The following is a 63567-nucleotide window of genomic DNA, read 5'->3' on the forward strand; positions in this document are numbered from 1 at the left end:
TTTCTTCATTATGCAATATTGATAGAGATAAAATAATAATTAAATATTACTGTAAAGATTAATTGAAGATACAGATAATTGCGTAATAGCACATACACACAAAAATGAAGTTAGAGGGACTCATACATATTTAGCTTCTTGAAAGCAAAGGATGAAATAGTAGAAAAAATTTGAGGACTAATCGAAGGATGTATGACATATCAAATTTATGATTGTTATTTGTGTATCTTTAATTATTACTAAAATGTAGCAGCTTTATAACTTCTTAGGTTTGAAATATAGTTTTCTCTCCCCTCCCCTTCCCCCCTCCTAAAATACAGAAGGGTGTAGAGGGAGCAGAAAGTGATTCTCATTTAACTGCCCGAGAGCCCAGGAGCACAGAGTGAAAGCAATTGGTAAATTCAAAAACGAGGCAAAGAAATATATTTTTTGATCACTGTATAATTAGTATCGGTTTGTCTAATGAAGATTATTTCCTTCTCCCTACCAGCCTTGCACTTATTTCTTTAGACTCTTCTGCTACAGCATTACTACTAGTGTCGGTCTAGTATGTCATGAAGGTTTAACACTAGACAAGACAAAATCAAAAACATAGGAAAGAAATAATATTTGAAGATCCGTTACTTAATCTGTATAATATCTGAAATATGCTATAATACATTTAGAAAGAGATATTAAGCCTTGTATTTTATGACTTTTGAAAATTTTTAACTAGCAAGGATTAGGAAAATTTCTTCTATTTTCCTTAGAAGTACTTGATGTTGACCATTTAGGAAAAGGATTATGAATTTTCAAAAGAAATTATGTATATTACCAATTTGCATGAGCTTACAAGTTAAATTAATTCAATATAATCTGCAAGCTCTTATTTGGAAGAACAGTCTGGCAGACCATAACCACAGATAGATGTCAGGAGTTCTTCAGCAGCCATCTACAAGGAGATCAAGGACTGGAAAAAAACCCGGAGCTGTAAAAAGCTTCTTACATTCAGGCTCCCACTCCGGAGAGGGCTGTGCAAACCCTGCTGAGCAGCACTGAGGAAAGCAGCTGTTGCTGCAAGGGTTGCCCTCTGCTGTCTGGCTGCCCAGCTCTGCTGAAGGACAGTGGCTGGCACCAGGAACATATGGATGTCACCTGTCACAGAGTAGTCAGGCTCTTTTCTTGTATTTTTCTACCACCACATGAAGAAGGTGCTTTTGTCAGTGCTTCCTTTTGCTCTTTGGTGTCATCTTTCAGCAATGACAACCTCTAACTCATCTTAGGTGCAGTCAGTGGACCTTTACACGAGCTGAGTTACCTATCCTGCCAACAGCCTATATTGCACTGTCTTCCATGGCTGCTTTGTGCCCTGCCTTCAAGTGCATGATTTTCACTGACACTGAAAGTTCCTCCCTCCTAGCGGGAGCTCTCCTGCCTCTCCTCCACTGCAGGTGTTTGCCTTTGCATGCTTCTTGTCCTTCTTTGGTCTCACTTTCACTACTGCTGAGTTTCACCATGCAGCACCACAGGAACCAAGGAACAAGCATGTTTGGATGACAAGTCTCTTATACCAAGGTGCTACTGATACTCCTTGAAGGATATATCTCCAATTTAGCCTGTTTTTTGTTTTTGTTTTTTTGTTTTTGTTTTTGTTTTTTTCCGCAAAAAACATTCTGTAAACTTAAAAGTAACAATTTTATCTTCCAGTTCAATCTTGCTATTTGATAAACTTAAGCAGTAGGATGAAGCAACATAATTATCTCCCAGATATGGAGCATAAACTCACTACGAATAGACACATCATTTGTAATGAGGAGACAGATTCTGCCCGTGGAAAAATGCACCGGGGGTGTTACTCATTTTCTGGAGACAAACTTTTGTTCCCAGATTGCCCTGATGTATCCTTAAGTTGGCTACCCCTGTATTCAACATCATTTGAAATGCTTCTGCTGTCTTCACCATTCAGTATCCAAAAGTGAAAGTTTCTGCCCTGTGGTCTGGATCTTTGAAAGAAAGATGGACATATTTGGAGATGGAAGTACTTTTAAATCCTTAGTTGGTTTTGTTTATCCTTTGTTTCCCCTTAATTCTTTTCTCAAAACTGGCCCTTGAGATTAGAACTGGCTGATAATCTCATATTTTTGTTCAGTTACCATATTTCTGAATTCTGGACTGCTCTAGATAAGAAGTCAGTTGCAGGTAGTTCTAGCTTTGCTGCTCCAGTCACACTCATTGAACAATTTTTTTAAAAATGCTTTTATTTAAAAATTTTGTTTCCTACCTTTCCAGATATCCTCTTTCTAGAGTGCTGTCTCAAGTGACATATTCTGCAGGGTTCTCTGCTGGTCACTTCATATAAGACAGACACATCTATACCGTAGATTATTAACCAGACAGATTAGCACAGAATTCACCTCAGAGCTCAAACACTGATGAATGTCTTGGACTTTTTTTTATCAGGCTACAAATATGTAGCTTGCATCACCCTCGCCCTCATGGGGTTAGGTCACTACTCAGTACAGCTGCTCAGGGTGGTTCTGTCAGACCACTTGGGAGGTGGTTGTGTTGCCTGCTGGTGTTGCACAGACCAGAGATGCACATCGGAGCACCTTAATAAGGGGATTTTTCAAATCCTGCTGTTGACATGGTAATTTCTTGAACTGCTCTTACAGAACAGCTTTCAATCATCTCAGCTTTTCCTCTATATCAACTAAACAGTCATTCAGCTGAAATATTCTCATTTTTCATTTTCTATTTACTTCCCTGGCTATTTACAGCTGAGAGATGCACTTGGTGGCATGATTTGTCAGAGGCTCTGCCACATGAACTTCATGTCCACCCACTAGTATCACATAGAGTAAATATCTCTGCCAGGCCTCTCAGTCCCTCTTCTTGAGGAAACTGATGTTCCTCCACTTGTACATTATCTCCCAAGCAGTATTCTCAGATGGTAGCCTGGTAGTTGAATGACTTACTATTGAACAGAATGCTATCAATAATCCTTTGAAAGCTCTTTTTTCCCCCACCCCTCTCTCCAGGGCAGTGTTTTAGCATCAACTGCTATGAATGTATCTTTTTCTTCCATGTGAAGAACATAGTTCCAAGTGAAAGGTTTGGGACCTGAGCTCTTTTTAATCATCTATTTGGATGCTTGAGTGTATGCAAATATATATTTACTTTATTCCTTGGCAGTTCTTTATTAAAGCTACAAGATGTAATGCTTTGGCGGTGAAGTCTAGCTTTTTATTCACTTTATTGATCTCTTTAATTTTTTTCTCTTAACATATCAGACACTTTGCAAAGCATGTGGGTTTGATCCACATATGGGCCATTCCCTTAAGATTTGGACTTGAAGATCCTTGTGGGTCCCTTCCAACTCAGAATATTTTGTCATTCTGTGATTCTGTGATCTTCTTGACCGTATAAACCATATATAGGTGGATTTTTGGTTTTGGCTTTGTGTTTGTGTGGCTTTGTTTGTTTGTTTTTTCACTGAGATCATAATTTCAAATGCTTTTGCTGAAATCACTGGCTTTCATGGATTATCTAAAATTTTAGTTGGAATGCTTTTTATGGGTCATATGTTTAACTATTACACTCTCTTAGTGACAGTATTATGATGTAATTTAAAAATTACTTTAGTTTATGGCCATTCTGCTTTCTCATTTTGCTAGTTTTCAAAGCCTAGTGCATTCACTCATTTTGTTTCTTGATCTGACATTCCACTTCTCACCTTGCTTTTGCATCTGGTGCAAATACATTTAATTTTGCAATTCTGCCTGGCACGAACATCGCATGCATGCAAAATCCCATCTCATGGATTGACACTTGCTTTTCTCTTCCTTGCAATTCTGTAATTTCGCTTGTTGTGATTTAAAGAATGTGTAATTGCTAAATGAGTTGTATTTTATGTCCATCTGCTCCACAACAGGAATTTAGTATATCACTATGATTATCGTTTTCCTTGTTCCCACTCTCTTGTTGCAATATGCATTCTAATTTTTGTGTTGTAGGAACTGCCTCATTTCTGATACCTCTGACAACACGTGCTGCTTTTCTCCATGGTCAGGTGGAGTATCATATCTGCTGAATCCATCCTCAGCTGCAGGTAATTCCAAAATAAATTCCTATCAGTTAATCATGCCCTAACTTCAGAACAGCCACTGTTTCTGGTATAATCAGTTGCTGGGGAGATCCTGTATCTGTTCCCCTTTCTATAGCTACATTATCTCACAGATTCAAGTGTTCAGGCAGAATTATAAAACTAACTAGTTTGGTCTGCCATACTCTCAAGAACGAGAGGAACTTTCCCACAGCCTGGGCAACTCCCATGTTGTGGGAGAAACTGAGTTTTGTTCTGGTTGCTTACTTTGCAACAGGGCATAGCTTGCTTTACTCCTGAGAAATCACAGCTATTTTTCCCATCGGACTGGGCTCAGTATCCAAGGGATTGGTGGAAATTATAACAGTGACACAAGATCAGATCTTTTACAGTTTGGGGAGTGCCAGATTATGCTTGATTATCTTTTCGATTCCAGGTGCTATCTCTGTTGCTTTAGGAGAGAGGAATCCCAGCTATAAGCCTAGGCTTGGCAGTCTGGTATAGCTTCCTGAGGTTGTTTCTGTCACACCTTGGAATTCCCTACATGCCATTGGCCTCATCTACTGCAACCCAACAAAAGCTGCTCCAATATCCTCTTGGCAAACATTTTCTCCCTGGCCTTCATAACAGTTCCCAGCAACTATTTCTGTAGGTACTCAGCAAAACTTGTGAAGGCCAGCTGCACTTCTGCCTTATGGGAACTGGAAACAAGCCAGATCCAGACAGATATGTCCACCCACATGGGCAGTCCCTGACAGTACTGATCAGGTGATAATTATTACCTCTTTCTTTGTCAACATTATGGCCAACATGATATATTCTCATTCAATGTCCATCTATCACATCAGTGCACTTCTAAGCTGTCTCTTTCTCAAGACTGTCTTGAAAAAAAATCTGCTTTCTTGTAAGTTCTGTCTGTCCTTGCTATTGTATCTACCCCAGAAGCAGGGGACCCAAGTGAGTTTCTCAGTCTTCTGAGCTGGCGTCTGATACCCACCATATCCCCATAGGAAGGAATTCACTCCCACTGTTTGTTTTCCTCTACAAAAGGCCTGTGAACCCTCCCTGTATTTTCTCCTGGTTCTAGCTGTGGTAGCCACTTTGCAGCATGGATTCATATTAGGACACCTGTAACTCCAATCATGTAATCCAATGGCACAAGACAACACCTTGTTCTCTAAAAATCCACTGCAGCTAAGGTCCTCACATGCTAACAGATGAATTTCCTAGAAGTGGTGACGGCAGCATCGTTCCCCATGTTCCTTGCCCTGCTTTCTTTTTTCACTCACACTCACCTATCCCCCAGCTAGCTGGAAAGTGCACAGTACAGGGTCCACAATACCTACAGCTTTTCCAAGTTGTTTTTACATATAGATTAATAGGCAGCAAAACTAGTAGCTTAGAATGGCTGCTTTGTTTTTTAGCTCTGAGGCTGACCTCCCCTCTTTTGCCTTGATTGAGTCATGTTTGCAGAATGAGTGACTAACTTGTCAGGCACTCCTGCAACCTGAACCCCAAGCTCACCAAAATCTGGGTATGTCTCTAATAAAGCAAGGTAGCTGGTTAGGTACTAGAAGCTGTGCAGCTGCATTACCAAGTTGCTGTGCCAAGGTTACTTAGCTCTGCTGGCTGTAGTTTTTCTGTCTGGCACTACATCATGACAGGAGAATTTCTTTCTGTCTTTCTGCTCAGTTTGACGAGCGTCAGACCAGCCTCGCTATAAAAGCCCACCCACATGAGTGGCATGGTATTGCAGGTTGTTCTGTGTCTGCTCCGAACAAACCACTGCCCCCTCAGAAGATGGACTCTGCATTTGAAACTAGATACAGTACAGTTTTCAGCATATCTTATAACACAGTGCAGCAATTTTCAGGTTATTTGATGACACACTCCAGTGACTGCCTTCGTAGGCACTGTCATGCTGTGGCACAAACTGCAGCAGGAGTTTGATAAGTACCACTGGGTTTCCTTACACTTCATACTGCTATCAGCACAGAAGGACAAGCCTGTCTTTCACTTTCTCTGTGTTTTGCTTGTCCATTTGTCCTTCATGAAGATGAAGCCCAGCAGCTTTTTCTGCGCAGACTGTTACTGAACTAAAGCCTTCAGACTTGTATCTGTGACAGCAGCGAGGGAGGGCACTGTGCAGCATAGTCCTGGTCCCACAGAGCCAGGGACATTGCTACTGGCACTGACATACGACAGCAGAGATCTAGTACAGAAGCTATGGCATGGTGTGCATTGACCAAATGCAAGCTGTCATCAACTTTCCTGAAATCTCAAACCTTGGCACCAGTTCCCCTCTGTGGGGCCACCAGGAGCAGGAAGACAACAAATGAGAGGTGGCAGCAGACAGGGAACCTGTATGTTTGGGCAGAAGCCTGTGGGTACACCCGTGGCCTGGGTATGGCAGGAAGTCTTACTGATTATGTGGTATTATTTATATATATTAACCTTATGGAAACAATGGACCCATAGTGCTGTACAGCTCACTACAAAGCACTGATACCAAAATAATTTTACTGCTGTTTTCTGAATTACCTTTCTTCTAGTTGGATTTTAGCTAGATGCTTCTTTGGGGATCATCTAATTTTATGGCAAAAAGCCATTTTTATTGTTGCTGATACAAAAATGAAAATTGCTTTTTACACCCTTCTCCCTTCCCAATTACTTTCAAGGCTGCAAGACAGAAGTTCTTGCAAAGTGATAAAGACAAATAAAGTCAGGATGTTCTTGTCTGTTCCTTCCACAGAATGTGCATGACTCTAATTCACCTTGAAAAAGGCAGCAAATTAATCTGGAAAGCTCCATATGAGAAATTACAACTTCAAGAGTGCTTCTAAAATAGTGGTGTCCTAGTGCTCTAATGGGCAGCACTTTTCATACCTTCTTCAAAAGCTTGTGCCTGCACTCTGGTCAGAAACAAATTTTCACTACTCGCTCTTCACCAGGTGAGCCCTCTCTCCTTTCCGCATGGATTGACTACAGTTGAGTCCTCTGGCTTTGCAAATGATGATTTGCATTCTTAGCTGCTGTTCACCCACTTCATTTTGCTGACCTTCCTCCTCATGTAAAATGTAAAATACTTGAAATATATAAGTTTTAAGTAGGTACAGGTAAGAGATGCTCTTACAAATTACCTTGATGTTTTCTAGTCTTGCTGTTACCGTGCATATTTGGAGGTACATAAGATTTCTATCACCTTTAAGGCAGCTGAAACACAGAAATTAGTCCCAAGAAGTTTTTGTATAGAAAACCAGAAAAAAGCAACATGAGGAAAAGGCCCATACTGGCTACTGACATAAAAACTTGGTCATGTAGCTTCTCTGAGGCACATGTGGAAAGTGAGGACTGGGATTGGGTATTGGGCCTTTAGTGAGTGACCATCCCAGAGGTGGAGACTGCTGCTGTCAGCAACAGCTGAGCTCACCAAAGCGTTTTTTAAGCCATGAAACTCACTTATTTATGTATAAGGAACATGTGCAAAGGGGCTTTTCAGCCATGACTAAAGCAATCACTATGACATCTATTAGTCACATAACAGCAGAAAAAAAAAAAGAAAAACATATAACTTCTTGGAGTGCAAAGTTTAAGTGGTTGCGCATTCAGGGAAAGCTGCCTCTCACTCCCATTCAGCAAATCCTTCAAAAGGAAAAAAAGTCATCTCATTCAGATCAAACATCTTCTTAGGGAAAATAAAAAAATAAATGGCTGGATTTGGGATAAACATCCACTGTTAATATCATACCCACCATGTTACACAACACTGAGGGAAAACAGAGAACAAGATGGGAAAGGACTTTGTGCAGGTGCAAGATGCGCAACATGCCCTTACACTTTGCTCTGGTCCATTTTCTGTCACTGTCTTTGACAACCTATGGAGATCGTTCACAAGGTAAAATTACTTCCAACCACCTTCGAACCCTTCCTTGGCTAAACAGCCCCTGTAAGGATCTCTGGTTAAAATGCTGTGGGGCAGTCAGCTGCCTGTGTCAGTTTTCCTGCTTTCCTTTCTTTCTTTATGTTATGCCTTTGTTAGTATGAAACCAGAGCCTTGCTGTAGTCTACGGGCAGCAGAAAACTTGGACTGACTTTCAGGATCTTGAGAAATCAGCAGTTTCCACAGAGATGGCACAGAGGGCCCTACAGTGCTGGAAGTGCTCCAGCATAACTTCAGGAATCGCCATGTCACCTAAGTTGCGTAAAGGGCAAATTCCCATTTGAATCGAGTGGGAACTGGAAGCAACAATCCCTAACCACAAGTTTGAAAGGGATGTGTATAAGGTGCTCAAATTGTTTTGTGGACAGACACTGTCTGCTTGTTCTGGATGTTACTAGCTCCAGTTTCATATGCTGTGCCTTCGTATTTAGCACAGATATGTGAAATTTAAAAAATGTTCCAGAATTGTAAAGCTGGGAGTAACAAATTTTGAAAGTCACCTAAACTCACTGCTTGTCTGAATTGCTTCTTTCTAGTCCAAGCTGTGTGCAGTTTGTGCCCAAATACACAGTGTTTTTCCAGTTTTGACTTAAGGTGGATTTTTATTTTTATTTTTTTTAGAGGAAAGTGCTCTATTGTGACCTTAATAAATAAGGAATAGACATCTATGTTACAAAAGGTCTCAAAAATTACATTGGAAAATAAACACTACACAGCTAAAATATGCTTTATACTCCTCAGTGGTAATTGATTACCAGCCCTAAAATGATTGGAAAATCTCTAGAACAACTTGCCAACTATTTTCAGAGAGCTGAAATGGGCTGTGTGTGCTGAGATCATTAACAAGACCAAGAAAAAAAGTATTCAGTGCGGTTTCCCATCTATTAGGTTACTTTGCCTCCTCAGCAGTCTCCAGAGAAAGCCTCTGGCCGCTTCTTAAGGTCACTGAATCATTTCACTACAATAAATGATCTCGCTAGCTGAAAATGTTGGAGAGGCTCCCTGTGCCTCCATGTTGCTGTATCAGTGAGTCACTTCAATCCCTGTGCTCATGGCTGAGCATGCACCACACCCAACCTGCCCGCTGCCCTGGCCATTTTGTTTTCTTTGTCTTCCTCCGTGTGCTTTTACTTTCATAACCACATTAAACTGATAGAGATCTGTGTATTTTACAGTCTGTGGACAGAATGAGAATAGAGACAAAAAAAAAGGCAAGACCCCACTACACATGATTCAGGCTCCCTGATCTCGGGAGTCTTTGCCACTTGGAGGCAATTACAGGAAGGAGTCAGCAATGTTCCCTCAGGGCTGTGGCAGAGCAGGAGGACAAAGTGTCCCGGGGCAGGAACAAAGCTGTCTTCCGCACCACTTGAAGCTTGGAAACAGCAAGTATTGACAGTCAGGACTGAAAGGTGTGCCAGTTTAAGAGTGGTTGACATGCATGATTTAGCAGTCCATGTAATCAGTAACAGAAGGAATTGTAGGTCCCATCAGCCATGATTCTGTCACAAAGAGTGGCAGTATCTCCCAGTTGTGATTCAACAGAGCATGGATGAAGAAGACCAACAAATCTTTGATAAATGCCTTTATTTCCTTCAATAGGAGATAGCAGGCTGTTCTCTTGGAGAAACAAATTCCAAAAACATTATCTGCAAGCTCTAGTCAACATTTTCTTCCCTTATCCCCAAGTTTGCAAGACATTTCTCTTCCAGCTTTGTTTTCTATTTCATCTTTACAACTTGCCTTTCTGTAAAGCTCAGTCCTGTATTAGACTGAATCCTTGTAGGACATGGGAACAAATAAGCACCACTGGGTTACTAATGGGGTAGTTCAGTAGTCCTGGTTACAAACCAAGCTGCCTCTCAGTCACTCTCAGAGTTCATCTATGCAAAGTTCATATGCTACAAAGCTGTCACTGGCTTTCCACTGCAGCAACTCCCATTTCGGCGTGTTTGGCTTGGGCTGAGTCCAAGGTACTGCATTCCACTTTTTTGGAGTAGCAATGTTATCGCAGTTGCTTCCCCCCGTAAACTAGACCTCAGATGTCTGTCTCCTCTGGCTTTCAGCACTGCCACAATCACAGAATAATTTGGGATAAAGGGTCCCTCTGGAGATCACCTATCTCACAGCAAGGCTAACTTCAAAGTTACAGCAAGAGGCTCAGGATCCGACCAGTTGAACATCTCCATATGGAGATCCCACAGCCTCTCTAGAAAGCCTGTGCCAGAGTTTACTCTCATTGTGAAGGATTTCTTTCCTCACATTTAATCTGAACCTCCCTTGCTGCAACTTATGCATTTGTTCTTTCATTGTACCTCTTGATCTTCTGCTGTGCCTCTCCAAGGAGATTCTACTCCTCCTCCTCCTCCTTATCACCCTCAGGCAGCTGAAGACAGCAGTGAGTTGCTCCCCCACTTTACTCTGCAGCTCAATGCTCTCTGGTAGACAGAGAACTTAAAAACACGGGCATCCTCGAAAAGTGAGGACAATTGAGATTTCAGACATCTTAAGTACAAACAAACTGCTCCCAAATATCTTAAATTGCCTAAAAGCCCTGTGGAGCCAGGTAAAAAGGTCACCTCCTCTGAACATTAGTGGGCTCGGTATACAGCCTCACTAAATTAAAAGTTAAACATGGGATGCTGCCTGTACATATTGCAGTCTCATGCTGCTAAAGACCCAGGTATGATTTGATCTGGGATCTTTAGTTTCAAAGGACAAAAGAGTCAAGCCAGAGTGTCCTCTAATTTTGCATCTTGCAGACCTCTTCATTTCCCCACCAGATCACATTATTTTTAGAATGTGTTCAGTGTCCTTATGACCTGGTTTCTTCACATTATACCAGGAATGATTAACGTATAACCTTTCCCTTGAGAGGAACTTGGATCTCAACAGTCAGCAAAGTTATTATAGTTCTGCAACAAAAATGCACTTCTGGTCTAATCATAAATATGTTTCTGATCATTATTTTGAGAAAATGTTGCTTCACTGAAGTGATTTGATCTTTTAGCAGTGACAAGGCTTGTTTTCATTTGCTTTAGTATGACAAATATCAAACAGGCTTCTGGACACTTAAGACTGTGTGTTTTCTTTTAATTTATGTTTTACTACTGCTTGTAGGAGAGTATTTTTGTGCTGTGTTTCTCTATAGATCACTTTGACAGAAATGGAGATGTATTTTTTCCATAGGGAACCCTCCCCATATTTTCAACAAAATAACTGAAAAATATCAGCTAAAATAAAGAGCAAGGAAAGTCTTTAAGCCTCAGTGACACCTGGTGTTCAGGCAACGGATATGGTATTCCCTAGGGGAGGGGTTCCCAGGGAACTTGTCAGACCATTGCAGTGAGTGCATCTGAAGGGACAGTATATTAATGCAGTAACATCATGGAGGAGAGAGAGTGAAAACTTGCCCCCAAATACTGGCCATCTTCACTTCCCCGGGGGTGATCCAGCCAAACATAGTGCTGAGGATGGGCCCAGGAAGATCGGTGGGACTGAGGGAAGGAGGAAGACCAGCAATCCTTTTCCTTCCTCTTCCACCATATTTCAATTTCCCCCCAGAATTAGTCTCAGCTTGTGCTGAGCTCCCATTGCCCAGGACAGAGGCCAGCTGCCAGGAGAGAGGTGTTCCCACACAACCCACATCTAGCCAAACTGCACCATCCTAAAGGCATCAAGGGTTAATATGTGACACTATTTTCAACAGCAGTATTGGGATGCTATTTGTGGTGCTCTGATGACAACCTGTTTCTCCCTCTATAGATATTTAAATGATTCTGCTCAACAAGAGCCATCAAGACTGGAGACAAGGGTTATAAAAAGCACAAGAGCTTTCAGTAAAGAAAACATTAATCATCATCATCATCATGGCTAGGCTTCACGAACGAAGATTTGGGAAGGGCTCTACCCACGTTTCTTGCAAGCGCGTTGGTGGCTAAAAAGGCCAATACGAGAAAGGCATGTCCGGTTGCAAAAGACACACCAGAAAGACTCCTTAGGTGGTATATTCTGCAAGGCTCGATTCTTTCTGCGTTGTCTTTTCTCCTCAAGGGTGATCCTGCGTGCTTTCTCAAAAGCATCAGCAGTGTTATAAATGGTTTGTCTCCAGGCCTCCCGATTGGAGGCCAGAGTAGACCAGTTATGGTGATCAATATGCCCGAGGCTGAGTTGTTGCTTCAGGGAGTCCTTGTATCTTTTCTTTGGGGCTCCTCTCTTGTGGCAGCCAGTGGCAAGTTCACCGTAAAGCAGGATCTTGGGGAGGCGGTGGTCCTTCATCCTAGAGACGTGCCCTGCCCAGCGCAGCTGTGTTCTCAGCAACATGGCCTCAATACTTGTGATTGCTGCCTGTTCAAGAACAGATGTATTGGTCACATAATCTGACCAGTGGATGTTTAGGATTGTGCGGAGGCAGCGTTGATGGAAGCATTCTAGAAGATGCAGGTGGTGGCGGTAGATGACCCATGATTCGGAGCCATATAAAAGAGTAGACAGCACTATGGCTCTGTAAACACTGATCTTGGTACTTTTCTTCAAGTGTTTATTTCGCCAGACTCTTTTATGAAGCTTTCCAAAAGCACTATATGCCTTTGCTAACCTGTTATCTATCTCCCCGTCAATCTTACCGTCCGAGGAGATGAGGCTGCCTAGGTAATTAAACTGTTGGACTGATTTGAGTTCTGATTGGCCGATGGTGATGTGGGGATGATGGGGGACTTCCTGAGGTGCAGGTTGATGGAGAACTTCTGTCTTCTTTAAGCTGACTTCCAGCCCAAAGAGCTCAGCAGCGTCTGCAAAGCAGGATGTTAAACGCTGCAGGGCTGCTTCTGTGTGGGCAACAAGGGCGGCGTCATCAGCGTAAAGCAGCTCCCGGACAAGATGGTTTAGGGTCTTAGTGTGGGCCTTCAGTCGCCTTAGGTTGAATAGGCTTCCGTCAGTACGATATCCTATGTAGATACCGTCCTGATCATCAAGGTCTGCCGTGGCCCTTTGGAGCATCATGCTGAAAAAGACTGTGAATAGGGTAGGAGCGAGAACGCAGCCTTGTTTCACACCATTCTTTATTAGAAAGGGCTCAGAAAGTGCATTGCCATATCTGACTTGGCCGTGCTGATCCTCATGAAGTGAGATGATCATTTTAAGGAACTTGGGGGGACAACCTAAACGTTCCAAAATCTGCCAAAGACCTTTTCTGCTCACAGTATCGAAAGCCTTGGTGAGGTCGACAAAGGTTACATAGAGACCTCTGTTCTGTTCCCTACACTTCTCTTGCAGTTGTCTGAGAGCAAATATCATGTCTGTGGTGCTCCTGTTGGCTCTGAAGTCACACTGACTTTCAGGTAGAATTCCTTCTGCTATAGCAGGTATTAGTCTGTTCAGGAGTATTCTTGCCAGGATTTTGCCAGCAATGGAGAGCAGAGTAATATCACGGTAATTTGAACAGTCTGATTTAGTACCTTTCTTCTTATAGAAGGTGATGATGACTGCATCACGAAGGTCTGATGGTAGTTCGCCTAGTTCCCAACAGCGCACCACAAGCTCATGAAATTTAGCATGGAGTGCAAGGCCCCCATGTTTCCAGACTTCGGGTGGAATTCCATCAACCCCAGCTGCCTTGCCGATTTTCACCTGCTGTATGGCCTTGAGGGTTTCTCCTAAAGTGGGGGCAATATCCAATTCGAATTTCACTGGTTGTTGTGTGATGGACTGAATTGCTGAGTCTTGTACTACACGGTTGGTACTGAAAAGAGTCTGAAAGTGTTCAGACCATCGATTCAGAATGGAGGTTTTATCTGTCAGAAGTGTTTGACCATCTGCACTGAGTAATGGGCTTTGGACTTGGTATGTGGGCCCGTATGCTGTTTTCAGGGCCTCATAGAATCCTTTGTGATCCCCTGTATCTGCACATAGTTGAGTTTTTGCAGCTAGATCGGTCCACCACTTGTTCTGGATGTCATGGAGTTTCTGTTGGAGCTTGCTGCATGCAAGACGAAAGGTTGTTTTTCTTGCGTGACAGGATGGCAGTGCAAGGTGTGCTTGGTGGGCAGTTCTCTTCTTCCTCAACAAGTCCTGGATTTCTTGATTGTTTTCATCAAACCAGTCCTTGTTCTTCTTGAGGGAGAACCCTAAGGATTCTTCAGAGGATTGCAGGATGCAGCTTTTAATATGATACCAAATTGTTTCAGGGGAGGAAACTGCAGAATCTGTGGAATGGTTTTCGAGCCTAGTTTGAAGGTTTGCCTGGAATCTTTCTCTTACTGTGGCTGATTGGAGATCGTTAACTTGGAGTCTTCTCCTTGGGATACTGCCCCTTTTGGGTTTGAATTTGAGAATGAAGTTGAGTTTACAGCGCACAAGCCGATGGTCTGTTTGACATTCTGTGCTGGGCATCACATGGGTGTGGAGGACATCGCGGACATCTCTCCGTCGCACCAAGACATAATCAATGAGGTGCCAATGCTTAGACCTGGGGTGCATCCAGGTTGTCTTCAGACTATTTTTCTGCTGAAAGATAGTATTAGTGATGGTGAACTGTTGCTCCGCACAGAATTCTAGCAGAAGTCGACCATTATCGTTGCAGTTTCCAACACCATGCTTGCCTAGTACTCCTTTCCAGACTTCAAAATTCTTACCTACTCTGGCGTTGAAATCACCAAGGATAATGATCTTATCATCTGCGGGCACCTTTTGGGTAAGACAGCGCAGGTCAGTGTAAAATTTATCTTTTTCAGCAGGGTCAGCTTGGAGAGTTGGGGCATATATACTGAAGATGACAACGTGTTGCTTGTTGTTTAGTGGAAGGCGTAGGGAGATAATGTGGTCAGAGTGACCTGTCGGTAGATTTTCGAGTTTAGGGACAATAGAGTTTTTGATCATGAAGCCGACACCTGAGAGATGTTTTTCGGTTCTGGGCTTACCTGACCAAAAGAGTGTGTAAAAAGAAAACATTACCAGGTAGCTAAGTCCAGAAGGTGCTCCTAGCAAACAGCAACATCAGTGAATGTGGTGGAAGTCCAGCACCAGCTTTCTGTACAGACAAGATGAAGAGAGCAGCATGATTGTCAGCAGAACTGGTAATCATTTGACCCAGATTAACATCCTGAGGAGCAAAACCATGCCTAGATGGTGGATGTGGCCATTTGACATAAGGCCAAAGAAAGAATGGAGTAAAGACAGAGAACACATTTCTTAGTGCTGCTTGAAGGAAACCTACCCATCAAGCCTGAGCTGTGGCTGCTCTGCAGAGAGGAGGGATGGTTTTGGTGTCCATTAAACACCTACTGCTGAGATGGACAGTAACTGCAGCCAATCAGAATTCTGATCTGGTGGTGTGTTCTCATCTGTGCAGAATCTCCCCTGCCTTGCTGAAAATGAGAGCAATTCAGTTCATATTCTCCAGTTTCTTTTCCTGCCCCTCTTCTCAAAACTGCCACAAGAGTATCCTTCTTTCTTGCCTGCTAGAGTCTCTCCTCGCATTAGCTTTTTCTTCTAGCAGTTTGTGTGTGTTCTTCTTACTGTGAATGTTTTCCTCTGAACTGTGTTTCCTCGTTTTTTCCTAAGTAGATTCTTGTTATTCTGAGGTGTCAGAGCAAGGAGGATGCTTTCTTCTGTAATACAGAGGAGCTGCTGTCCTAGCACCACCCTTCATGGTCCTCTTCCAAGGCCAGACATTTTGGGGTTTGCTCACCTAAATTTATCTAGTATAAAGCACGATAGATACTGAATGCTATTAAATAATTACCAGCCATTTGTATGTGCTGGACAGCTGATGATGTATTATGTTAATAACCCTTACAGGCTAACCTTTAATGTAAAAATAGATTTGATTTGAGATTTTGGCTGAATTTGAGTGTTTATCTTTTTTCTTCCCTGCTTAAACAGATAAATTCACCTCTACCCATAAAAAGCTCTGAAAAAGTCCTGGGTATCAGGATACACAGATCTGCATTCTGATAATTAAAAAAAAAAAAAAAAAGAGCTCTTGCTTTTCCCTCAAAAGCCAACATTCCCAAGGTTATTTGTGCAATCAAGGTCAGATGCATCATAAAAGCTATTATGTAGGATATGCTTGCTTTTAATCTCCTCCTCCTTTATGACCCCTGTTTCCACACTAGGAAATGCTCTTGATTACAGTCTTTGCAGCCATGAAATAAAAGACAACGTGCTGGTTTATTCTTCTGCTATCCAAAATCAATTATACTCTGTTCATCTGTGCTACTACTAGAAACTACTGTGCAGATGTTTCCAATATAAGTCAGGAGCTCTGTTTAACACCTACCTTTCTGCCCCATCTTCCTCTTTTAAGAAGGGGCTAAACATGGTCTTTGAAGAACATATTACAGTGCAATTGCAAGTAAAAAGTCTCTGACTGTGAAGTCTGTATCATGATATAAATATTGATCTACCATCCTCGCTTGTACTAAATGCTGTCGTATTTGTCACCGGTGTCAGCTCCAGTTTTCTATGAAATCCTCCTGGTTCCAGGGTGTCGGCAGCAGCAGCCTGTCCCCAGCTGTCACCTCACAGGTGCCGCCAGGAGAGGGCATCGGCTCACAGTGCATCCCCTCGGGTGCGCAGCCCCCAATTATCCCCCCATCCGGCTTTTGGTCCTGGGTGCTCACTGTACCTATCGGGACTCCCAGCCACCTCCTGCGCTTCTCCCTCTCAGCCGGAAAGGGACATCGGTCCTGGGTTTAACCAGACCTGACTATTGGAGGATTTGGTTTAAAATCCCAGTGCTTGCTTACACCATTCTTAAACCTTCTTAAAATCATCTGCCCAAGAGTCAAGTCACCTCTGCAGATGCTGCTCAGAGCTGCTCTCTCCAAGTTTGAGGCCAAAAGGCAAAACTGAACATAGTTGTGTTTGGGTTTTTTGTTTGTTTTGGTTTGGTTTGTATTCTTCTGGCAGGGTGGGATGGATGGGTTTTGATTGTGAGAGAATTGAGGGGGAGGTATTTGTTCTGTTGGTTTGGGGACTTTTTTACTTGTACTTCATAAAGTAAAATCTCACACTGACTATCATTTTTATTGGCCAGATGGAGCCAGGTAGTTGGCCCCGTACTTTTGCAGGTTTCTGAAATCTTGTATGTTGCTCCTTTCTGACCAAATGCGAGTTAGTTTTTAATTATTCCAATTTTCCTGTTTTGCAAGGCAAATACTGCATATTAGAAAAATGCTGAGAAACTAAGCAGAGCATCCATCATCAGATCGCCAGGTCTGGTTTCAGGAGTTCCCACGCATTTCAAAATCTACTTGTACAGCTTTATAACAGCGGGACTGGGCAGCAATTCTTCCAGTCTACTTCACATGGAAACCAGAGTCAGATGTAAAGATGACTTCTTAGCTCTTTATTTAAACTTCTGAGAACAGAAGTGTCTTTTTCATGATGATTTGCAAAAATCTGTACAAACAATTTTAAAAGGAAACACAGCTGATAATAGTTAGCTGATAATAGTTATGTCATCTGTATGCATGGGAGGTATTTCCTGGTCTTTTCGGCAAACTCATCACTATTCTACTGAGCAAAAGTGCATTTGCATCTAAGATGTCTCAAGTCCCCACTAGCTCAGCACACCAAAAGCTGCTCTCACACTCCCTTCCAACCCCAAGTGCTGTGGGAAGCAAAGCAAATTGATAAATTAACAGAAGATCTTTCAGAGAGGCAATCCTTTCTAAATATACAGAAAGGTGTTAGATCTAGAAGGGCCCTGAAGCACTGAGATCCACTGATTTTAAAGGAAGCAAGGCAATTAGGTAACTGCATAGGCTGCACATTTCTCTTTTGTCTTATTAATTTTATTTTCAAAAAGCTCCTATTTCTGCTTAGTGAGCTGAGATTCTGATTTCCTACAACAGCTGGTAAAATTGCATTAGTAGCATTTAGTAAACATTTGGCTTCCAGTGGCAGACAGAACAGTTGATGAAGACGTTTCCCGCTTGCTAAATGGGATGGAGACACTCTGTGTCTAATCAATTACAGGAATACCACAATACCTTGCTTCAGTATGTGTGGAAGAAATTTCATTTGGCTTCACTTTAAATACTTTTAGCAGGTAAATTATCACCACATAGCACTAGCTCTGGAACTGGCCTAGTGGAAACACTGTGAATATCCACTTAAGACAAGTCTGAAGCAGTAAAAGTGCAATTGTGCCACAGGGGTTGTGCATTCCCCATTACACCAGCTCAGGAGCAGCAAATGCACAGGTGTAGACAACTCATATGGGATTGCATTTTTATGTTAACACATTCAGTTCCCTTGACGTTTCACCTGTTTCCAAATGAAATGCAAACAGTGCATTCCATTTCTTGCTGTTGCATGGCTGGACCATCCCTGTTCGAAAAGCTGGGGCTCCCCCTTTCCCTTGAAGGGTATGAGGCAATTCCTCTCATGAGGAAATTCAGGACCTTTCTGCTGAACATGGGCTTTCTTCACACACTGTGCCACTGCTTTACCTTCCCGCAGCAAACAGGAGGTTCCTCCACTGCCTTTAAAAACTTTCCAAGAATTACAGGCCAGATTCCTGGAAAATGTGTTAACATGTATTAGACTTGAAAAAAACAAGACAAATTCTTTTTAAATAGTGATTGCTTCACTCCAGGGGGCATATTGTCCCAGACTAAAAGAGTTCCAGCTGTATCAGGACTTTAGGCCTTCTGGTGCTGTGGTATCTCATGGCCTTTGGTAGACCTTCCTTATCATCAAGGAAGCTGCCTTCTGCCCAAACTGTTGGATTTGTAAGCAGACAAAGTGCCCAGGTGGCATGGGGTGACCTTGGCCACCTGCCAGATGGCCACTCAGCTGCTGATCTCCACCCCCCTCAACAGGATTGGGAGAGGAAATAAGATGAAAAGCTTGAGGTTTGAGATAAAGACAGGAAGGTCACTCAGCAATAATCATCATGGCCAAAACAGGTTCTGTGAAAAATAATTTATCTGCAGTTAAAATAGAATTGAATAGTGAGATATAAAGACAAAAACCAAAACATCTCCCTATCCCCTTCTTCCAAGGCTGTTTCACTGATCCCTCTACCTCCTCCCTGCTCCAAGTAGTGTGGGGGTGGTTGTGGTCAGTCCATAGCAGCTCCTCTCTGCTCCTTCCTACTCATGCTCCAGCGTGGGTCCTTCCCATGGGCTGAAGTCCCTTGGGATAAACTTGCTCCGGTGTGGGCTGCACTTCCTTCAGAGCATGTCCTCTCGCTCCACCATGCAGTCATCCATGGGCTGCAGTGTGGATATCTGCTTTGATGTAGTCTCCTTCACAGACTGCAGGGGAATCTGCTCTGGCACCCAGATCACCTCCTCCCCGTCCTTCCTCTCCCACCTTGGTGTCTGCAGGGGTGTTTCTCGCACTTTTGTCCTCACTCATCTCTCTGCTGAGCAGTGTTTTGCCCTTTCTTAAATATACTTGCAAAGAGGTGCCAACAGCTGCTTTTTGTCAGAATGCAGAGCAGGACACCCTGTGGTCCTACAAGCTTTAGAAGAGGCCAGTGCCTCATCTTCAAGCAATCCCCCAGACCTTCACACTACGCATGGCAAAAATGCCCCAGAGCCATATTGCACTAACAAAGGCCCTCTCCCTATTTCTAGCCTAGGTTGAGTCTTGGGTAGCTTATACCCATTTGTTTTGTGTCACACACTTAAAATAACTCATTTTCCTTCATGCTGTCTGCTGTCATCATGTCTGTGTTGGGTGCAACCACATTCCTTCTCATTCCTTCCTGGTCTTGCTAAATACCTATTTTGCAGGACTTCTCCATTTCTCTGTACAGTGCATCTTTTAGAAGCAGTTTTTTTGAGAACAGGTGTATTCCTCAAAAGGAAGTCCCACCAGAGCCTTATCCTCATTCTCCCACTCTAGCACATTCCTCCTTCTACTAGAAATGGACCGATTAACAAATAAGACTTCCCTCCCCTTTTTTTTCATAGTAGCAGCTATTAAGTTGTTGAACAGATGGTTCTCAAATATCTTTTTTTCTCTCCTCTTCAGTCATGTCCAACTAAAACTCCAGTGGAAACAGTTGAAATTCTGTTACTTGTGCCTAAGGGGGATTTACACTAATCCCATCTCTTACTCCAGCCATCAAGGTCATGTGGTTGTTGCTGTGGGGTTTGTAATCTTCCTTGGCAGTGACAGTGCTTCCTAACGTCATCTCCAAATATCACTGCAAATAGTCCTGCTTTTTATACCAGGTTCTGTCTTAAAACATTTATAATGGGTTCTGTTCAGGCTGAAAGCATTGAAAAAAACCAACTGCTCATCAGTTTGACCTTGCTTGTCCATGGATCCTGTGGCTGGTCACCACACCCTCTAGTTTAGATAGTAATTTCCAAGATTAAAAATATAACCTATTCCAGATGCATGGAAGATTTATTTCCTTTATCTAAATGGTATTTTTTTATTAAAAACCAATATGGGTAAGTCAGATGTGATTATTTTCAGAAAAGCTGTGTTACATTTTCTCCCATTTTATTTTTCCTTCCTTATACTCCACCATTCTTCCCATTTATTCTGAAACCTTTCATCATACTGAAATCAGACTATCAAGTCTACCAGCTACCACTTATTACATTCTTCCTACAGAAAATATAGTACCTACATTATATATCCTTGAAACATAAAACATGTAACTCTTCTTTCCTCCTCTCCGCATCCCAGTTTGACTGATTTAAACAAAAGACACTTATTTTTCAAACTGGACCTTTGTTGCTCTTTTCCTCCCTTTCTGTTTGAGATGATTTTAGCAGCTTTGACTTAAAATCTAATGCCTCTACTACTGTCATGTCATGGGAACCCAGCTTCCCCTGCTCATCCAAATGTGCTGTACTGAAACTGAGAAACATTTGGACCCCTTTTTGTCTATCCATCTATTTAAATTAAATGGATTAAAAGTTGAAAATTGAATTCAAGTTTGCTTTATAAGCCAGTTCTTGAAACATCCTGATGATTACAACTAATCACCTTTGTTGGTTCAGTAATTCTTGGCAAGAGGATGATAGTGACAATGTAAGTTAAACTTCTGTACTGATACAACTCTGAGCCACATTTCTCTAACAAGACATCTCTATCTATATTTTATCATCTCCTGCACTGCCTCAAGGGGATTCCCAGCAGAACCCACAGTCAAAGTAATTTGGCCTCCAATTTTATTTATACTTTTCTTCAGCATCCAGCTTACTTTTACATCGTTTTTTTGAATAATGCATACCTTTTAACAATATACATTCCAGTCTCATAGAAGAGACATACATTTTATCAACTTACACCTCAATACAGCTGCCACATATCAAAGGCAGAAGCAACCCCCAGAACAGCTCTCCATTAGGTTTGGGGCTTTGGGGGTTTCTTTGCCCCAGTTTTGGTGGTAGATGTCCTATCAGAAGCTCCAACGCTTACTTAGCATCTGCCTTGCATCAAATAAAATACACAATCAACCTAAAGACTTCCAGAGTTCTCTCTGCTTTTCTTCTTCCTGCCAAGTCAGGAATCCAAGTGCCTGAGTGATCCTGGCCCCAGGGGTGACACAGCACTCGGGGTCTTCACACCAGGACCACCCTAGGAAAAGCTGTGTTCTGGGCCTTTAAGCTTATCTATCCCATTCACAGCTTAACAAAAGCTTTACACTTCTCTCTCCATCACTCAGGCTGTAGGGCCCAAGTGCAGGGAGGGATTTGGTCAGCTCATGAGCTGCACAAGATCTTAACCTAACAGTTTGAAGCTTGCTCATTCACCCTGGAAATAGCTACTGAACTATCACATTCTCCTCAGCCAACTTTATGTGAAACTTTTTCAACCCCTTTGGCAGCAGTTGGTCTTTTTTCATCTCTCCAGCCTTTACAACACAGAAAGTCCTTTCTGAGGACTCTTTCATAATCCCAAGCACCAATCACAGCTGTTATCTGTTAGGAAAACTGCAGGTGATCAGGGAATTGAGGTAATCCAAAGGCTTTTACTAATTCCAGGTCAGGCAATGCACTGGAAGCTCAGCCAGGTGACCAAGATTCCTGCCTGGTCCATCAGTAATGGTAAAGTGATGTCTGATCTAACCCACATAGACCCATCTCAGACATTTTTTCAGTTGCTGCCGAGAGTGTAGAAGAGTAGCCAGGAGCCACAGTCTTTTCCGTGCAGGTGTGAACACTACTGATGTTATAACTGTTCCCAAGATCACACCTCCTGCCAGTTTTGGCCAAAGTCAGTGGGTCTACATGGTGCAAAGCAATGATTAAGCCATCACGTTTTACCACTGACCTTGAAGGGGAGGTTTGGAGGCAGCAGCCCAGTCTCCTCTGGCACACTGGGGAAGGCCAGGTTGGTGCTGTGGCTTCTGCCTTCCAGGTATTTCCTCTAGATTTGGCTTATCATCCAAAGAACTGCACCTTACTGAACCTCACTTAGAAAAACACTCAATTTCAAAGCTGAATTGGCATGTGAAGAAGAGGAAACTGTCTTAGCAACCATCTCAGGCATTCAGAGCACCCTCCCAGAGGAGACCAGCATAGCATGAAACCTCTGAGCCCTTCACATGAAGTGTAAAACCCATTTCCCTGATCTACAATTCTTGTTTTAAGAGCCTGCAAGTGAGAAGCAGACACCTACATAAGTTTTACCAAGTCCATCACCAGCCTATCTGAGATTGTTGTGATGTCCTGATTAAACACTCAAGTTGGAGAGGGCTCCGAAACCATCACTTAAGGGCAAGGGGAGCTATAATGAAATTGCAAAAACACTCCCATTCTGGACAGAGGTATTATTCCCATTTTATAGACAGGACAGCTGAGGCAGAAAGTCCCTCTCAGACACATCAAGCTTTGCACCTGGCACTCATCATCTTGGAACTATTCAGGCTGCTCTGCATTCAGTGAGTCAGTAATCCCAGTGGGAGGTTTAATCCATCCCATGGACCAGTATTTCTACAGCCAGGCAAGGGAACAGTGTTCAGTAACAGCCAAGGGTTTCCATAAAGAATTCATTACCAAATCTGTGGTACAGTAAATGTTTCTGAATATCTGCAGCTGTTCTTCCATCCTGGTGGCCCCTCCTTGGCCTGACACAGGATGGAGCAATGCATTAAATCTGTACAAACCCACAGAATTCAGGCAGAGATCATCAAAAGTGTTTTAATGATTAAACCATGTCAAACATTAACAATGAAGTATATTCAGACGAGCCAAGGGTTTATTTCTAGCACATTTAGACAGCCTATTTTGAACATTATAGCTGCTGTACTGAGCTATGTAAAGACTCTGCAAACCAGTACCTAGAAATGAAGACACAAGCACAAGCTTTGATAATGTAAACATAAAAGACACTTCTCCTTCAAAACAAGGAATGAAAACCCACAAGGCTAGTAGAACTTATTAATTCCTTAAGAGATGTGCAAAAATTTTAAAAAAGATTTAAAAACAATTAAACATGTTAAAACTGGCATTTATATAAATATCAAAAAAAAAAAAATAGTTCAACTTGAGCAATGACCAGCAGAACGTCTTGCACAATTCAGTTTTTCAGAGCTTAATGAATAAAATACTCATAAGCCAAACTCCACCATGGCAGATAGCACAACACCAGCAACAGATACTGGCTTTGCAACTTACTCCTCATATGTGCAAGGCAAGATTTTACAAGAAGGAGTAACTAACTTTAACCAGCACTCAAACCAAATCCTCAGATAACAAGCCAAAACATTACCAGTGATATACACAACTCACATTACAGAAACAGACATTTCCAGCACATTTCAGTAACATTTAAAAAACATTAGGTATGACTCAAACTGTTTAAACTTGCTTGTTTGGGAAAAAAAACACCTTTGTGTTAGGCACATTTTAAAAGTGAACATATGCTACATGAAGAACAGTTCAGATACCAACTTAAATACAGACAATTCCATCAGAAAAGCATCTTTCTGTCTCCTCTTTCAAATACGCCTTTGGATATGTCACAGACTTAAACAGTAGCTGCTAAAACGTGGATATGGCTATGGTAATAACACTTGAAACTCTGCCAGTTTCATATTAAAAACCACTCTTCATTTAGCATTTAAGAATTCTCAGAAATAAGAAAGGTAAAAAAAAAAAAGAAAAAAGTGAAAAGAATAGATGGGTCCACCCTGTATATGCTCTAAACCTTAGAGACAATATTTAATCTTACTGGACTGTGTAAGCGCCAATTACTTTTACATCAGTGACATACTTCAAATAAAAAAATAAGATCTATTAAAAAGGTAAAATAACTTTTCCATCTGGTTTGTGACTGTTTAGTCAAAGCCAAATATACAAAACTAAATGTGCCATTTCCAATTTCACTGTATCGAGTAAGAGATACGTAACATTGTGTATCACATACAGAACAGTAAAATGATCAATGGATTCTTCTAAGTGACTTTTTAATAAAAAGTCAGTCAACTGAAAAGTTGAAACCCTAATTTTTAAACCAGTAATAAGCTTTGGGCCCTGCTTTTTAATTTAAGGCATGTGTGTTTATCTACTGAAACCAGCATCATACAAATTACCTCTACAATCACATGCATGATCTATTGTAAAAAAAAATGGAGGTTTAGATTACAGTGTTTTCAAATTGTGAATCATAATTCAGCACCTATCATATTGACTAGTAAGGCAACAGCAGTGTTGGATAATATGGTAATACTCCCGTCCACAGTCTATAGCAGGGTCAGTGACAGCCCAGAATTATTTTTAAACTTTAACCTACTTTTATGTTCTGTATACAGTTTCTAGGGTGTTTGCACTGGTTAAGTCCTACATAAATCACACTATTCTAGGCAGGAATAGTTACAGTAGCCATTAGAGTATTAGTGCACAACTCTCATTGTGCTTACAATCAGATGATTTTGTTGTTGGGGTTATCAAAATGGTTTTTCAGTTTGGTCTTCAATCCTTCCTTTGTTTCCTTTGTTTCACATTGTTCTCAAGGGAAGAAAAGCTGTTTGTGTACCCGTTTGCAGTGGCCATAGAGCCGTTCTGATACTCTTTCCTCCTCGAGGATGCCTTCTTGTTGTAAGTCTAGAGTATAGGGAAAGACACATGGTTTTGCTTAATTAGATATAAATAACCACTTCCTCAGAGTAACTCTAGAAACTTGCATTCATAATTTTTAAAGACCTTGTGCCGGTGGTAGAGTCTAACAAGCTCTACCACTTCTTGTGTATGAAACTATACTATGCCTTTCATTCATCACAGCAAGAGAATTAGTTCACTTGAAAAGAAAAAGGCTTGGCAGTATGATGCCAGTGTTATGTTAATTGTAAATTAGAAACAAGGGAAGTGAATTTATGAGCAGACTACAGCACAAGAATATACTCAAAACAAGTAGTGAGGAAGGAGGTTTGAGGCACTGCAGGTGACAGTATGTTGAACAAAGCCAGAACAAGAAGTAGGTAAACAAGAACAATGAGGGAAGTTAGAGACAGAAATGTGAAAGAAATTTCCACTGGCCAACATGAGAATCACAAAACTAACAGGATACGGGGGACTCTGTCTAAACAAATTAGAGTAAAAATATATATTAATTAGTTTTTTCAGAGGGGCTCAGTTGCCTGACAAGAGCACATTTCCCAGAATTTCTGTGTGTGAAAGGAAGTTAAATGGTTAAAAGTTAAAATGTGAGTAAAATTGATGAAGAAAGTTGAGTAATATTTGGAATATACTATAACATTTACTTAGCATGTTCAGATGCAGCAAGTGATAGCAATCATGGGACTGATTTTAAGAAGTAGCAAAAGATCAGATGGGAAAGCCTGCAGTGTTTCCCTCCATGAATCATTCTTACCAGAACCACAATGCTCAAATCTCTCAAAAGACATTTAAAACGTAACAGAGTTTGCTTGTTTGGGGCAGCAGGCTGTGCTGGTTTGATTTTCTGAAGATGGGTGCATCTTTGTACAGAGCCTGACTATGAACTGCTTAGAACAACACATACCAAGTCTGGATCTGTTCAGACATGAAATCAGCTTTGTAGAAACATAACTCATAACACTAATTTTCCATAGGAAAATTCCAAAATACAAACAAATGCCTGTAAAGGTGAACCAGAACCAGATTTCTCTATGTTGGGAATTTAGGATGTTTCCCTGGATATAAACCAAGAATTTCTCCTTGTCAAAGTAGTAATGAACAATTCCTTCAGGTGCTTCACAGGTTCATATGCTATTGGTTTATTTCAGAGTGGAAAGCTGCTTCTTACATAAAGCTCTTCCTCTCCCTATCTGCAGTTAAAATTGCACTAGTAAGCCACTTTTGTGTGCCACTCTGCTTACTGAAATTACTAATCATTCTGAATTGCAGATACAAAACACCAGAAGATCTGAAAGTGGAGAGTAGATCAACAAGTGCAATACTTGAAGAACCACGTGCACGTTAGTGGAAGATAGCGAAAGGACATTTCATGCATATCTTTCTGTAAACAGCTTTCCAGAGAGATACTGCCAGCAGAATGCTAGAAAGAGTTGACAAATATTACTTTTACCTGAATATAGAAATTTGTGAAGAGGATAATCAAAGAAATCATATAAGAAATCTGAAAATACAGCCACCCCTGAGGAAATGCACATGGCCAAACAACACCACAGCTGGTCTGGAAGATTGTCAGGACGAACTGAATCTGGGGAGAGGAAAAAAAAACCAAGACAAATGGAGAACATTAATGGAAGGAGGGAAAAAACCATTAGTGACAAAGATCTCAACAGGTATTTCTAAATCAAGTAAAAGATACATAATATTGTGTGTTTAACAAGTTTATCTTCTCTGTAAACCTGACTTAGCAGACATTCAGGTTGCGGTATTCTGTTCTTTAAGCCTGTTTATTTTATTTATATTTTAGAAAAATACAGTAAGTAATGTAGAATTGACTTACAGATATCCTAAGAAACAAGACCACCTTCTTCCTAGTGACAGCTCAGTGGGGTTTGACTCTACCATCCTAACAAAGTAGATCTGCATCTCACTGCTTCAGTTGCTAAAGATTTGGGTCACTTGGTCTACACACAGACAGTGCAATCCTCTCCACACACAGGAACTGTCTGGCATATGGCTCCAGTGGAAGAAATATTGTGGTAAAAGGCTGCAGGGAAGCTGAGGACTCAGGAAGGAGGATTGGGACCCAGTTATCTACAATTATCTCTTTCGGAAAAACAGAGTTTGGGCTTAAGTGTTGCAGAGGGCCTTAAGAAAAATTCATCCTTACATGAAGGTTACCAGATTAGGGAATGTTTATTTAAAAAGGGAAATACTGTTTGTTCTGCTCTGCTGTTTTGCAGCTCTAACAGCTATGCATGAAGAGCAGGCAAGGAAGTGAAAGCAGCTTTGACAATAGCCAGGGGAGCAACTGAAGCACTGAGACACTGCACTCTGTAGAACTTGAACCACCAGGATGAAGAATAGAGCCTAAATCTGGAAGGAAAAACAAAAACAAACCCCAAACCAAGGCAACTGCCCCATGCCTCCCAGGAACAAAATGAGCCCACAGCTACAACACTTGGCCATCCTTCAGGAAGGAGAGAATAAAGATGTTAAGAATCAACACTTGAATTGCTGGCAGCAAATGTTATTAATCATCACCAGAAATGTTATTAAAACTATTCACAACTCTGAGAGGGTGCTAAGGGAGGATGGGTGGGTGGAAGATAACAGAAAAGTCTATCTCTAGGCTTCAGTTTCCTCCCCTGCAAAATGGGAAAAACACAACACCAATGCATATTTCCTTGTGGTGTTCTGACATGCTGTACACATGAAAACCTGGTTCTCGTGCAGTATCACTACAACAAGTGCCATAGTGCTTAATTTCACTGCTCTTTTCACCTCCAGTACACGGCATTCGGGCTTGATCACTGTACAGACGGGAAACAATGCAAATGGATACAAGGAGTCCAACACAGAACTACAAGAGAAAAAAATCTGCCCATTTAAAGTGCAGAAAGAGAGCAGAAATATTGAATAGTTTTTAATAAACCATTTGCAACTGCATGCAAAAGTGAGACAGGAAAGGCATTGTCCCACAGGACTAGAATGGGCCTTGTTAGTTATGGACTGCATTGCACTCAGTTTCTGGTCTGTCATCAGCCTGACCAACCAAGCCCAGGGGAGAGCACATTAGCTCAAGGGACCTTGGAAGAAAAACTTCTCCCTCCTCCTTGGCTACTGAGTCCCAGAAAACCCAGCACCACAACTCCCAAATACATCTAGTCATACAACATGGTGAGGTGAAGACCCCACAGATCTCGGCGCTGATTCATGTACACCATCAGTCCCCAGCTCCCCACGGTCCTGAAAACAGAGCAAATGGACGTGCAGGAACTGGATTTCTAAGGTGATTTAAGCACTACAGGATGCAGAAGGTACTAGCCCTCATTATCCCTTCTTCTATCCCCTTCCAAAATTTCCTAACTCAGTAAAGACAAAAAGACCTCATCACCAATACAAGAGTCTGCTGAAGCACTGAAGAGCAAATCACTCACCAGCTGCCCCTGAGTGATGTACTTCTTCCACCACAGATAAGGACGCATTGCTGGAACAGCAGACAGTCCGTAGTAGGAGTACATGAGGACATGGATAAAGCTGTTCAGTGTGGCACCAAAGTAAGCTAAAAAAAGGGCAAGGGAAAAAAGAAAGTACACTGCATTATCAGGAAGGAACATGCTGTTTCATGGAACCTACAAAAATAACAAGTTCAAAATGTTACTATTTAAAATATGATTTCTCTTAGAAGAAAAGCAAGAAGGTTTGGTTTTTTTTCCACTTTGATTTTTATTCTGCTCACCCAACACAGTAGCTGAGCTGCTTTGCAGTTGTGCACTTTATACCAGTCTTCTGGTTTGTTTCCTCCACTCTTTTGCACATCTACATTATGGTTTCTAAAAAAACTGAGGAAGCTGATAAAAAGGAGGCACACTCACATACCCACGAATTGACAGCTTCACCCATCTACTTTTAGGCTTATTTCATTCCTTCCAGGTAGGAGCCTATTTTGTCATTTATAGCCAAAAGCAACAGATATCTTCAGAAACTTCAAGTTAGCCATTTTATTGGTCCTTGTTTACAGCACCTTTAGTCATTAAAAAAAACTTTTAGCTTAACACTGAACTGCACAGAACTGTGATGACCAAGCAGAACAAAAAGCTTGGAAGAAGAAAAACAGATGACTAGAAGTAGCACAAAAGTATTTTCAAGACCACAAAAACACAAGATAGACTCTTAAGTGTCTGCATTTTTGACTGCTATATAAACAGGGATTGACTTCTTGGAGGAGAATATGTTTCCAGATGCATACTTTTTATAAGTTCAGCATTACTCACTGTTGTGCTGACAACACAAAACAAATACAAGTTTCTATGTTGTTTGGCTCAGAGAGCAGACTCCTGAGGAACGCAGCCTCTTGGTCTGCACTGCCAGTAGTTCACATCCATTGGATTTGAAAAGGTTTCTCTTGGAGGGAGTGTTCAACAGTTAGTATCTACAAACTGCACATTTGAACCACAACTAAGTAATGCTAATGCAGTTAGGAAACTAGATGCCTACTAAACACAATGAAAGTAGAGAATCAAAACCATATTGCCAGAGGTTAGCAGGATATAGACAAGAGAAACATGGAAATCTTCAACTTAAAATGCATTCAGTCATGTTCATTAGTGCTCAGGGAACACGATTTTAATTGAAATCATTTGTTATGGCTAGTGGTATAATGAGATTAAATTAGGAAAGTGACATCTCAAGTGAACTTGACAGATAAAAGGACAAGAGTCACTATTAGTCATCTTGCAGCTGAAACAAGCTTCTGGTCCTGACTTCAAAAGAATATTGTTTCTTTAGAGAGCCTGCAACTACCACAAAACCAGAGAGCAAGGTTGACAGATATCTGACCTGGGCTACTGCAGCTCCGAAAGGCCACACTGCCAAACAAATTCTTCAAACTACACAGACATTCCTTTTCTAGATGCTGTGCTGGCAGCTTAATTCCTGCAACTATCTGCAATAGTTGGAATTCAGCAAAGCAGCTTAATATGGGACAGAACAAATCCTGCAGCTGAAGGGACCAGAGATATTTGGTTTGACCAAAAGAAAACCAAAACGAAGCCCGTGTTGCAGATGTTCCCCACCATAACCCAGTACTTACAGTGACCACAAGGCACCCAGTTCATTACAAACCACCAGATGTTCAGCATCGTTGCATGGTGGTAGACATGCAGAACAGTGATCTGATGATTATTTTTCCTCAAAATGAAAAAGAAGGTATCCATGAACTCAATGAGTTTGGAGAAATAGTACCACCAGAGGACACGTATGATCTAGAAAGGAGGAAACAAGTTTTAGAAGCATTGCACGTTGTTGGGGCTTTCAACCCTTCTGCTACCTAAGTAATTAAAATCCAGATTCTGTCCTGCACTACTTGAAGACACTGCTAGGATCTTCCGTAATGCTTCTGACTCAGGTGTCCCTGTAGGAGATCCAGGTACAAACCCATAGCTACAGCTGAAAACAGGATGACAAAGACTGTTTTATGAGGCTGTTGCTGTGCACCTGGAGTGTCCTGGGAGAAACAAGAAAATATTTGAGCAGAGCTGGAGCTACAGTGCTCTCTGTAAAGGAGAGGTCAGAAGTGTGACCAGAAGAAATCATCACATCTCAGAAAGAGAAGGGGAGTCACAACACACAGTGGTTGGACACAGTCTGAAGACCACGTCCTTGTTTTTTACCTGGGAACACTTGAAAATTTACACATAATTACTTACCAAAATACCAACCATGAATATATTGTATGATTATTGTAATATTAACTATTATGTTTGACAGTGCACTGTCCATTGTACTGCAAAGGGAGGGAAAAAAGCATATAGTTCAAGCAAAATCTGCATAATCAATACTGTTATGCTCTTCACTTACACTAAAGCAGACAATTTGAAATGTTACCAGCTCTAAGTCTCAATTATGGTACCTTCATATCAGCTTCTCCTCCACTGTGTGTATCCTGACAGAAGAAATTGTATCCTCCTTCCAACACTCCTGTCACCAGCTGAGCAAAAGAAAAAAATAAAATGTTATTTGGGGAGAAGGCTGAACCCCATGGCACCTATAAACCTCCACTGCAGCTCTGCCCAGACATCTAGTGTTGAGAGATTCATGGGCACAAGTGTGGCACCAGGTTGAATTCAACTTCCAAGCAGTGATCCAATCACAGTGGAGGGTGATTTAACAAATTCTTCCTATTGGTGTATACCAGAATAAAAATAGGAGGTAGCATCTTATGCTTACTTATCCCACATAGATTCTCAAGAAATCCCCTTCTGGGCTGATGATCTCATTGCAGGAGAAAGAAAATGATCAAAGTGAAGTAGATATATTTTTCTTCTGATTATTTTTGGAAATAAAAAGTTATATTTTTAAGAAATTTTATACACAGAGATGTGACTATAATTTTTTAAACCATATAACAGAGCAAATCTTCAGCTTTGCTATCTTTAACAGCTGACAATGGATGTTTCACTGCATTGTGATTCTTCAAGATCTTTTTGAGCAATTCACTCATGCCAAGCACATTACATCCTTCCCAGTATAAATGACTTCCTCTGCAGGATATGCCACTGCCTGCCTGACTTCCTGGCATAACACCTCAAACATAACGGAATTATTTTTAATAAGAGTAACGACCAGCTATTAGGCACAAGAGGATGACGAGGCGCCTGCTGCAGTGGGACTGGCTGAAATCTACAGAGAAGCAAGATGCAAGCTGGATGTTCACATCTCATCCTTTCATGGGTGGGAGATGGAGGGACAGGTTGAGGGTGGAATGAGAGGAGGGAGCAGGTGGAAGGACGCAAGTAAGCTTCCTTCAATATCTCAGCAGAAGGGACCACTGGACATTTTCCATAAAGATGTTTTTCCTCTTGAGAATAAAATGAAGAGAGGAGTAACGACTTAAGATGACTCCTAAGTGAAAAAAAGAATTGCTAGGTATCTCCAATAAAAGGGAGGGACAGATATCCTGCACAAGCAAGTTGTCCGGTTTTGGCCTTATCTATTCTCCTGCAGGATAAAAAACACCTTTGCAAAGCTACTTTGGAAACACCTTGTACCATAAGTCATTTTAAATGATCACTTGATTAAAGGACTACAAAAACTGGTATGACTAAATGCTGCTCATAACTGTGAATAGGAAGCTAATTTTAAAAGGTACAATAAAGATTATCACTTAAATGATCTACCTTTCCCTAATGTTATTTCTTTCATGCCTCATTTTCCCCCTAAATTAGCTTTTAAAATACCCAGTTAGCTCAGGTCATTATTTTTGACCTTCTGAGATAGAATTATTACCCCTATTTACGGGGAGAAAAATTACATCTAATTATATCATAACATATAGACTTGGAATTATCTCCTATATCAGAGATAAATCAATAGCACCCAGTCACAGCAAGAGCAGGGCAGCCATGCACATCTACAACCCAGGCAGATTCTGGACCCAAGCAGCAAAGAGAAGGCAGCCAGGGAAGGAATCCTCTTCCAGCCATAAGGCAGGCATGGCTGTGCATAGGACACCAGTTTAAGAGTGTACCTTGCTAAAGGACCAGCTACATCCTGGAACAAGCTTTGCACCAAGCCACTCTCAGGGCACTGAGGGAAAGACTGTGGCCTTGCAAGTGCCCACCAGTCCCTCAGACAGAAGACCACCACATTGTGCTGTGATTGTGTTGTTCAGAACTTACAGATGTTTTCATACAGTTCAAGGAAGTGTTACGAATAGAAGGATAATCACAATGTTTATATTGTAATTAATCCAAACAGCATCCATCACTAATGCTGCACTCCATAAACTTTTTCCAAGTAAAGGGAGCACAGTGAAACCCAAAGAGCTTTTCCGGCAAACAATACAGGTTCACCACCCAAAGTGTAATGCAACCACAGGTGTCTGCAGGGATCCCACCTCTTTGAAGGGAATTACATCATTGTGGCTATAGGCAATAGCTTCAGCTAAACCCGAATACTCCCTTGTTTCCAAAAGAACATATTATAAGCTAGGAGCTGAAAAACTCTCACAGCCATGGGGGTTTAAAAGACAGAAGCAAAGCAGCATTTGTAGAAAGTGCTAAAATCTTTTATCATATCGATAGTCAGTACAGTTAGAAAAATAACTTAATCCTCCCTTTGCAGAAGGAACTAATAGGTAAAAAGCTGCTACTGCTGCCCACAAACCTCAGTCAGTGCAACATGCAACATGTAAATAATCCTTTTCCCCAGTTACCCAGCAGCTCCTTTGCCTGGCACCACTATTTCTTGCACCCACAATACTTGCAGCACATGCTGGAAGGTTCAGAAAACAAAACCAATGGGTCACACTGAGACCTGATCACGAATGGCTCCCAGATGGCTCCATTATGCACAGCCCCAGGGAGCTGCTTACCTGCCACCACGGAAGCAATAAGGAGGGGTCAGAAATTGCCAGCTAGTGCATTCAAGTCCTTGCTCATGCTTGTTGTGGTCTGCTCCCTGGACAGCCATAATTTCCAAGTCCTTCTTACAGCCACTGTACAGCAGGTCTGAAACTTGCCCAGCAACAGACTGGTGGCTCCTCAGCCAACCCAGCCTTGAAACAACCTTTCCCTGTCTGCTGGCCCTAGGAAGTCCTTCATCTCCAGGTTGGCAGGAGCCCAGGCTTGCTAATGGCACTGCTGATGCATAACCACAAGCACATCTTCTCTTGAGAAATTGACCTGTCCAGAAAAGGCCAACTATAACTATTTTCACGAGAGTACATGGTTTCTAAACAGCATAAAAAGAGACAGCTCCTTCATAAGCCAATTAAAATGGCACTCAAAGTCAATGTTAAGTCCCTCGGCTCAGAGGGAAACCCTGCAGCTCAAGGTCGCTTTTGTGCTCAAGCAACTCACACTTTCTTCCCCTGCACTGAAATTTTCTTTTTTCATGTGGTTTTCATTTTGTAATTCCATTGCTGAATTCTTTTAAACATTGTGGCACATGCTATTTCTATCAACTCTGCTATCAAAATAAATCAGCACACTAACACCAGCACACCAGTCTAACTGGACTGTATGAGAGATGCTACTGGGGAGGGTTTTGTTTTTTCTTGTGACAAAACTAAAGTCTGAGAATCACTGGAGTGGGGCAGATAAGGTGCTCAGCACTGCATCACGCTGTCAAGGTGTGATGGGTTTACAAGCTTCAAAATACAGCTAGATTAGCGAGAGGAGAAACAGAAGTCCACACCTCTGATCAAAGAAAACAAATGCCTGTAGAGATCAGAATTTTATCTTTACATGAACACAGTCACTCCAGGACAGAGATAAGGACTTCAGGATGGTAGAGAAAGAAAGGGGAGAGGAAAGAACAGCCTAGCTGTCACCTGTGGCTCACATGCCACAGTACTTCTTCACAGAGTACCCTCCTTCCTAAAACAGGGTGCAGATCTGAGGATGCTTTTCCTACAGCATATGCAACACCTCCCTCATCAGGAAAATCCAAGATGCTTCGCAGATTGATTCAGTAGGGAATTAATTTTTCAGATGAAGAAAAAAAGACAGTAAAGAGATCCCTTAAGAAAGCGAGCCCTCATCACTGACCAGTTTAATATAAGCCTGGGTGGTCCAAATCACTTGGCTAGTTCTACTAACAAACACCGTCAAAATAACAGGTCTCTGTGCCGTGTAACTGGGTAGCTGGTACTCTCCCTTCTTTGCTAAATTACCCAGCTGAGACTCGCGCAGAGGCACAGGCCCTACTCACAGCATTGCAAGACAACTTGACTCGTGACACCAGCACAGAGCAGTGGCACAGGTGGAAGAAGTGCTGTCTCTGCTATTCCAGCTGCTCCCACGGATCCTTCAGACACAGCTGTGCTAGCCAGCAGCCATCTTCTGTAACCCCTCTGCCAGCCACCCCACTACACACCTTCTCTACCATGCAGGAGGCCACCCCTTGCTGTCCTTGCCCGAGCCAGGAGTGTTATTTCTCCTCAACACCCAAGCACTGTACATTTTTACAGAATAAAACATTGTTTGTCCCTAAAGAACATTCCCTCCTCCTGAAGTATGGGAGTGACAAGCCAGCCTAGAGAAAACTCTCCCTCCTCTAGATCTGCCTTGCCTTTTTACTGTCTGGGACAAGTGCAGTCCACTACTCTGTTCTGTTAGTATCAAAGCCTGGTCATTAAATACCCAAATAAGTTATAGCAAGTACACACAGAAACTACTAGGAATTCCAAGTAAGAAGTCTAAGATTTCTAGTGATTTTAGAACAAGGTTATATTATTTTGGTAAGACACAGTTCTTTCTGTGTTGTCTTTTCTCCTCAAGAATGATTCTGTGTGTGTTCTCAAAAGAAGCAGCAGCGTTATGTATAGTGTGTCTCCATGTCTCCCAGTTGGAGGCCAGAGTAGACCAATGATGATGATCAATATGTCTTGCCAATACCACCTAAGGAGACATTCCACTGTGTCTTTTGCAATCGGACTTGTCTATCTCGCATTGGCCTTTTTAGCCATCAGCATGCTCATAGCAAGTGTGGATAGAATCCTTCTCAAATCTTCGTTCACAAAGCCTAGCCATGATGATGATGATGATATTATTTTACATCAGTAGGCCAAATGGTACAAGTATACAATACCTAGAATTATACAAATCCTACAATGCAAAATTTCCCCATGTAATTTCAGATGTAAAGGTCAGAAAACCAAGCAGGTTATCCTTTTCATCCTAGATGGGAGGATCCCCCACTTTAACATCTTGTTTTCGTCATATAATATGTAACTTAACCTGTGATGCTATGAATCATGACCTGAATCACCACAGCCATAACTCAGGAAAAACTCCAAAGCATAGTTTTAGGTGTATTGTATACAAGCTATTAAAGCAACTTCTTTTCAGACAGGCTAGTAAACAAGTTCATAAATGATGATGTTTATGACTTTCCTCACAGCAGGACTGAAAAAAATTTAATCCAACTGAAACCTAAAATGACAACAAGAAAGAGAAGAGGGAGTTATATAAATTTTTGAATGCTGCTCATCACCATTTTATCTTAAAAGCGAGTAAATGTATTATAAAGTACTACTGATACATGGCTAATCCTTTAAAGCCAAATTACCAAGAAGGAAAAGATTCAAGCATGGGTATCATATGCCGTGCACCAACAGAGGTAACTGCGTAGGCACTTCAGCTTGAGAACATACCTGGAGGTGCAAGGACATGACTTTTTCCCTACATCCTTTGGCTCTCTCCCTGCAAACATCAAGCAATGTGGTGTTATGTCAGCATGAGACTCTGCTTTGCAGAATTTTTAGGGGATCACTACCTCGCTGCAGAGCATCACTTGCCCTCACATGGGCAGCAAGTGCTGCCAACCACATTTCATTGCAACTATCATGAGTTTAATAGTCTTCATAATACTCTAGCTTCATGTATGCCCATTTATAAGGAGAACAATACTAATGAACACTTCCATATGGATAATGTTAGATTAAGAGCAACACTTGCTTTGATGTAAAGAGTTTCATTATATAGGAAGGAGGATCCTTAATATTCACTGTATTTTAGTTGCCTCATTGCTTCTCATTATAAAAGCTATTCATGTGGTTACAAGTATGAGAACTTCTTTGGAATATAATAATAAACAGCCCTTTCTTGGTAACCAAGTTCATTGTTAGCAAGAAAAAGGCATTTATAAGATCAACAGTTCAGATATTTTCTCTTGTTTAAATTTATCAGCAGGTTTTGTAACATGGCAGAATGTTACAGTAATTTGGAAACTATGAGTATTATTCCAAATATTCAAGGAAAAAAGATTGGCTATCCTGAGAGTTTTATCCACGCTTGGTACAACTGAGGGAAAGTCTACACTTGCAAACCCTCAATAACATAAATATACAAAAGGTTAAAACAATAGATCATTATATAATTGTAAATAATATCTGCATAAAATAATGCAAATGTACATTGAAGTCCACATCAACACTAAGTTTATACAAGTTAAATAGATCAACACACAATTTTTTCTGGATTATACCATCCTGACAGGGAAGTTAGAAATGTAAGCACATCGAGAACACAAGTTGTTCCAAGCATCTACTGAATCCAAAACTGCTCCCAACTGAACAATTAAGTATCTAAGTTCTTAATAACACAACTCAGTAATTTTTGACTAGACAATTCACTACACAAGAGAAATAACATTACATTTAAATCGCTTCATCTCTAAGCACTCACCTTGTAAAACATTGTAGAATTAACTACAAACTTAAAGGAAAATTACATCTTGTATGCACAGGCAAAAAAAAAAGAATAGTAGTTTTAGCCCTAGTTTGTATTTGAAAAGAGTATACTGAAAGAATTGAAAAGAGGATGTTGATAATGAAATATCTCCTTACAGAAATGAGAAATACTTTGGTTAAAAGCAAGCCAGAGTATCCTGTACATTAAAGTGACACAGTCATTTTCTAACTGCATTGTTATTTAGACTACCACAGTTCTTCATTTTCACTTGAATAAGAACATACAGTTCTGAGTAAAAGCAGCTAAAGGGCTCTCTGGGACGTAGAAAACTTTACACTGCCTAAATCTTTGGGTTTTAATGAAAGAAAATAAGTCCACAGAAAGTTCAATTCAGTTTGAAATATATTTGTATGTTTAGACTTTAAGTTCCAAGAAACAGATGAATCACGACAACCTTGTTTCAGCAACTTTATTTTTCCCAACAAAACAAGGAGGATGCAAAAGAAGCTATTGCAAGCTTACAGGAACAGATGTGAGGAGTGTGTGCGTGATTAAATACAAGTAAATAAAACACGTTTTCCCATCCAGATCAAGCCATAGTTTAGCTATGAAATGCTTAGAAGTCTCGCTCAGTGTGATTGTGCTGGTGGATTGTGCAAAGTAAGAAGGAGTTCCTGAAAGAGTAGCCAGGTTCACAATGAAAGATCAGGTCTTCATTTCCACTGAGAAAAGTGCATTTGAAACATTGCTAACCAAGGTCAGCAAGGATGTTTAAAGCAATGTTTATTTCACACCAGCCTTAGAGGTAACATTACAACTACAGTTTTCTCCCCACAGAAGTGACATTGAAAACGGTTGCAACACTTTTGCAAATGCTTCCCCAAGTTTAGGAGCACTGTCCTCAGAGATAATTTTCAACATAAATCAATATAATTAAAACAGATGGTGCAAAATAAGCCTGACCCAATCCCTTTTCTCTTACCTCATAAAACATATACAGAGAAAGCAGTGTAAGTCCAAGGTTGTAGACCACCAGAATACCCCTGCATGAGAACGGCTGCTTATTCCGCATGTACTTCGGTCCTAACCAAACAATTAGTAAGTACAAGGCCGAAAAGATAAAGGTAGGTGTATAGTTTTCCAGAAGAAGCCATCCTTTTACTCTGGGGTCTGAAATGAACAAACAAAAATATACAAACACTTGGATTTTGTAAGGGGAAGAATTCAAAGCACACAAAAACAGCTGTACCCAAAATGCATCCAGTGCTGGAATAACAGAGAAAGATGAAGGAAGCGCAGCAAGTCCTTTTACTAAGGGCCACAGTGCTAATTACAAACAACAAGGTTAGCTGTACAGTTGTTAAAGAAAGCAGAAATAATTGTCTTCCTAAGGCAAAAATATTCTTATTACCTTAAGATATTACTACTATTTTTAAATACTTATTACCATTCAGAATTGTCATCCACTTGAATACCATAGATGAGCTTAAACTATAAAGAAAAGCGTCAACAAATCTCTCCCCCTTATTTTCTCAAACCAATCCTTCCCGATGGTGCACACGTTATCTCCTAGAGAGTCAGTAAACCTAGGAGTGAAGCAGATCCCTTTGTGGTTATCAGTGGATGATCCTGATAATTATTTTCTAATCAGTACTAACACAATTAGACTTATATATGTGCTATTAGAAAGAATTAAATTTTGGAGTCCTTGCATGAGCAATGAAACACAGAGCAGTCAGTCCAGTCTGACTAACCAGTCCAGCTGGCAACGCATTAACTTCTCAGGGAAAGTGCATAAACCACATGGAATAAGAGGATTTCAGGGGAACACTTGTAACAATCGTGTGATCCTTTTGAACCACAACTGTGTTGTCCATACCCAGCAACAGTGCAATATTTCACTCCTCTCACTGAAGTCGGCCCAAAGTACTGAAACCAAGTTTACCAAACTATAAATGAACAATTCAAGTATTGCTAGCAATCACAGTCCTGACTTAATTTTAAAGGACTCATATGTGGATCCTGCATGTAAGAAATGAGGCCTTAAAATGTAGGTTGGGAAGTAATTAAGCAAGTTGGGGAATTGTTTTGATTTGCCACCTTTATGGTTCATTATTTTTAACACATAGCAAATACAGACCATATGCCAGCACTCACAATAAGTTATATCAGAACATCCAGACTAATTTAAACAGGCTTAGTATGAAGAGAGGGGCAACAAAGGCACCAAAGATACTAATAAAAGTAAATAGAAAATACACTTAGAAGAATCAGAGGCTTGTTTCACCTCCTGTTGACTTTGTCCTGCGAAGCAGTGGCACCACCACCGGAGCCTCACTGGGACAAAGAAAGAGGCAGAAAAGGTGTTACTGCAGCAGTCAGAGGAAGAAAGCACAGGCTACTGTGCAGCACTGCTATGCACAACGCACACAAGATGCTGCCATTTAATCCCCCCTGGTCAGAATGAGGTGGAATGGAGCCATCCCTACCCAAGCCCTCAGCATGACGCCACTGCCTGTCCTGGTCCCGCTGCCTCTTCCTTCCTCATGCTGACCAGAATTGCTGTTCTCCACCCGCAGACTTTTTCCCAATGAAAAACCTATCAAGAACACCGCCTCTTTAAAACAAAATGGTTTCAAAGCAGCAATGCTTTCCAAAAGCCACAGATATTTCTAGTGAAAAATTCCAAAGCAGCTCCAGTTATGAGGGCAAGATTTATTTATTCAATTAATTAACTAATTTTTAATTAAATGCACACTTAAAAAGTTTTTCTTTTTAATAAAAGCTATTATTAAATTCTAAAAAAAAAAAGAAAAAAGCAGCAAAGATCTGAGTGAGGTAAGTCAGTAAGTCAGTCACTAAGATGACAACATGAGCTTAACTGATAGTGAGAAGAACAGCACCTATAATGGTCACAGCTGAAAAATTAGCAGGTCTTCAGGTCAAAAGATCAGAAGCACTGAATAGACTTTAGTTTTTTACACTGTCATGCATTTTGATGCTTTGCAATCCTTAAGAAAGTAGTCACCTGTCAATGTCAAGTTAGAGGGAAGCTGTTTCTTATGTTCTAGTAAGATCAGTTTTATTTATGTATTTAACTTTTGAGAAATCTTACCTCTGGGTCCAAGCCAAACATCAAAGTAACTATTGATTGTTTTATCCAGAACTTCCATTCTACAACCTACTGAAATGGAAAGAAGAGGACAAAGTTAGCTCATGAAAATAGTTTAATCATGTGAACACCATCTGCTAGGGTTAACCAAAAAAATACTAGTATACAAAAATTCCAGCAAACATAGTGGACTTTCTCAGCAGATACAAAGTACATAAAGTTTATTTTATTCTCGAGTCACTGGTGTATGAGCTGTATTTCCCACTGTAGGACTTCATCACAGATCTAGATGCATAGAAGCTAAAATAATGAGTTCAGATTAACCTGAAGTTCTTTTTAATTCTGTATTTTGTACGTGCAAATAAAAAAATGGAATCTTGCAAAATCCCTCAGTGAAGAGGAGGATTGGACTTCGAGAAAGCCAGCAACAGTGAAATGTTCAAATAAACACTATGAAGCTCTTATAACAGACTCGAATAGCTGGCAATGCTGGCTGGGGAGGAGAAGGCAAGGGGGGAATAAAGTGAAAACTGGCTCTGCTATAACTTGCAGATAGGTGACTGATTACAGCCCTGATTAATAGCCCATAAAACCAAAAGATGAACAGTCACCGAGTGACAGGGAGGGCGGCAGAGGCCAGGGAGGACACACTGCAGTTCATGACATGAGCATCTCCAGTTCTAGAAACTGCTTACTGGTAAAACATTACCAGATAAAGCTCATCCAACATTAGTAGAGTGAATTCAAACGTAATCTGTCAGCTACTCACATGGCCACTAATTATTGGTAGCACCTGATCAATACACTGGGGTACTTAAATTGTTGTACCTCCCTAAGGTCAAAGCAGGTAAGCAGCAACACTTTCCATGAGCGGGACAACTGTGCACAAAGCTGTTCTCAAGAGAAGAGGAAGTGATTTTCTTCTTGATTAAGAAAAAAATGTCCTCTTTTCTACCTAGAACTGCACTGAGCTTTCACTAATAAAATTTTACCCGTTTTTAACAGGATGGTTTTCACTGCTTGATGTTTCTCCTTCCCTAAAGTACTAATATTATCAGCAATTTTTAGTTACGGGGAAATAACATAAGTAACACAAGATGCCAGCATACTCACAAACCAAAACAATCACACAAGCTTACATGTAGTTGATAACAACAAAAAAGTTAATCTCAATTTTTTTTCAGTTCTAGCCAAACGAACATCTCTCTTCCACCTGTGAAAACCTCACCTCTAGAGGGGTACTGATATATGCAAGTAAAATTAACAGTATGTCCTCTGGTTTTAGTCAGCTGAGACTGAAACCTCCATTTCTTCTGGGTCCACCAAGAAAAGCCAAGCAGGATGCAAACAATGCTCTCTCCCCGGTACAAAGCAGGACAGGGAGCCACCCACCAACCACAGGGGTTTTGACTTCCCATGGGACCAAAAAAATACAAGGGGCTTAGATAAATGCATTTACATTGTGTTGTCTTCTACAGAAGTCCACATCCCTTCCACCACGGGCCCCAGGCAGGAGGCTGATATGCTCACCAAGGACTTCTGGCAGCACCACAACCCATCAGTTCCCTGCAGGGCTCTCAGGGGCACAAAGAATAGACTTTCCCCTCTGTGTTGAACCGCTTTGGACTACACAAAGCCACAGAAACATCCCGGGAATCTGGTCACCAGGCACTAACAAAAGAGCTCAATCAAAATAAGCAGAAGTGTTAAAACTATTTTGTAGTCCCAATTCATACTGGTTTTACTTTCTGACTGAAGAAGCCCAGCCCAAGTAAGCAAACACTTCACAAGAAAGTGCATTTTTGGGATTACATCACTTCACCAGCTATAGTACACAAACTGTGAGCATCTGTGTGCATGCCCACAGCACTGGCACACTGGTGTCCTAGGATTAAGGAAATGTAAGTGAGAAAGCCTATGCTGTGTTATCAGAAGCATGAGCATCAGGAAGGCTATGATAAATGAATATATAATTCCAAGGAGAAGACAGATAATGAGAGAAAGCATTTTTTTTTCACCCCAGCTCTTTTTTTTTTTTTTATTTTAATCTGTCAGCTATTAAATATCACCAGGAAAAGCATTCCCTGGCGGATAACTCATTTTGTTGTTTGAAATCCCCACTTACTCAATTTGTCTGTTGCTCCTTTGATCCAGTACTGATTGATCTAGTTACACAGCACTGCATCAGCCAATAACCCTCAACTGTGTCTGATTTCAATTCCCCTCGTCACAGGGGAAGGCTTCAGAGAGGAGAGCTTGTTTCAAAAACAAGGGTTCGTTACACAAAAATATACAAAAAAGCTCAATTCAGAACTAACTCGCTACATACTGTTGTTTGCTTGACACTAAAAATGCAGATATGTAAATGAAACAACTAGGAAAGCAGAAACAACTCTGCCTAGCTATAGCAAAGATAGGAAGAAATGAAACTCCATGTTCAACCCTTCCATAAAATTGGAAGAAAAACTCATTCTCCAAGAGGAAGAGTCTTTCTGCGGAAGTCTCAGCTTTTTTGAGCTGGTACCCCAAAGCAAGTTTTTGAGCCAGCATTATCAGACAGCATATTGGAAAAGGCACAGCAAAGGAAAAACTACTCCTTAGTGTTGATTTCCAGAATTTGTAGAAAAAGAAATTGTTTCAAAAGGAACTCATTTGTGTAACAGAAAAACAGAAGGAAACAATCTGCTTTTGTTCCAGAGGGGGTCATGTGAAAATGCATCAAGTCTCCTGCCAACAGCCACACAACATTAAACACTGCTTCAACAGCAGCAACTACAAGGGTTCTTTTTTAATTAGAATAGTTAACCAATTCAGAGGAACATCGACTCCCAGAAAAATTAAACCAGTGGCCATTTGGAACACTGCAATCGGCATGTTTCCTAATACTGAAAGTAAGCAAATTCTGCAGCTGACCACATACACAAGCAGATCAACAGCAATGCTCCTTTACCTGGAAGTCATCCCAGAGCAAGGCACACTATTCACAGAATCGCAGAATGGTTTGAGTTGGAAGGGACCTTTAGAGGTCATCTAGTCCAACCACCTCTACCATGGGCGAGAGATCCTCCACTCAATCAGGTTGCTCAGAGCCCCATCCAACTACATATTTGAATGTTTTCAGGGATGGTGCATCTACCACTTTTCTGGGCAGCCTGTTCCAGTGTTTCAACACTGTAAAAAAACTTCTTCCTTACATCTAGTCTAAATCTGCCCTCTTTTATTTTAAAATCATTGCCCCTTGTCCTATCACTACAGTCCCTATTAAAAAGTTTGTCCCCATTTTTCTTGTAGGCCCCCTTTTAGGTATTGGAATGCCACAATAAGGTCTCTCTGCAGCCTTCTCTTCTCCAAGCTGACCAGCCCCAACTCTCTCAGCCTGTCTCCATAGGAGAGGTGCTCTAGCCCTCTGATCTCCTCTGGACCCACTCTAACATGTCCATGTCTTTCTTGTCTTGGGACCTCCAGAGGTGAATGCAGTACTTCAGGTGAGGTCTCAGAAGAACAGAGTAGAGGGGGAGAATAATGACCCTTGACCTGCTGGCCACATTCCTTTCGATGCAGCCCACGGTACAACTGGCTTTCTGGGCTGTGAGCACACACTGCCAGCTCATGTACAGACTCTCTTCCACCAGCAGCCCAAGTCCTTCCCAGCAGGGCTGCTTTCAATCCCTTCATCCCGCAAACCATACTCATGCCGTGGATTGCCCCAACCCATGTGCAGGACCTATACTTGGCCTTGTTGAACCTCATGAGGTTCCCATGGGCCTACTTCTTGAGCCTGTCCGGGTCCCTTGGGACAGCGCCCCAGGCATGTCAATCACACTACTCATCTGGGTAGTGCTGGCAAACTTGCTGAGGGTGCACTCGATCCTGCTGTCCATGTCATTGATGGAGACATTAAACAGTACTGGTCCCATATGGACCCCTGAGGGACACCACTTGTCCATCAGGACTCTGAGCTGCTGACCACTACCCTCTGGATGTGATCATCCAACCAATTCCTTATCCACTGAACAGTCTACCCATCAAATCTATATCTCTCCAATTTAGAGAGAAGGATGTTACAGGGGCACATGTCAAAGGCCTTATAGAAGACCAGACAGATGACATCTGTAGCCTTATTCAGTGTCTACAGTCAGGTAAAAAGAAAAAAAAAGACCCAATTATGCTAGACAATACTTTTTTAAACATGTACCTCTATATACACCGGTTATTTTTTCCTAACCTGAGTTTCTACAACGGACAGAAAAAAAATCATCCTCTCTGCTACCAAATTTTACCATTGCAGTAAGGGCCCTGAATGCTACAGCAATTTGAATCAGTCTGGAAGTACTCAGGCTTACAATCTGAAAGATTTTACTCCTTCAAGTCCAAGTATCTAACCCAGACAAAACCTATCTGATGTTTTAAACAAAACAAGATTACTGGACTTCAATTCTGCAACACAAACATAACAAAGACTAAACTTGTACCTTGCTCCAACACGATCAAGCCCCACTTTTTCAATAATCCTCTGGATTTTGACAGACAGGTTTTTTTGAACCTCCACAGGTAATTTTGCATCCTTGTTTCACTTTGAGACTATGAGCTGAGACAAGCACCATGCTCCAGCAGCCAGCCATGTGTCTGGGCAGAAGATGTGAGCTCTGCCCTGCCGCTCAGTCCAGGCATGGATGGCCCCAGTGCTTCTCGGTGTGACAATCAAAAATACAGTGCAAAGCCTTTTCTTGCAGTATATATTTTTAAAGTTTATTTATAAAAAGTGTTTCATACAGGCTACAAGCATTGACAACATGCTCTTCTACTGCACATCATTACTCTCTGAGGAAAGGGCTACTAAATACTGAAGGATTTCAACCAGCTCCCGCCTTTCAAAAGGAAATTCTCTCCTATGCTTTGCACTGAAAACACATTCTGGGGACTTTATGCCAAAAAGTAATTTAAGAATTCTTGGTCACATTTTAATGTTGTTTCTTGAGTTTCTTCTTGGAGTAACTTTCCAGGTGCAAAGATGATGCACAAAAATATAAAGGTTTGCCCTCTGTTCCATGGCACCCTTTTTAAGGAAATCAAACAGCAGCAAAAAACCATTTTGAGCTGAAAGCTCAAAGCCCTGGGAGCCTGTTCCCTTTAAACAGCATCCTTCAGCTCTCACCCTGCTACTCAAGAACTCCCTGAAACAGATCCCAGTTTTCACATCTAAGTGTCTGAACTTGAGTTCAAAAAAAATTCCCAAAATAGGCATCTAAATAATTGTGCTGGCTTCTGAGAGCAACCCGTTGTCAGGCCTGGCTGCTCAGCCTTCTTGGAAAACAGCCACTTTCGTCATTCTTAAATTAGGACTTCGAAGCCTAATTTTAGGCACTTGCTTTTGGAAATCTTGATTTGTGTTTTCTTGTAAGTGATGTTTCGCAGTCCCTGCCACTGCAGAGGTGAGTTCTCTTTTTCTTCCTCCAAAAATACAAACTATCCCTCATCCAAAAACCCAACGATCACACTGTTTTTTGCTTTTGTAGATATACTGGAACTGAAAATGCTCAGCTGCTTGAGAGCTGGAAGACAGCACTGATAATCAAAGCTGTCAACCATTTTCTGTCCATTTGCCAAAGCTGCCCAGTTTCTCCTTTCCATTCCCAAAGCCTTAACCACTCCTTGCATGTACTGCCTTTCAACTTCCTGCCAAACTGAGATTACCCTTTTTTCCCCTTTCTGAATACCCTCTTACGTCCCAAGCATGCTTAACATTAGCAGTAAAAAGGAGTTCAGAATAAATTATAGTCCTTATTGATCTGAAAGTGTAGGTACATTTATTTTATGGGAAACCAGGTGAAGCATAAGTGCTGCAGATTTTGCACTTTAGTTTCATTAAAATACAAGAAACTATTTTAAACTTTAGTTTGCATCTGCATCTCTAGCAAAATGATGCACATTTTTGGCCCCCTAGCATCAGCAGCAAACCCTCCAGCTTGCTGCTGACACATCAGGACCCACAGTGCTGAGCTTTCATACTCCCTGGCAGCACCAGCATAAGGAAGCTTAGAAATAAATCATTTGTTTAAAATTCAGGGAAGCGTGAAAAAATGCAGGACAAAGGAGAGAAGCTAGTTTCGAACAGTTTAACCTCAATGGGATTTCAAACCATTTGGAAATGTAGGGGGTAAAGGAAGACTTCGGCCAGTGAACTATAGGGTATAATTTCATGCCATTACTTTTCCCGTCATTCTACCCCCCTCCCCAAATCCTTCAGTAATGCTTACCTTCATACTTAAACACAGTTGTGGTAATTAAAGTATTTTACAAAACAGAAACAAATACAAGAAAAGGATACTGTAAAACAGAGTAAATAATTGTGTTCAATACCCAATACCTCATTAAATCAGAATCTAATGATCTTCATATAGAAGAGTTAAGAAAAATCATAGGTCCTTGCAGTTTTATTCACACTTTTAGCAGATCTAAACTAGCCTGAATTAGGATCTGAGCATCCTAGGATTAGGATATTCACACAAAATTCATCCTCTTGAAGTCAACAGCTCTTGATATGGCAGGGGATTATTTCAAACAGAGGGAAAACACCAAGGGCAATAGCCAAGCAGGAAGAGCATACTGGAAGCAACCACACAAAGACACCCATGGAATTACTAAGAATCTGTGGAAAATGGTCACCACTGCCTCTCCATCCCAGAAGGATGCATCCAGCATCCACCTGCAAACAAAGATCTTTCATGCTGCAAAGTCCACCTTAACAGCAGCAGGTCTGGCACCCCTCAGCACTATGGTTTTCTCAACAGCATACGTTTTCCTGGAATAAAGTGTTCAGGGGTGTATTCTGTGCCCAGCCACTGCACCCGTATCCTCGTACTGCAATACTGGAAACCTCCTCACTGCTGCCAGCTTATACCCCTGGTGCTGTTAAGAGCAATACAGTGCAGAGTGCAAAAGTATTTACAGAAATAAAATGTGGAGGGACCAAAGTCAAAGCACACAGGTTTATTCAACTGCTGTGTTTGTAATAGTTTGCAATTATAAAATGTACAAGGGTACTGCACAGACAACTCCTGGCTGGGGTTAAAGAACTAGCAAACATAGCAAACTATGTGAGATGGAAACAGGGAGAATATGTACATGGCACAAGAGAGACAAGTCGACTTTTTTGTAAGGAAAGCCAAAGCACAGCATGTGCTAGATAGCTTTGCTCCAACCTCCCCAAGCAGTATGGCAGTGTTTATTAACAGCTACTCTTTGAATCTGAAGCTCCCTCTTTTTACTGCAGCTCACAATGGAAAATTGGCCTCAGGAAGTCAGGGAAACTAAAGAGAGCTCAGAAGATAGGAGTCAAAAGCTAAGTCCAAAGGGTCACAAGAACATTGGCTTTCATTTCTGGTCTCATTTCTCTTATTCAAGTGCCACCTGCAAGAAGGTCTGAAAAACTCTACTCCCCTTTAATAAAGGGACTCCTATAATCTCTGTCTGTGTACTTCACTCAAACCAACTTTATACTTCCACAGGAGTAAAACAAAGTTAACATCCCCAAAGCCTATTTTAATGAGCCTTCTTGGTCAAAAGGTTGCATTTTCTAACAGAGCTGATGAGAACACAGCAGCAGGACCAAGGGATGGAGAAGCCCTGCCTTGCATGACCATTACAAACAGCAGAGTTCAAGAGCACTGTGTACCTTCAAGACAGTAAGTTTCAATTTACCTTTTCTTTAAATGCCCACATCTCATAATTGCATAATAAAACTTAAAAAGCGAGAAATAGGGGAAAAAAAAAAAAAGAGTTACAAGTGGGACTGTCCCTCCACATGAACCCTCATTTCCTCCAACATGCTGCAGCTGTGGCACCGAATTTGAGCACTGAGAGAGCTTTTGTCACCAGCTTGTCCCCTCCTTCTGCCAAAATCTTGCTGCACTGAGCTCTGAACCCAGGGGACATCTCAAGAATAAAACTGGAAGTATAGGACAGATATATAATTCTTGGTTATCTTCTTTGCATTTAGTAGCTTGACACGACAGTCTGCTATCTAATCCAAAAAAGTACTTAAAATTCTTCTGCATGTGTGAAACACTGTACAAAGCAAAATATGCCTGCATGCAGCTATCCAGTAAACAAGGTTTAGCTATAAAAAGGTTATCTGGGGTTCACATGCTGACTAGATACATGAATCCAATAAAAAGTGGAGTAATTAGAAGAGGATCATGAAAGCTGGGGGTGACAGTCACAAAGGTAATGCTACATCATGCAAATCTGACTAGTACAGGCAGAAGAGCGACATAAAACCTTAATTAAGATGCCCTGCTAAGATGTGAAACTACAACCCCTGTGTTCAGGTGGGTAACTGATACCTTTTGAAGGACCATTTGTGTTCTGGAAACCAGATCACACTGAAAAAGCACACATGTCACTCTCAGGCAAGTAACAGTATGTTAAGTATTTATTTGTGTACTTACTCGTATTTCCAAAGTGTGTAGGGTGGTACCTGGAATGCTATGGGAGTGAAATTCTCTGATGGGCCCTAACACACACAAAATTACATGTAATACACTGAGTTAGTTACATTCTTCAATAAAAATGAAGTGAATTTCTACACTTTTACTCAAAGGAAGAAAAAATGCATACTGACAATTGTACACGCGTGTGCTTGCCTTGCTGCTGTTTCATCATATGGCCAGCCATGCTATGAGAAGCCAATCTCAAAACTTCTCTATGTTCCTGGTGTACCCCCATGAGACAAGTTAATCCTGTATGGCTGCAGCTGTACTAATACTTGGTGCCTCCATTTTAAGATGTTTAACATCATGCCAGACAGTACCATCATACATAATGAACAATACTAACAAAAGTCAGGCAAGTATGAGTAACAGAATCACAGAATCATTAGGGTTGGAAGGGACCTCTGGAGATCATCCTCCAACCCCCCTGCCAAGGCAGGATCACCCAGAGCAGGTTACACAGGAACATGTCCAGGTGGGTTTTGAATATCTCCAGAAAAAGAGACTCCTGGGCAGCCTGTTCCAGTGCTCTGCCACCCTCAATGTAAGAAGTTCTTCCTCATGTCGAGGTGAAATTTCTTGTGTTTTAGTTTATGGCCATTGTTTCTTGTCCTGTCGCTGGGCACCATCGAAAAGAGTCTGGCATGAGCCTCTTGGCACCCACCTTTGAGTTATTTATATGTATTAGTGAGATCCCCTCTCAGTCTTCTCTTTTCTGGGCTACACTGTCCGAGCTCCCCTCAGTCTCTCATCATAAGAGAGATGCTCCAGACCCCTCATCATCTCTGTGGCCTCTGCTGGACCCTCTCCAGCAGTTCCTTGTTTTTCTTGTACTGAGGAGCCCAGAACTCCTGATGCAGCCTCACTATGGCAGAGTAGTGGGTGAGGATCACCTCCCTCGACCTGCTGGCCATGCTCTTCCTGATGCACCCCAGGATACCACTAGCCCCCTTGGCTGCAAGAGCACACCGCCAGCTCATGGACAATATCTCATCCACCAAAACTCCCAGGTCCTTCTCTCCAGAGCTGCTGTCTAGTAGGTCAGCCCCCAACCCATACTGGTAATTGGGGTTATTCCTCCCCAGGTGCAGGGAGGAATAACCTACACTAACACCCTACAGTGGCCCTTGCTGAACCTCATTAGGTTTCCCCCTGCCCAACTCTCCAGCCTATAAAGGTCCTTGAGGTTGATGTGGGTACATTTTAACCCTTCATCCAGGTCGTTAATAAACAAATTGAATAAGATTGGACCCTGATCCCTGGGGAATGCCACTGACTACAAGACTCCTGTTGGGTTATACTCTGCTGATCACGACCCTCTGAGCTCTGCCATTCATACAGTTCTTGATCCACCTCACTGTCTATTCCTCTAACTCACATTTCCTGAGCTTACCTATGAAGATGTAATGGGAGACAGTGTCAAAAGCCTTGCTGAAGTCAAGGCAGATAACATCCACTGCTCTCCCCTCACCGACCCATTTTGCCATGTCATCATAGAAGGCTATCAGATTGGTCAAGCTTGATTTTTCCTTGGTGAATCCATGCTGACTACTCCTGATGATGGCTAGATTTAAATAGAAATAGGTACAAAAAGTGTTCCTTTTCCCACCATTCTGAGAACTAAGACAAAAAAAAAAATTACTTCAGGTACAAGTGTTATGTCACGGCATCATGCTGCTCAGGACAAAACCCTGCCACTAGGCACCCCTGCCTTTGACACAGTATAGAAATAATAGGTAAATCATTCAGAAAATCAACTGCCTTTAAAATCTAATCTCCTTTCCAAAAGATAAAGGTGTCAACACTCTGTAAGGCAAGATTTTGACCCTGTTCCTGCCCAGGACTCATAAGGAGTATTGAAAGTTAAGAAATCAGGTTCTGGCACAGGGACAGAAAACAATGAGAAAGGAGATTTCTTACAGATGCAGATCATTCTCCTCCACCTTTCCCTTCTTGTACAACACTTTGCACATCTGTAAACAAATGGTTGCCAAAACCATGCAGCCGCATTTCTGTTACAGAAGTTCAGGGCTGAAAAGCCTGGTGGGTCCTGAGGAGCTGAACATCCTTGCCTGCACCAGACCCGTGCCAAACCAGTTTCTGCCAAGAATCAGGAAATACTGGTGTGCCAAATTATTGCTATTACAAGGGCCCCTGAAAAAGAGGACTGACACCTGGAGTCATTAGAAAAGAAAGTATTTCTGCCTGTACATTTCCATGGTTTGACTTTGGCAGCACTTTCCTAAATGTTACTTCATCAGAAGACCCTGCTCCAGGAGGCAAGTACTGCAGTTTCTTATATTTTACTCTTTGTTTTAAAGGCAGAAAGACCAACCAACCAATTAAAAGGAAATACTGTAACGGTAAAGCTTGATGTGATCTTATCACAAATTCTTTCTACGAACTTTAAATAGCAGCAGAACTTAATTAACAGCAACTTCTAAACTGTTTTCTGCAAGCTCATAATATACAAGATTCAGTTATCTGCAGAAGTCAGACAGTGAAATCCAGGAAAACAAGTCCCTTTCCTCCAAAGTTTAGCCACTCTTCTTTCAATAAGAGGCAACAAATTCCTGGTGTACTGGAAACCCTGCTGCCATTAAAATCTGTTCCATGGAAAAACACAGCTAGACTGAACCCCCAGCTCCAGCACCAAAGTGCAGAAGGTTTTACTACATTTGTTTAATACATTCAAAAGCACTGGAGCAAAGGCAGGGTCAGTACTGTAATTTGATGTAATATATCTGCTTTAAATACAAGGTTAAACCAATATCCACACAAACAGCAGGCAACAGGTTTCCTCCACAACCCTGCAGCTATCCAGTCCTCCTCAGGGCAGCTGTTCCCTGGAAAAGGGGGCACCAGATATGCCTCCTCTGCCCTGCTGCGTGTACAAAGTCTCTTAAACATCTGCAGCAATTTACTCATTCCTAAAGATAATCTCCGTCCACCCGGCATTTTTCCTACTCACTCCGGTTGCAGCGTCCGCTCGCGCCCATCAGGAATCCTCAGGTTAAACAGCCACCACATCACCTCACCCTTGCTCTAACTTCTCCATTCAACCAGGTCCATAGCTATAAAACCATACCCAGGGTGTGTGGGGTGACAAGGAGCAACCAAGAACGGATCTGACACTGCTGCTTTCATTCCTCCCCTACTCTCCACCCTGCCTGGGTGGAGGGAACCTGGAAAAATTGAGGCAGCCCCAAAGAAACCAACCAAGCAAGAAGATCAGCTTTCAGCTGGGTCCATCCCACCTCCTGATTTACTACAGAAGAAGCAATGGCACAAGGCAGGCATGTAGGTGACAAAGAGGTCTTACCTGACTGAAGCTGAGCAAAGTCATCGCATTGCACCCAGCAAGGAACCGAAGCAAAAAGAAAGGTAAATAAAACAGGTAGACAAGAAGGAAGACATAGATTGTTTAAAGCAGAATTCTAAAAAGCTATTAAGAAAAGGCCAAAACAAAATGCAATGGACAAGCATCATTTAACATAAAGGAATGGTACTAATGAAAAGTACAAGAATTGCAGAAAAAATATAACACGAAATAAGAAAAGATCATACAGCATATGTCAAAGCTAACTTAGAGAGATTTCTTAAATGTAATTGTAGCAGCATGAACTGGTAGATTATTGCACTGTAAAGAGCAAACAACAAAAAAAGCCCCCATCCCTGAAATATCAAGGCAGGTCGGATGTAAGAAGGAAAGAGGAAGAAGGGACAGGAGAAGAAGGTTAACCATTGAGAGACCCAACAGACAGAGATCAACAACAGGTTGGGTTCTTTTTCAAAAAAAAGGCAACATTAATGTTTTATTAAGTGTAAACAAAGCAAAACTATTCCAATAGAAACAGAGCTAATGAAAATAGATACACAGAAAAAGATTGAAATACAAAGTTAAACAGACAGTGAATACAACCAAAAACTCCTACTACACATTGGCCAGCCTGCAGCTAAGGGCCTTGAGGATAGAGGGGAAGAATCCCTTTTAATTCTCAGCCTTATAGCAAGTTATACCGTAAGAAACAACAAACAACAACCTTACTAGTGATTTGAGACACATCTTGAGCACAGCAGTCCAAGACCAAATTTCAACGGGAAGTTTGATTTTCTGATAATACCAAACATTTTTTACTTAATTCCCAAAGCTTCTAATTAAATTTGTTCTGCGAGAAAAACACATTGCTACGAAACTAGATAGTGATTTACACATGGAAAGTAAAACTTTTTCCATTACTATGTCCATTGCAGCAAAGTGAAAACCTAACTTAGAGTGTATTTTATGAGTGCTCATATTTTGTCAGGAGTGAAAGACAGGACAGAATTAAGATGTGTTTCATCAGCACACTTGTAAAGCAACTCAAACTAGGCAAAAGACAAGCTCTTTAGCCTCTATAGAAAGACTGCACAATAATTATAAAGGTGACAACATATTAAAAGTTGCTCAGCGGGTAAACCCAGACTTTTATATTCTGAGTGCACCTATTTCATACATGTTTTGTACAGATTGTGTAGGATACAAAATAATGCTTCAGGCAATCAAACTGCTTATTCATGTTGGCAGCGCTCTGAAAGTTTTCCCCTCTGGAATCTCACGACCACCATAGCTCTATTTTTACTGTATGCTAAAAGTAAAACATGATTTTGTGCAAAAAACTCTTCCATGAACCAATTTTTCAAGTATCAAAGACAATTCCAATGGTTGCAGGTTATTCCACAATGTTTTTATCTCCCTGTAATACAAGCCCTCCACACAGATGTGTCATCTCTAAAATAAACAGCAGCAAAAGGACTCTTCATTTAAAGAGATCTATTATTCTGGACCAGGGAAGCTAAATGCTCAAGCTCAAATCCCCACACAGGAACTGGTATGTGGTGGAGGGATAGGAGAAGAAATAAAAACAAACCACCAAACCCCCAGATTTTGTTAACATTCTTCTCTCACGTTAAGGACTGACAGCTTAGGTGGGAAGGGCAATGATGCTGCCTGCAAGAGAGGAAGCGTCAAGAGCCTCCAATGTCTGATTAGGGCTTCTTCATGTTAGGGCTTCTTCACTGGCTCAGGACAAAACCCAGCCCTGCCCCTCTGTTCTGCAAAACAACCTCCCAGGGCATTGGATGAGTAAGATTTTTAAAAATCAAAGCCTGAAAAATAGATGCAAACAGAAACATGACAGTGTGAAAAGGAGCAGCAAGGAAAAACAACGCGAGGAGAGGGGTGGAAAACTCCTTAACTTCATTGCTAAGCTCCTTCACACATGCAAGTGGCAACTCACAGTTCCTGTCACTGCAGCTTCAAAGACAGTCATCTCCTCCCAAGGCCATGCATCTCTCCTTTGGAGGCAACACAGCACTAAAGGATGTAAATAAAGCACTCACTCCAAGTTGATAATTTTTCATACACCGTAAACAGTGGTTAAAACCTGGATACATCCATGTGTTCTCACCAAGTACATCCTTGAGGACTCAAATCTGTATTTTACCAGTTTCGTAAATGTGTATTTTAAGACACTAAGTCAAACTCCACAAACGCTTAGAAAACTGCACTGTGCTATATGCAACTGATGCCTGCATTGGTGCATTGTGTGAGCCTGATATGTTTTGTGAAACCAAGAAATATTCAGTCTGCACAAATCAAATTCATTATAGCTCTGTAATTGTTCAACTTGAGTTTAAATTTGAATATTTGATCTAAACAAGTTCAGCACTGAATTTAGAAGGAATGAATCAATTAAGATGACTTAAAAAAATGCGAGAAAAACCTCTGAAAACAACATTAGCAGTCCTTCCTGTACTGTAATGCGAGCCACTTAGCAGTGGTGATAGAACAAGAAATCAATACAAAGAAGTACCAAAGGATATTTGTTCTGCAAGGCATGGCCAGACTTGCAGCCTGCCTTTGTGTGCTTCAAAGGGAGATGATGGTGGTTTTGAAAGTGCTAAAAAAAAAAAAAAAGTAGGGAAGTTAGAGGTTCCGGGAACCTGTCAAGTAAAGGTGGATCGAGTATGCCCTTTGGAAAATTACTTGAGAACTTAATGAAGGCTGCAAAACCAGAGGACAAGAGTTGCCACGGTTTGACTCTACCTGGCAACTAATATCCTCCAGCCACTTGCTCACCCCTATGCAGACCTGGTGGGATGAGGACAGAATTAGAAAAAGGTAAAGCCTTGTGGGTTGAGGTTAGTTCATTTATTAAACTGTTCTTAAGTTAATCATCCTTATCATCACCATCACAAAAACAAAACAACAACAAAAACCACAGCACCACCACCACCACCACCGACGATGATGAAAACGAAGATAAAAAGAGAGAGGGAGGAATAAAACCCAACCTCTGACTGATGCTGAGCCAGTCCCCAAGCAGCAATCAGAGCCTCCCAGTCAATTCCCCCCAGTTCATGTACTGGGCATGACACTCTGGTATGGAATATTCCTTCGGGTCAGCTGTCCAGTTTGGGTCAACTGTCCAGGCTGTGCTCCCTCCTGGCTTCTTGTATACCCGCTTGCTGGCAGAGCACGGGACACCATGAAGTCCTTCATTTAGAGTAACCCCTACACCTAAAACATCAGTGTGTTAACATTATTTTCATACTAAATCCAAAACACAGCACTGTACCCAGCTAGGAAGAAAATCAACTCTATTCCAGCTGAAACCAGGACACAGAGCTACTACTATTTAAACTAACATGACAAGTGGTCTGACATTATTGACTATAAAAATGGTTTATGGCCATGCACAATTTTTACCCATAAACAAGTAGAGGCAGCAGCAGCAACTCATGCACTCAGGGCAAAGATCTACACTGAAACACAGTGGCCTATCTGTCACTACCTGTATTACTATTATTGTTTTCTCCTCATTTGTAACTGAACAGACAAATGCAGTACTCCTGACTGACTTGGTGCTGTCACCTCTTGCAGAAAGTTATGGGAACACTCACCCAAAACTTCCCAGTCCACAGCTGAGTCTGGTGGCTGGCACTGGGCAAGCCCATCCATTGCTTCTACAGCCAGAGCAACAGAGGGCTGCAGTGGCGACCATGGTCTAAGCTGTGCCTTCTGGGTGGCACATAAGCCAGAATTCAATAAAATATGAAAAAATCTGCTCAAATCTTTTGCAAGAGGCTTTTCTGCTTAGGTTTGTTACAGAGGCAGAGAAAAATCCATAAGTAACAAGGCCTGCTGGACTGGCAGCTTATTTTCTGACAGTATATCACATATGTTAATAAAAAAGAACATTCTGCACCGCATTACAAGTGCACGTATTTTCCCCATTAATGAGGCTTCATGCATACAATAAATCAAGCTCACAAGACTAACGTAAACCTTAACAACACACCAAAAGGCCACTGTACATGAGTGAACTGCGGGATAAGTGTGTGATGCAAGGGATAAACGCATGACCCTAATTTAGGACAACCAGCTGAGGGTTTGCACCAATTCACAGGGTCTGTGATCAGCTAAAACCAACCTCTCCATGCCAGTACTGCAAAAGAGAAATGAACCACCGAACCACAACCAAACACTCACCATAAGCAAGTGCTACCCTGCAGTCCACAAACACACATAAAAATGCAAGAACAACTAGCATTATGTCCTTCAAAGGCAAATCCCGATCTGTGTGACTCTACCAACACCGTCCTGCAGCCACCACACGAGTTCTTGCCCAAAAGCATGCAAGTAGCCACATGAATGAACTGAACCTGTAGATGCTTTCTGGTAAGCACACATGCCGTGCACCCAAAGTAACACGTGCCACTTGAACTTCAACAAGTGAAAAGCTTTCTCAAGTTTCTTTTTCTAAAGGGCAGGGTGATGTTAAACATTGGAGAATGTCATCCTCCTAACTGGTTAAAGGTTTAATTATTGTTATTGAAGTCAAAGGGTCTCCCTACTGTTTGGCAAGGAGATGATTCTCAAAATGATGATTCAAAATACCAGTATTTTTTGAAAGTAACCTGAGAGCAGGAAATATTCCTTCAGGAAAAGGTTAACAGAAGCTTTCTGATTCAATTATGTGCACAAAAATAGCACATCTAAGGGGAAGCCTATATAGATTAAGGTATAAAGGCCTATAGTTTCCTAAGTCATCAAGTTAAGCAAACCAGAGGACACAGGACTAGCTCAAGAACTAGACCTCTATGTTTGGACCACTATGCTGACAATTGATACAGTAATGGCAAATGTGAGAGTAGATTTCTTTTGTTCGTTTTCAAGAGCTTCAAGATCTCTATTTGAATATGGATGCCATGGTTTTAACAGCAGAGGCAGAGGAGCTGCTCCTCCACCAAGTTATGATCTGCTCCAAACCCTAAACGTACAGCATCTAAGGGAAGAAGGCATAAAGGTAAAGGGAGGGGGGAAAAAAGAACAAAAGAAAAAAAGGCAGCAATGCAAACATGTCTGCTTATGAATTAACTAACTAAACATATGGCCTAAGACCATAAGACATTTTGAGGTGTATTACTTGGTTTAATAAGCTAAATCACATTATTCTGCAAATTAATACTTGTTAGTTTTTGTTTAACACTGGTAACATCCTTAGGATGACACCAATGAAAACGGTCCATCAGCAAGCATAAAAGCTGGAGTGTTACCTGAAATCAAGACTACTTCCTTTTTGAACTCAAGTATATGTTTTACAGCAGGGAGCCTGAACATGCACATAGGAAGAAAGCAATTACCCTCCAGTGACTGCAAAGGCAACTGGCAAGAGGAGAAACAGTTTTCTCAAGGTCAGAGAGGGAGAGGAGCGCTTTCAGGTGATAACAGTAGAGGAACAGTCGCTTTGTTCAAATCACTGACCCACTGTCTCAAGGGGTAGAGTTATGAAAGATCAAAGAGCAGGGCAAAATTTGAAAATGCAGAAAAAAGTTTTATTCCATGTTTGCTGTAGCCTTGCACAACCAAGTTTTATCTGCTGTAAATGTTAGTGCAACTCAGCACATTTATTTAGTCATCGCCCAAAGCATCACTTGGCCGGCAAATGTTCAGTATGTTTTGACATGGAAGCCAATTAAATCCAGACAACTTTAGCATAAATACAAGTTCATGAAATGTTTTTATAATTCTACCTGCTCAGTAGAGCAGGTCATTAACAAGGTTACCATTAATGAAGCACAACCTCTACAGCTAATAACCATTTAATAAGGGCATGAAAAATACCCAGATGCAATGGGATGCCGAGGCCAACTCTTAATTCGCAGCACTGAGATCAGCGTAGGTAGTGTGATTCATTTGTTCATGGAGAAGCAACAACTGCACTTAGCAGTATGCATCTCCAAAATCTCTACACCTGGTGAGGGAGTTTAGTTGACTGGCCCTGTGCTTTCTAAATGCGCAAGGCTTTGTGTTTCACATGAATTAATTTCACTAAGGAAATTAAGTAATTCTCCAACGCATCCAATATAGCAGGAGAGCATTTACTGAGGACATACTTCAGACAAGTTTGCTCTTGTGCTCTTATTTACCTTGTAAGATAATGTGTCCTAAATGCCAAAGCAGAGAAATCGAGGCAATAAATTTCAGGAGATTAATTTCAATTAATAGATCTAAGGATCTGTACACAGTCAACAACAACTCTACAAGTTATGTCCACAGTAAGATCAGAGGTCGCATTTATTTGATTTGTCAATAAAAAAATCAATTCACATCACTGTTTGCATTACCTTTATCAAACAGAGATCTAACTGCTGTTCTGTTGGATAATGAGGACAGGTTTCAGTGCCCTCAGGAACCCAGATATAAATCACTTTTACCAGTCAGCACTTAAAAACTGCAGGGATGTCAGCCTAAGCAATGCCCTCATATTGCTGCATTACCAAATTTAAACAGCCTTAGGAAAGGTCATAGCAAAGCAATCTGACCTGGAAATAAGTTTTTAAACAGACCAACTTCTATGTAATTCATTGATTACCCTTTTTATTTGTCCTTGTGGGTGTTCTTCCATTTAAGGGAAAAAGCATTTCCAATGCTAGCATGCATAAACCGTTTGGATTGCAGGGTTCTTTTGCATTTTTAACATATTTAAGAATCACAAATTAGCAACTGTATTACTATGACCAAACAGCTACAGAATATAAGGATTATTGTCAGTTTTGTGAAGTGTCTGGATGCATATGGAGCAGTATGCTCTGACTGTCATCCAGAAAGCATCAGTTTCTTCAGTCTACTATGTAGTCAAATAGCTTTGAAAAGCTTATGCTCCATCCTAGAAGAACATAATTTTGTACATTATAAAAAGAGGAAAACAAAAGCATTACTGCAAAGAATTGAGGCAACAGCTCCCAAAGTATTCTTATGTCTGAACAGTTTCATAGATCTCACCCCTACACGACCAGTTCAAGCCATGGCAATGAAAGAAGGTAAAGAAAGAGGATTAAGAGGACAAAACAAACTAGTCGTTCAGTTATGCAGTGGAGGTTATAGTAAACAGCATCATTACCTATACATGCCTTCACAAACTATATGAAGAGCTACCAACACTAAGTAGAGCTTTAGTAGCTGTGAGAATTCAACATTTTGCTTGCAACCCATTTTAAGACAGCATGCCACTTGCAGGAGTAAAACAACATGCCAAGATATAAGAGGTATTTGTGGCTCTGCTCTTCAGCAATGAAAAAACACCCCTGTCTCTCTTTGTTCGAAGTCAGAGAACAAACCCTCAATATCTGAAATAAACCCCACACCACCATTTGCTCCAAAAGGCTTTCCCAGTCCAAAAGGGCCTTTCTGGCATGACCTGTCCCAGGAGATAACTCTGTGCACAGCATGGGAGCTCTGTTTTCCTGCTGCTATGGCAGGAACCCCAGACCCAGAACGCTGACTAAGCCCTCTCCCATGCCAGTGGCAAGGTGACACCTAAAGTGGCGCTGAGCCCACCCTCCCACCCAGCCACTGCCCCCGCACCACCACACGGCTCCTGCCCTGTCTGTTGCATGAACGCCCCTTGGCGACACCCTTTTAGCGCTAGCTCCAAGAGGGACAGAGGGCACAACAGTACACAGAGGCATGACGCTGCTTTAACAGGGCACTGTAGGGAATTGCTGTTCCTCTCCCAAAAATTTGTCTCAGGTGGGATGCAGGCAGTATTAACTCGGAGATTTGCTTTATCTGCCACTGAGTGAGGGCTGCTGAGAACCACCAGAAGGCAGAAGACAAGCATTTTAACCTTGTGCTCTGTATGGGCTTTCTTTTTCTGAGCTCAGCAGAAACAGAAGCTTTTGATGTTGCAATGTTTACTGCCCAAAAAATGAGGAAGGTAAAGGAATGAGGTCAGCTCAGTACTTGAGAGCATTTAACCAATTACCAACTGAATGTCACTTACAAAGAATATGCTTTCCCAAGGGGGCAGCTCTGGATCATGGTCAACACTGAGCTTTCCATCTGTGGCCACTGAACTCAAGCACCAGGTCAGCCTGAAATCCTGTCAGTTCCACCATCATTCCCAAAAATCTGAGTCTTCAAACATATTTCCAAAAACCTGCTCCTAGCAAGTTACAAAAGAATGAGCAATTAAAAGAAACTGTCCAGAGGCCTGACAGATTTACAGTATTATTTCCAATTTACATTTTTTTAGTTCTGTTAAGTTTATCTTCTTTAAGTTAATTCCTCTTGTAAACAACACAAAACGAAAGTTAACAGGGAAAGAAGAGATTAGACCAGAGAATTCAAAATATTTTATTTCAGTTCTGGCTGTACAAAATACAAGGAATGTAACAAGAAGAATATTTGCTGAGAAATGTAAGAACAACATCAACTTACTAAAAATACTGTAATAAGTAAACCCAGAGACTGGTCAGACAGCACTAAACTAAGTAGCATTAATGATGCTGTATTTAAGTACCAAGTATGCATGAATTTTAGTCAAAGATACTTCATCTGATCAGCTGCTGCTATGTAAAAGGCACTAACTCACAAAAAGCACTGCTTTTTAAAAAGCAGAGTGAGGCATGAAGACCATCAGCCAGACTCTTCCCCAGCTTGCAAGACAAAGCCACACTGCATATTCATTTCACTGCTGCTCTCTCTGGTTGCATTTGAATGAAGAATACAGGAGACTTAACATAGATCACTTATACTACTCATCATGGCTAGGCTTCGGGAACGAAGATTTGGGAAGGGCTCTACCCACGTTTCTTGCAAGCACGACTTATACTACTACTTACTGATAAAAAAAAAAAAAAACACAAAGCAGGGCTTCCAGCATGTATGACATGTATAATGTGTGCCTTGTAATAAATTCAGTAAAATCAAGCAAAATTCAGGCATGTCTTTTAGTGCTCTTGACCCACATCAACTGGCAACATCCTCAAGGGCAAACCCACTCTTAACTTCAGCAAACTCAGCACAGTGGTCCTTTTCATTTGCTCCTCAGTTCTCACAAAGCTGAGGAGGGATCTCCACCCAGCTGACCCTAGCCATCTCCAGGTCCCACAAGTTTGATTAAATTCTCCCTCTGTGCGTGCAAGTACACCTCCCCCCAGGCAGAGTACATGCCTTGGCTACTTGCTGCTCTGAAAACAGACTATGTCTAGTGCAACCTAAATACATGAATACTTTCATAAAAAACTCCAGCTTTTATTGCTCAACAGCATCAGACGATCACGTGTGCCACAGGCTTGCTCTCCCTGACAGAGCTTCCACTGCTGTTAGCAGAGGTGAGAATGCACCAGTACTTATCTCTAGCTATGGAGTATTTTAACAGCAAAGAAAAATCTCAGGCTGCGACTGCACGGAACGAACAAGAAAGGTTTAGGGTTAAATATATTGCAAAGCTCCTGAGCGTTATTCACAAGTTCTTATTAAAACCAAATAAATCCCGTCCTTCTATGCTAGCAGTTTAATACTGATGCAGCAGCATCGTCAGCCCGCACCTACAAAAACTTCACAACTGCAAAACCCTCCGCCCAGCCGCGGCCACCGACGATAATTTAAACGGCGGTTTAAGGCAGGCACGCAGCCCCCTGGCAGGGAGCTGCTCTGGCAGAGATAACCTCACCCTGGAAGCAACCTGGCCCAAAACTCTGGCGAAAGGCTGTGCCGCCACGGGAGACGCCTGCACGCTTGTTTCAGCTCTGGTTTCAGCTGCAGGGCGTGTTTCCATTTGCACAGAGCGGTTTCGCAGACTTCCTGATCGGAAGCATCCCAACTGCAGCCATGCCCCTGCCTTGTTCTCCCTCACCATCGCTGGCAGCCGGCTGAGCTCTTTGCTGGCGTTTTTCCTTACAGCCACGAGTACTCTGCCATGGCACTGAATCCCACAGCATCAGAGATCACCCAAAGCACTGAGAATACAAATGAGCCGTACGGGGCACTGCCGTTCAGCCGTGGCTGGGACACGGAGCAGGGCACTGCACCCAGCTACCGGAGGGAGAAACGCCTCTTGTCATCTGCCAGGAGCCCTTCTTGCTGATCAAGCCAAGGTGCTACTATTCCTGCCCAGGTCTGCAAAACTGGCCTTTTGTCTGCAGACTCAGAGCACAGATTGGTGCCGGAAACCTCTCTGGAGTCAGATCCTCAGCGGCAGCACCCTTAGGAATCAGGGGAAGGGAATGAGGGCAGAAAAACAGCAAGTGCAGGCAGGGAAGGAGAAAACACTTATCAAATGCCCAAGACAATACTTCGCATAACCCCTAGCACTGCCGACTTCTAATACTGCGAGTGCCCGAGGGCTTCCAGGAGATGGAAAAGATAGAAGCAAAGTCATAAAGTTTTTAAGAAAGTCCTCGCACAGGCATCCGACATACTGACACATTTCTATCGCTTGCTCTTCCTTTTCCGCTCATTTCGTAATGCTTGTACCCTTTAAGCATCTAGATTTGCAAACGGGCCGGCACCTTTCGGAAGCACGGCACGTCTCCATGGCGCGGGTTTAGCGCGGCGTGTGCCCTATTGCACACACAGACCCGGGAACCACCGTGCCAGCGGCTCCAGTTCTAAACCAGCAACGCGGTCAGGGGCGCTGGGCAAGAGCTCAGGGAAGAAGAAGCAGGAGAAGAAGGAGTCTTCCTTTCCGAGCCCGACAAGCCCTTCCGCTGACACCCTGCCCCTCTCTGCCGGGCTGCTCCGCGCCGCCCGCTCCCCCCGCCGGCAGCAGCTCCCTCAGCGGGGCCGGGCTGCGGGATGCACACCTCGCACACCCGCCACGCCGGAAAAAACGGATCAGGGGTTCTATCTGGAGCCGTGGCAGCGCTCAGCCCTCCCCGAGCTCCCCGGGGAGGCAGCCCACAGCCGACAATGGGGGCTGAGGTGCGGGGTCTCCTCCCTTCCTGCCCGTTATTTCTCCCCACCCCGTGCCCTGCCACGGCGGAAGGCGCTGCCGCCGCCCGGGATGCAGTATCCATGGCAATGCGGGATTGCATCATGCTGTCGAACTACACGGGGGGAAAGACGCTCCCGGCTAGAGCCCCGGCCCTTCCGCCGCCCCGTCCCCTCCCTCCCCCGGCCCGCCCGCCACTGCCGCTCCGTCCCCGGCCGCAGCCCCGCCGCTCCCCGCCGGCCGCCGAGCCCTCCCACGCTCCACTCCGCCGGCGCTGCCGCCGCACTTGTTGCGCGCCCTGCGGAGCGGCGCCCCCCGCCCGCCGCGGCCCCCACCCGGCACCGCCCCCCTCGTCCGCCGCATCCTCCCGCGGGCCCCGGAGGCCGCGCCGCATCCCGCCGCGGGGCGGAGAGCCCCGGCGCTGCCCTCCCTGCCGCCGCGG

The 63567-nt window shown here is 42.0% G+C and overlaps 1 protein-coding gene across 1 annotated transcript; it reads right to left on the reverse strand.

The window, feature by feature from the left end:
* Positions 1 to 23125: 23125 nt before the first annotated feature.
* On the reverse strand, positions 23126 to 60332 carry ELOVL5 (ELOVL fatty acid elongase 5). Its single transcript, XM_027696066.1, has 8 exons — positions 60192 to 60332; positions 40373 to 40438; positions 38240 to 38427; positions 30972 to 31049; positions 30153 to 30324; positions 28498 to 28622; positions 26511 to 26645; positions 23126 to 25048 (listed from the first exon to the last, which is right to left on the reverse strand). Exons 2-8 carry the CDS (start codon positions 40428 to 40430, stop codon positions 24917 to 24919), a joined length of 888 nt encoding a protein of 295 aa, XP_027551867.1. The 5' UTR covers positions 40431 to 40438; positions 60192 to 60332; the 3' UTR covers positions 23126 to 24916.
* Between the last annotated feature and the right edge of the window lie 3235 nt (positions 60333 to 63567).

This window comes from Neopelma chrysocephalum, unplaced genomic scaffold (assembly GCF_003984885.1).
Source record: "Neopelma chrysocephalum unplaced genomic scaffold, ASM398488v2 Primary Assembly neopelma1_104, whole genome shotgun sequence".
In the NCBI taxonomy this organism is placed as follows: Eukaryota; Metazoa; Chordata; class Aves; order Passeriformes; family Pipridae; genus Neopelma; species Neopelma chrysocephalum.

Coding starts and splice junctions, on each gene's coding strand:
- ELOVL5 (XM_027696066.1), bottom strand. CDS start 40,430: ATGGAAGTTCTGGATAAAACAATCAATAGTTACTTTGATGTTTGGCTT. Junction 38,428..40,372: donor TGTTTGGCTTGGACCCAGAG/GTAAGATTTCTC, acceptor TGTTCATTTCAG/ACCCCAGAGTAAAAGGATGG. Junction 31,050..38,239: donor CTCTGTATATGTTTTATGAG/GTAAGAGAAAAG, acceptor TCTTTTGCTCAG/CTGGTGACAGGAGTGTTGGA.